The sequence below is a fragment of the Adiantum capillus-veneris genome, chromosome 25 (assembly GCF_014529385.1).
Source record: "Adiantum capillus-veneris isolate H3 chromosome 25, ASM1452938v2, whole genome shotgun sequence".
Taxonomy (NCBI): domain Eukaryota; kingdom Viridiplantae; phylum Streptophyta; class Polypodiopsida; order Polypodiales; family Pteridaceae; genus Adiantum; species Adiantum capillus-veneris.
Genome location: NC_140955.1, coordinates 5,237,062 through 5,309,150, shown reverse-complemented (window position 1 = coordinate 5,309,150; position 72,089 = coordinate 5,237,062). Strand labels below are relative to the sequence as shown.

Here is a 72,089-nt window from a genome sequence, read left to right as displayed (position 1 = left end):
GTAATCTAACTTAATTTTAGATCTTAAATTAACTTAATTTTAAATCTTAAATTAACTTAATTTTAATTAAATATAATTTTAAATCTAACCTAACCCTAAATCTTAATATAGCATTTCATTTCATATTTTCTCTACTTTATCTCTCTCTCTCTCTCTCTCTCTCTCTCTCTCTCTCTCTCTTCTCCCCTTACCTCTCTCTTTTCATCTTCTCCCCATCTCTCTCTGTTTGATTTCTCTCTCTCTCTCTCTCTCTCTCTCTCTCTCTCTCTCTCTCTCTCTCTTTTCTTCTCTCAATGTGTATGTGTATGCATTATTTGTTTATGCATGTTTGTGTGTAGGTGTTTTTTGTTTATGCATGTGTGTACTCTCTCTCTCTCTCTCTCTCTCTCTCTCTCTCTCTTTCAAAGACATTGTGTGTGTGTGTGTGTGTGTGTGAGAGAGAGAGAGAGAGAGAGAGAGAGAGAGAAAGAGGGGAAGGGAACATGAGAGAGGAGAGAGAGAAGGAGCATACTTGGCTCTCCTTTGTCTCCTCGTGTATGTGTGTGTGTGGGGAAGAAAGAGACAGAGAAGAAGAGGGCGGGTTTACCTCTTTCGCTTGAGCGTCGAAACTCAGATATGAGATCTGAGTTTTTGGCGCTCTCGATTTATTTTTTACCCCTGTCGGCGTCGCTATGTAACAAAAAAAATAGCGACGCCTATAGCAACCTCGTGGATTTTCACTTTTGAGCGTCGCTAATGTGAAGTACCTCTTGTAGTGTCTCTCCTTCTTTCTATTTCTCTCTCTCTATCCCTCTCCCTCTCTCTCTATTCTCTCGCTCTCTCTCTCTCTCTCTCTCTCTCTATCTATCTATCTATCTATTTTCCTTCCCCTCTCCATTTTTCTCTCTCTCTATTTATCTCTCTCTCTCTCTCTCTATCTATCTATCTGTGTGTGTGTGTGTGTGTGTGTAACATCTCTATTTAACATTCACTATCTCTATCTCTATCTAACATTCACTATCTCTAACAAACCTAACATTTTTTACATTTGCAAAGCTAACAAGCTAAGCAGTGAAACCATTTCCAAACAAGTGTCTCTTCCCTACCACGCATGAAGAGATATATCAACAATGCAACCATTTGAAAAATGAACGAGGTATGTCATGATATCTCTACTTTTTTTATTTTTTTAGGGTTTATGTGTGTGTGTGTGTGTGTGTGTGTGTGTGTGTGTGTGTGTGTGTAAGACAGAGGTGACTAGAGCCTGAGAGTCCACCACCCAACCACCCTTTATATAGGCATGCCCTTGGCCCTTTGCCCTAGTTGGACTCCCCATTCCACACTGCCTAGCCCGGCCCTGACTTGTCTAGTTCGGCCTTGCCGATGTCCTGACAATACTCCCCCCTTAAGAAGAGTTTTTGTCCTCGAAAACAAAAGTAGGAAACTTCTTCTTAAGAACACTAACGTTTTCCCAAGTGGCACCTTCTTCAGGTCAGTCTTTCCACTTGATTAAGTCTTGTTGTCGTACGTGATGACGTGTACGCAACTCATGGTAATCAAGAACATGTCCAGGTTCATGCGGTAAGGTAGGAGGTTCAATATAGTTAACCAAAACCTGTTGGTCAATGACATTGTCGTCCCCATGTAACCGCTTTCGTAGACGGCTTACATGAAACACCGGATGAATGCGAGAATGTGAAGGTAGTAATAGTTGGTAGGCACGATCACCTACTCGCTTGAGTATTTTGAAAGGCCCAAAATATCGGGGAGATAATTTAGGCGTCGGTGTAGTTTTCAGACTTTTTGAATGTTCTAGCACACGTAAAAATACTTCCTCCCCTTCTTCGAAGGTAACTTGCTGACATTTCTCATCAGCGTATTTCTTATATCAATCCTGTGCTTGCTGGACATTCTGACGAGCAAGTTTCCACATATCCATGTGATGTTGGAGAAAATCCTCAACCTGTTGGAGTTTTTCGGTTGCCAACCCACCGTAACTGGTGACATAGGTTGAAACCCGTACATGAGCATGAAAGGACTAAAACCTGTTGTGACATGCTTAGCACTGTTGTAGGCAAACTCGAGAATAGGTAAGTAATCTTCCCAGTCTGACTGTTTTTTGCTGACGTATGCTCTTAGCATATCCTCTAGCACCTGGTAACCCGTTCCATTTGAACATATGGTTTTGGATGATCAGTTGTACTGAGGTTTAGTTGTGTACCCAATCATTTAAATACAACTCTCCAAAAGTGGCTGTTAAACTTGGGATCACGGTCACTAACAATGTTACTTGGCAAACCATACAATTTGTATAGATTGTCCACAAATAACTTGGCTAGTTCTGGTGTCTTAACCGTTGATTTTCTCGGAATAAACTTACATAGTTTAGTCAACCTGTCTACGACCACCCATACTGAGTCATGACCTCGTATAGTGGTTAGTAAACCTACAATAAAATCCATAGAGATACTTTCCCATTTTCCATTGGGAATCTCCAAAGGATGTAAGAGTCCTCCTGCTTTCAAGCGCTCTACCTTGTTAACTTGACATTTTTGGCAGTGCAAGATATAAGCTTGCACAAAACCATGTATACCTGGCTAGTAAAACTGTCGTCGTACGAGAGCATAAGTTTTTCTAATCCCCGGGTGCCCTGCACTTGGACTATCATGACATTCATAAAGAATTTGGCGCCGAATGTCCGTGTCCGTCAGTACACAAACTCTCCCCTTGTGGAGTAGGTACCCATTGTCGATGGTAAAATGCTTCCATCACTATAGTTCATCACTTGATAAAGGAGAATAGGTGTGGAGGTTAACTGCACACTATCGTCATTGGAGTGAGAAGGATCCCTCTTTTGAACATGGCTCCACACTTTGGAATATGCTTCATCATGCTCATATTTGCCCTTGAGAGAATCTAAAAATTCACTACGAAGTTCCGTGAACAAGAGCGAATTGATCTCTGGCATTCTACTTAGAGCGTCTGCCACTACATTGTATCGGTCTTTGTGCTACCTTAGCTTGGCGTCATATTCCTGAAGGATCTCGGACCTGGCTTTTCAACCCTTTAAATCTATTTGTTATGTAAACCATTTGATGCTTTCGTGGTCAAACACAATCTCAAACTAAGCACCATACAGATAATGCCACCATGTTTTTAAGGCCGACTCTATTGCATAGAGTTCACGTTCGTAAGCAAAATAGTTCTGCTCAGCTGCATCAAGCTTCTTACTTTCAAATGCAATCGGCCGTCCGTCTTGTAACAAGACTGCTCCAATAGCACGATCACTGGCATCCATTTCCAAAACGAATGGTTTCAAAGGATCTACAATAGCCAGTATATGAGCTGTAGCTAATGCATCCTTGAGCGGATCCCCACTGAAAATATTTTCCTTTGCCTTTAAGTTGATCCGTCATAGGAACAACAAGTTGAGCATAGTTTTTAATGAACCTTCGGTAAAAACCTGCAAATCCTAAAAATATCTATAATTCTTCCATATTTTTAGGAGGAGGCCATTTTCTGATGGTATCCACTTTGGATTGATCCATGTAAAGGCCGTGAGCTGAAATAACATGCCCTAAATAATGAATTTCATCTTTTAGAAAATCACATTTAGATTCCTTGGCATATAACTTGTTTGTACGTAACAACTCAAACACATGTCTGAGATGTTGTAAGTACTCTTCTTCAGAAGCACTATAGACTAGGATGTCATCGAGGAAAACAATGACAAATTTGCCCAAATATGGCTTCAAGACAATATCCATAAGTGTCTTGAATGTTGCGGGCACATTGGTAAACCCAAAGGGCATCACCAAAAACTCGTAGTGTCCAAACCGTGTTTGGAATGCAGTCTTAGGTATATCGGCAAGCCGAATAGGGACTTGGTGATATCCTGACCGCAAGTCAATTTTTGTAAAAATGTGAGCATGAGTTAGCTTATCAAATAACTCATCTACTCTTGGCAATGGGTATTTGTTCTTAATTGTAACCGCATTTAAGCATCGGTAGTCTACGCACATGCGCATACTGCCGTCCTTTTTCTTCACTAAAAGGATAGGCGAAGCCCACGGCAAAGAACTGGGTTGTATAAACCCTCTTCTAAGGTAGTCAGCAAGCTGACGTTCCACCTTAGCAGCCTCTGAGTAACTCATACGGTAAGGTGGTTTACTAACAGGTTTACAGCCTGTAGCCACGTCAATGCTATGTTGTACTGAATGTGTCGGCGATAATCCTGAGGGAAAATCATTAGGAAATACATCTTGAAATTCCTTTAATAATTTTTGTAATTGACTAGCAATGTTTGCTTGTTTAGAATTAGCAATTGGTGGAATAGAGGGGAGAAAAGCATGCGACATTGAGGAATGTTCAGCAGACTCAATGCTAGAAAGAAAATGAGACATTGAGTAACACAAGAAAACCTGATCTATTTCATTATCAGAAACAAGCTGCATAAGCTCAACGGTACAAATCAGTGGTGATGAAGATATATCTTTTTATCCTAACAACAACACATGTGCGCCATGGGATTCAAACATCAAGCTGTTGTGCTGATAGCTACCCTTCACTGATGGTCTTAAGCTATGCAACCGCTCCCTACCAAGAACCACATCATCCCTTTCCATATTCATAACCTAAAAATCCAAACAAGTAGAGTACCCTTGTACTTCCAATGGAACAACTCGGCATTGAGTATCCCATATTTCATTATCATGTCCATTCATCATTGCTACCTTGTAGCGGTGGGTACTCGGAGTTTGAGGCAGTTTGAGCTTTTTCATCGATCCATAATTGATGAAATTGTGAGTAGCACCGTCATCTACCAAGATGCGCACATTGTGCCCTTGCAGATATCCGTGCATACGTACTAACTCATGTGGTCCAAAGGTTTGTTGCCACATGGAAGCTGTGAGACAGCAATCATGCACCACCTCAGTGTGTGTTACTTCCACTGTGGAGAATTTTGAGGAAGACTCAAGAGGCAGTAGTTGCACCGTGTGCACTTCTTTCTCCTTCCCCTGAGCAGTAGATTTCCCCTTGGGACAATCCTTTTTGCCATGACCTCTTCCTAAACATTGAAAACATAACTTCTCTTTCTTGGCTTTATCAAAATCCTCAGGAGAGAGAGGACCCCTGGACCCGTTGGGTTTTTTAGATGCATCTGAATTAGCAACTAGAAATTTTCTTTTATTGTGCCCATATTGAGTGTGTGTATTACCATGTATACTAGCAGGCACGTTACTATTATGTGTTTTCTTCTTATCAGGTCATCATGAATATGTGCTTTCACTATGGATTCTTCAAGTGTTTTAGGGTCTTGGGTCTTGACATACTTCTTAAGCTCCGGTGTCAGACCTCGTATGAATCCTCGTACTTGTTGAAAGGTATCCAAGCCTTCCAACTTGAGGATAACGTCCCGATAGTGAGAGATATATTCAAGGAGTGATGGGTATTGGCGCATGGAACATGTGTCCCAAGCCGTCCAATTCCGATCGGCCTCATCTGTAGGAAAAAATTCCTTGCTAAAAATTGCTTCAAAGGCTGGCAGGCTGCCCAACTCTATGGTATGATGTTCTTCTCCTTGAGAGACATCCACCATTTGTAGGCCTTGCCTTCCAGAGCTAAGTTCGTCAGCAGAGCTCTGACTGCATCCGGAGTACGTCGTAAGGCGTGAATTCCATCCCATTTGCTGAGAAAGATGTTCACTGCATCCTTATTGCGGTCTCGGTCTTCACCCTTAAAGACTGGTGGTTTAAAGTTCTTTAACAAGTCATCCACCTCTTTGGTAGTGAGAGTATACAACGTATCATTAGTTGGGCCTTGCCCTTGTGTGCCTACGTGCTTATGCATGTGGGTGTCAGCAGGACTCTTAGACTGCTGATGCATTAATTGAATTACTAATGTGAAGAGTTTGGTAACATTTTCATTTAAAGCTTTAAAATTTTCGTCCATGACTGTCATGCGTGTCTGAAGTGCACGAAATTCTTGAATATCGAGCAACTCATAAGTATCTTCTCATGCCATAGCGTCATGGGTACTCTCCTTGAGAGGATCCGGCCGCGGGCCATCATTGGTAGGATCAGGAGTCATCGCACTATGTAGCCATGGATTCGGATATCAATATGACATTCGATTTTGAGCAAAGTACTCAGAAAATATACCTGATATTGGGAGCACTTGCAAAGTATAGTAGCCGTGCTAACTTCGTGAAAATCGAGAGTAGTCCGTCGTATATGGTTTGAAGATGCCGACAAAAACTTGTAATTGTTCGCTTTGAAATGTTGTAGACGACTGAATCTTCCCAAAGGAAAAGATTTCAATAGATACTCTTTTGAAACTTCAACTCCGTCGAAATTTAACTTCTATCGACTTCTGCAATTTCTGAAATTCTAACAGTTTGCAAAGAATTTCGTGGCCCCTTGCCAAGGCTTACGTCGAAGCTCGACCGACAGCCGTTGCAAACCTTGGGTATGGGGTGTGTGCCCGGGTGGGCACGCACCCTAGCTTGAGAATTTTTCAAGAATTGCCCAAGGCCAAAGGCCTTTGGGCACCTTGAGTGTGAAAAAAAAACAACTCTCTGTCGACTATGGCGACCAAGGCAGTGTCGCGAGGGCGAGGGAGAGAAAGAGATGCCCGTCGGTTGCGTTTTGGGAGTCACTGTAGTGACGAGAACGCCTCGCCTTTGCAGCGCGTGTCTGCTGAGCTAGGCCACATAGCATATGGCGGAGGTCAAGGTCTCCTCCCTCCCGACTCAAGTGGCTCTGCCCACGCTGTGGAACTTCGTCTTCCCCCTTAGCAAGCGGCTCTTCACGCCCTCAAAGAGAGGAGCATGCAAAAAGCTCCACGCCCTCTTGCCCAAAATAGACCATGCTTTGATACCAACATAAGACAAGGGTGACTAGAGCTCGGCCTGAGAGTCCACCACCCAACCACCCTTTATATAGGCATGCCCTTGGCCCTTGCCCTAGTTGGACTCCCCATTACACACCGCCTAGCCCGGCCCTCCCTTGTCTAGTCCGGCCTTGCCGGTGTCCTGGCAGTGTGTGTGTCGTAGAAAACAATAGGGAAAGAGAGGGGAGGAGCGTTGTTTTGTGTTTACCTTTCGTTGTAGCACGGTTGCCGGTTAGGTTGAGCTTCCAATGACGAACGTGGAAAACTCCCTTCGACGAACTCCTCCTTGACCCGAACGTGCGTGTGTCTTTGTGTGTGTGTGTGTGTGTGTGCATGTGTTGATTTTGTGCTTGAGATGGAGTAGAGAGAGAAGGTGTAGGGGAGGAGCTTGGAGAGGGAGCGATGGCGGCGAAGAAGGAGAGCAGAGTATGCAGCAAAAATGTGGCATACTCTGTCTGCTTGCTTATTTTAGGCACCAGGCATTACCGTGGCTATTTCCGCGGATATTAGCGCGCCTGTTATCGTGTTTATTACCACGACTGGTCATTTCAAACGGATACACGCAATTCCGAGGTTGCAGGGGGGACATAGGGGGGGGTACAAACCACTCCCTCTACGAAAACTTTAAAACTTTAAAACTCTGTTGCTATTTTTAGTTCCAAACCACAATGTTTCAGCATTTTCATGACAAGCTTCTAAAGCAATGAGTGTCCACTAACTTATCTACCAATCAAATCTAATGAGTGTCTGGCAACCAACCAATCAAAAAATCCTACATATTTTTAAAACAACCTCCCCTTTTTCACGAAGAACAAGGAAACATATCACTATGGCCTTAGCCCTTTGGGCAGGCCAAAAAGAAAGATAATAACCATCTTAGAGAGACAAATACAAGAGACTTAAAAAGATGGATGGAGAGATAGACACGCACACCCCATTAGGAGAAATATGAACCTTGCATGGACCTTGTAAGGATTTCTAATTTTTAGGGATTAAGGCTAATGTTGTGTGGGGTTAAGGGGGCAAGGGCATTGAAGAAGGTAGTTTTGAGTAGACTTTTCTAGTCTTTTTTTTAGACAAATGTAGGATGTGGACCTAAGGGGTAACTTTCTCTCTCTAGCTTTTTTAAAGTGAAGGAAGCATAGGGGTGTGACCTCATCAGCAAAAACGTGGGTCACTAAGAGTCAAAATTTGACTTTAAAAAAAATAAATCATTTTTACTTATTTTTTACTTAAAACTCCCTCCCAACATATATACATGTCCAAAAATCATTTTTTGATCCATTTTTTAATCCACAAGCTTAGAAAGTCCATTTTTTTCAAAAACAAATTTCCCAAAAAGTAAAAAACACTTACATTCTCTCCTCCTCCTCCCTCCTCTCTCCCTCTTCTGTCCCTCCCTGCCCCTACCTTCCTCCTCCTCCCCCCCCTCCCTCCTTCTCTCCTCCCATCTTCCTCAATCTCCCTCCCCCTCCCCCTCTATCTTTTCATCATTTTCTTCCTCACGCAACAACTTCCATGGTGCTCACGGACATCACAAATGGTCTGCTTCCACCACCACGTACTCCGCACACCAAAATCATACATATTCGCTTACCCACGGCGTTTGCACCAAAGACCGCTAGTGAGGGTGATCAAAGGTCATCACAGGAACATCGCGTCGCTCGTGACCAATGTTGACATTTGGGTGGACGGCCATTTGTACCCTTACGATCCTATGAGCCGCTTTCATCCATCCTTTAATAGCCTTTCGACATTTCTTCAATTTCTTGGGATTGGAGAAGCAAGCTTGTTAGGCTATTTGCAAGCGGTTGTGTATGGGTGCAGGTGCTTCTTTGCATATGTGGATGCACGAATGTCAAGCTCTTCACCTCAAGACGACGGCATTACAAGAGAGTGTTGCCTCTTCGGAGAGGGTGGTTGAAACTCTTCAACAACAAATACAAGAAAAGGAGTCCCACATTAAGAAGCTTGCCAACACCATCACATACTTGAAAGAAACACCCCTTGGTGGAAGGGAACGCAAACGCACGTATTCATCCATTGAAACTCTTGCACATTCGGGAGGAGCACGCAAATGACGAGTGATAGCCACAAGGTGATTTGGTCTTTACTTGCATGATGCATTCTTACTTCACACTATTTTCTAACATTTATTTTTATTAATTGCTAGAAACTTCATCCAGGAGGCATGCGGTGAAACAAGCCAAGATGATCTAGTCAACCTTCTCACTAGTTGTCTCAATACCCAGGATGTGATTTTTATCTTACAATCACCTGGAGGTAAGCACATTAAGGATGCAGTCACCAAGGACCTTATGCGTAAATTGAGAAATGTGGTTAGTGATGATGACGTGCAACAAGCTTGTGATGAGGTTGGAATCAGCACCCAAGCCTATCATGCTATTTTCCAACTCCTAAAGGATGCCCTCAAAGAGCATGGCATTGTGGAAAACCTATTTCATGTTTCTCACAAGGTCAACCTCGCAAAGAAGGCCACACACGAAGATGTGTTCTCCTGCATTGGGACATACCTACACATTGATGACACAATGTCCCGGGGAGGCCACCTAATAAAAATGTAACCTATCACGTGAGTTCAACAGAAGAGTATTTAAAGTTCTTGAAACTTACAGAAATATATATATACAGAAGGGCATTATTTTTTCAAATTGGAAAAAAACTTACAGATTTTTAAAAAAAAGGGTACATTATATTCCTAACAAAATTCATAGATAAGGGGTTTTACAAACATGTCTTGAACGCACATGATATGGTAATTTTACACATAGTGAACCCCCCGAGCACAATGCCAACTTCCCTTTATGCTTCGTGTGCAACAAAGACAAGGGGAAAACGTAAGAAACAATCCATAAGATCTTTGGAGAAGGGCTTCCGTTACACAATGTGGAACAATATTTTTGTGGACCTTAAAAGACTTCAACAAGCCATGCTTAGATTTTACGAGTTACCTGAAGAAGAAGGTGACACAATTTACTTTTTTCTTTGGTATTGTTCTTATCATAGACTTTGAAGTTTAAGGTCTTGTCACTATTTAATTTGTAGTGTTTGGCACAAAGGTCGCTTTTGTGCTGAAACTCAATGAGTGTCAAATAGTGAAAGGTCAAAGGTTAAAGAGGCTAAGTGTCACTTTAATGAATGAGGCCCTTTTGCAAACCAAGCGAAGGGATTCAGTCGAGCCATCTCCCACCCAGTCTTTTAGCATGCAATCAGAGAAAGACATTTGGTGGTTGGGTGTTATTGAGGTGCCCAAAGAGACCAATGGAGTACTTTCATGGATTTTTGAGAGAACTCCATGGATCACAGAAGTAATACATTCCCAAATTGCAAGTCAGAAGTTGGAGGTTGAGGGTTTTGGTAGTTATGATGTGGAGTGACACTTAGGTGGGGACTTGAAGACCATAAAGTGTTTGCTTGGCCGCAAACAAGGGGCTTCTTCTCTCATGCCTTGTCCATTTTGCACTCGAGGGTACAAACCTAATGGACAAAAATCACATAAGAGCACTGCAAAGGTCGGTTCCATGCTTCCATGGCAAGGTCATGGAGAACAAGGGTTAGATTGTTGTGATGTCGGAGATGAAGGTAGAGAATGGGAAGCGTCTATTCTAAGATGTCCCATGCTCAATGCCCCAGACCGTGATCAAAAGGACCACGCTTGGAATCCAATCTTTCTATTTCCTCTATCGAATGTACATTACACGCATTCATGTGCATTTTTGATAGGCTATTGAAGCTCCACATTGACTATGCTTTCACAATGAAACCATTGGAAAAGTCCTAGGAAGCGATCGAAAGAGTGGAGGTACTCTTGAATCCAATTGGTTGTGACGGTGGAAATGTGTCTATCGTTGCTGCAAAGAACACATGGGAGGTCCATGAAATTGCTCAATAAGTGTCAATGAGTGGATAAAAAGCCAGACACTTTTTGAAGAAAGTTTCCCAAGGAAAGCCAAGTCAATATGCTGCTCAAAACAGCTCCAACCATCATGCAAGTAACATTTGGAAGCTTTGGAATGAGTTATGCAAAGCTACTACTGACAATGATTCAAATGGCGAGCTTGCAAACAAGCGCAAGCAAGTTTGGGCACATTTTGATAAAATGGTTAAGCTTATGGGCTTAACAACACAACAGAAGAACAACGCTAATCTTTTCAAGAAGCCTTGGCAAATTTTACCAAGGTCTTCACCCTTTTGTGGGGTGAAAATAACATCACACATTACATGGTAAGCCATGTTACGTGGTGAATTTATTACAAGGGATTGTTTTTATTAAATAATGTGGATCATTTACTCATGTGAACAACATATCTTGTTTGCACATGGTGCATTTTTTATGCACAAGTATGGATGGCTTGAAATTTTTAGCACTCAAGGCATGGAGAAGTCCCATTATCGAGCAAGGGGAGTGTACTTAAAAAATACTCGACATGGTGGTGGAATGGTGCAATCCAATTATTTGGAGGAGATGTTCAACTGGTTTTTTCACACAACATTTGCTCATAAGCTCACAATGGAGCGTGCGCGACAATCCAAGATTGCTATTGAAGTGCGGAAATGGAGCCGTCAAGAGCATAGCAACAAGTGGCAAATCTCGCAAGGTCCCGCCAAGCATGCTGCATGGCGGCGATGCAGAGTACAACAAGGATCAAAGTGTATTCTGCGCGAGTCACTACACGTGAACGCAGGGTCCAACTCTTAACGACATGTTTTCAAACTTAGTGTGAACAGGGCCCTTATAAATATTGCATGCTCTCATAAACCACTCATTTCTTAAGAACATGTGAGCTCTTACCATACGAAATGGCGTGCACCAAACAAACCATGAAAGAGCATCTGCCTGCCAACAAAAACACCCTCCAAGGATGTGAGAAGCTGGCATGGCTTAAAGGCACAAGAAAATGGCCACGAACACCTGGCCGTTCCAGGAACTCTTCTGGCAGTGGGCATGGTAGTAGGGCACCAGAGTCATCGAGGGCTATTGAATCTCCATGTCCACAAGAACAAACACCTAGAAAAAGAATGAAGCAACATGCCCAACGTTGGAGAGAAGAAGAGGCCCAACAAACAACAGAGTCCGATAGGGAGGAGCCACCGTGCCACCAATCACAAGCAGGACCATCCAGGACTCGGGTGGTCCATACAGACATTGAATCGGAGAGTGAGCCACCATGGCTGCCAGCTGATATACTGCGCACACACCGGGTGCCCGTTGGGGAAAGACACTGCCTCGAGGCCAGGGAGCTCTCCCCACAGCACAAGATCGAGAGCCAAGGGAAGACGATGAATCAGAAGAGGCTGCAGATCCAGCCTGTAAGCATGTAAACAGGTGCAAGTCAAAGTTTTTCAAGAAGTCTAAACGCCGCCAGCCAGCAAATGTGCAAGTGCCCCCAAGACAGCCGTAGCGGCGCCGAAAAATAGCAAGGGCATTCGCAGAAATCCGCCACTACCATAAGACTACAGAGCTTTTGATTCGACACGTCCCCTTTGCTTACACAGTGAAGGAGGTGCTTCAAAGCTATGGAAATCACTATAGAATGCAAGCAATAGCGCTAGAGGCTATTCAAGAAGTTGCAGAGGACCACATCATTTCGGCGTTGGAAGATACCAACCTTTGCGCCATTTATGCAAAGCTAGTGACAATACATCCAAAAGATATGCAGCTTGCACGTCAATTGCGACGAGACTTCGAGCATTAGCCCGAAGTTACCCCTCTTTTTGTATTGCACACCCTTATCTTTGTAATGAGATGACTTTGCAATGACAATATGATCAGCAGTTGTGTCTACTATGTCTATTATCCATATGTGGCCCTTGTGGCCACCCTTTTTTTTTGCAATTTCAAGTTCTGTTTACCCATAGGATATCAAAAAAGTTAAACATATTGTGAAACCAGGTATCTATGCAACATTAAATTAGGTTTTTCAAATGTCCAATGTAATTGGGCCTTTTGGTGCAGGGATGTATTAGGTAGTGAAAAGAAGTGGTTTCTCTAAAATAATGAATTTCTTTCAGTTAATTTATGTTTTTTAAGTATCCTGGGGGGTAGAGAAGCCTACCATTTGCGCGCCCTTGTGGCCACCCTTTTTTTGGCACCTGGTAGGCTTCTCTACCCCCTAGGATACTTAAAAAACATAAATTAACTGAAAGAAATTGGTTTTGCATCATTACTTTAGAGAAACCACTTCTTCTCACTCAAATGTGTTTTATACTTTCCCCAGTATCATGTGCATCCAACTTCCGTTGTGTTGTTACTTCAAGCAAAAAAGACACAGCTTATTGAAACATATCACCAATTACAACAGTTTTCAAGATTGACAAATCACATTTAGAAGAATGTACAAGATAGAGAGACAATTCGGTATATTTTTTATTACTTCCAAAACGGTCAGTTTATATCATGTACCTGAGGAGTTCATAATTTTCTTGACCATTTTCTAGCACCTATCTTGCGCGTAAGGTAACTCCCCAATCAAGAGGGACTGCGCTATGGTCTTTGGGTCAGTTGAGCCAATGGAAGCATGTATCCCTATCTGGGCAAGCACTTTACCACGGAAGCCAGTGCCAAATGTTGTGCATACAAGGGATCTACGCACTAGGAACACAAGATGCGCAGTTTAAGCAATGGTGCTCAAACACAAAAACTTGCTCAAAGCTTTCAACGACCAAGTCATAAAATGGGCTTGGGGAGTAAATTCAGTATGGATAATGTCCACATCGCCAGGGGGGAGTTGTCCTAGGTAATGTGCAAGGGAAGACTGAGGTCCAAGGCCCGTCCGCTTGCCACCCGTCCTTGCAGCAAAATCATCAACCTCCACGGCATCCTGCTATAAACCAATGAAGGTTGAGAAAAAATACAATGTAGGATAAAATAATAGCATGAAAATTAGGATAGAGTTTACCTCCTGCTCCTTGTCGTCCTCCTCCATGTTGCCCTTTGCATCCAAGTCAATGCTCCCATGCACCGCAGCTACGAGCTTTGGATCATTAGATGGGAGGTTGCATAATGGCATAGGCATCCTAGCGGCCTCAACCTTGGCTTGCGTGGCTTGGAATTCTTCCTGAGCCACGCAAGCCACGCTGCTTCCAGGACCTCCGCACATACAACTGCAATAGTGTCAACAACAGAGTCCCCAAGTGGCAAGAGCTTGCTTTCTAGGGCATCTAACGTATTGTCTAAGGGACGTTTGGTGTTGTTGCATGGCACGCTCAAGCATTCATCCATGCGCATGCCAAATGCTTTCTCCAAATCATTCATAAACACATACTCCTCCCCATCCACTACCACTGAGGAGAAGCGGCTGATTTCTACCTATGGGATAGCCACATCCGTCAATGGTAGTGGCACTGGAGTGTCACTAGGGCCAGCCACAATGATGGATTTCTTAACCACTTCCTCGAACCCCCTGGGGTCCTCGAGCCGAAGTGTCTTTCCTTCCGCTGCAAGGTTCATGGGGATAACCTCTTGCTCCTTGGTGTCCTTGATAAAGGACCCAACCTAAAGGTGTGGTAAGCGGAACTCATCCAAATCAGGTTCCGCGCTCACCAAGAAGATAAATGTTGCTAGCCGAGAAAGGTACTCCACCCCCAACTTGCACTTCTTGAGCATTGACACCCTTGGGGCTTGCTCGTCCAAGAAATGGCCTGCGTCGGTGGCAATTTCTTGGAATCGTCGCAACCGCTTGGAGAATGGGCGATCACCTTTGTGTATGTAGCGCAAAAGATTGCAAGGCACCCAAATCCCTGCATGTGGTGAGATAGTTATGATGTGCTCCTCCATGAATGCAAAAATCTCGACAAATGTATCCATGTGAAGGGCAATTGTGGTGTCAAGGTCAGGGAGACGAGTAAAAAAGGTGTGGAGGTCCAACTTCCCTCTGTATTTGGTTTCCTCGAGGAAGAGGATGAAGCGTGACGGGTGGATGTGGGTGCAGATGCAGAGGCTGTGGAAGCGTCCATGTCTAGCCTGGGGTGTAGATAGAGAGTGGAGGAGCTTAAGAGTTGCAAAAGTGAAAATAGTGAATGAGTTATGCGGCTCCCTTTTATAATGGTCCCTTTTTTAAAGGCTTAAAAAAAGGAGGCACTTTCACCAAAAAATGATCTCTCATCTCAATGTGAAAAATTATATTCAAAGACATGATTTGCCGAAGCAAATCATTTTGATTACATCGGGGATCGTTTTCAAAATTGCAAGAGTTACAAAGCTATAAGAGCGATATCATAGCTCCATCCATCCCCCAATCCTCCTCGACCTTCAATTTGTCTTCCATTCTCTTCCCAATCTGCAGACATTCAGTACAATAAGCATCCAATGATCGACAAACTATGATGCATTGAAAATGTGGTGGAAGGATTCTCACCTTGTGACCTTGTAAACAAAATTGTGCTTGTTGAAGGGCCTCAAAACCCATATAACCAAATTTTCTCGCACATTACTAAGAGTCCAATGCTTGTTCACTTGGACTGCCTCCAAAGCATCGTTGGGTATCTTCACTGCAATGTCAAAGCTTGCAATAGCGCCGTTTACACTCTGTAAGGGAGTCCATACTCCAAGCCTGCACATCCACCGATCATAGTGAAATCGTATGTACAAAGAGGTGCGGGATTTCAAATAGCGCATTCCAATACCTGAAGCTCCAACCTTATAATGGTACCGGTCCCCATTGTGCATTCCCTCCACAAAACCCCAGTCCTCTTCTAAAAGCCTTCTTAATTCCTCATAATGCACATCTTTACATACAAGCATTGTGGTAGTCTCCACAAATCCAAACTCTTTAAAAATGTGCACAAAACAGTGAATATGTAAACACCAACTCAAGCCCACAGACCTAGAAGCTTTAGAGTATTTCAAAGAGTTTTGAACATCTATTATCATCTTTTTCTTGAAAGATACTACCGACCACAAATCTGGCACCGGCCACTCCATACTTAATAAGGAAGTTACTTTGATGGGTTCAAGCGTTCCAAACTCTTGTGTAGAAGTAGGCACAATATATGAGTGAGAATATAAGAAAATCCTTCTTTGAACCAGTTTGGTAGGGCAAAGATGTGCGAACATTGTTGCTTCAATATCCACATGCATAGCATTGAATGTGCTGGAGAGACTATGTAGTGGCTGCTCCTCCACCAACGTGGATGGAAATATGACTATAAATGCATGGCAAATCTTAAGTATGAATCCATAATAGCATTACACTGTGATTTCACACCTAGCTTTGTATTCTCAAAACATGTACTTACAATGTGTTGGAAATCAAGGTGGTTGTTCCAATTGCATGCTTGACATTGAGAAAACATGTTGCACAATGGCTACGGTCCCCTTGTCTTTGCGATTCTTGAAGCCAAGGAACTTTCCTTTCCAATGATGATCCAAGTTTGCACGATTCCGCACACGATGAGGGCCAATAGCAAATGGTTGCATGTATACCCAAGCACCTTTAGTGAACTCTTGTGGCACCCACTCATCATCTATACCTCTATGTTGTGGCATGCAAGTGCCGTGACCTCATCCTTTTGCCCCCTTTGCGAAGTAGAGTTGGCCATGGTTTATCAAAGAAAATTAAGAGGAGGAGCAAGACCTTGCTTGTTGCTACAATGTAGGTGGGATAAAGCGATAGGAGAAGGTGGTTAACCCTTGCTTGGTATGGCAATGGAAGGTGGTAGGAGAGAAGAGAGGAGCTTCCTTGCTGCATCAATGGAGATGGTGTAGAGAGAGAGTGTTGGAGTAGAGGATGAGTGTGATGGTTGCAACCAAGGAGGGGTTAGAAAAGGGGTTCTAGAGAGAGAAAATCACTTTTTGCCTAAGAACTACTTTTGAAGGGGATTCTAAATAGTAAAAAAAGATTTTTCAAAAGTTTTTAAAAACTTTTGAATTTTAGGGTTTTTGTGTGTACGTTCTGACTTTTTGAGGTTAAAAAATGCTTTTTTGACCATAAAATAGATTTAGGGGAGTTTTAAGAAGATAAGATTTGAGTTTTGAAAATTTTGAAAATTTTCAAAATTTTGGGATTTTTTCATAACCCGATAAAAAAGGAGGGAAGTTGGAGGTTCCATATGGCCCACTCCCCCCCCCCCCCCCCCCCAATCCCCTTCTCACTACGTAAGAGCCCATTAAGAAGTGTAAGACTACTTTGTCCCCCTACATTTTTGAGGGCATCGAGTGTGTCCACCACCCTCTTCTCATTGGTTGGCCTCTAATTAACCTTAATCCCAAAGGGCCCCTAAAGGGTTCATATTTTTCCTAATGCACAACCACACAAGAGAAGAGAAGGAGACAAATAAAGATAGGAAAATTTCAAGTGCAAAGACATTAAAACTCATCACCACGATTTAAGAAATAAATTGCTCCTTTCCAAAGGTTTTGCATACATTTAACAATTATAAAACACTAATATGAAAGGTTTTCTCACAAAAGTTTTGAGAAGACCGCTTCCCCAAATTGAAAGTCTTTTAGAGAGAGAGAGAGAGAGTATTTTTAACAGATACAATCATACAACCCATTGATCATGGACTCATCCATCAAAGGCACGTCTAAGAGTTGGCAATTGGCATGAATGTTAAGGTAGTAAACATGGGCTACAAAGTAACCATCATTGACAACCTAGTAGCCTTGCTAAGAGCGAGCAGGACCCGCCGAACGCGGGTCACACAAGCTAGTTCTATTAATCATCTCTCCCAAGTTCCTACCCGTAACTAGACCTCAACACACACACACACTGCCATACGTGCGCACGTGACACACACATACACCATACTCTCCATACCTCGATCACTAAATTTAAATTCAATTAATGACCAGGATGCTAGCAGATATTCCCCCTTTCCCTTCCATGTTAATGTTGGACCATTAGCACGACTCAGGGCCAAGAGATAGACACGTACACCCACAACTACAGAAGAGAAGAGAAGGAGACCATCACCACTATTTGAGAAATAAATTGCTCATTCCAAAGGTTTCGCATACATTTAACAATTATAAAACACTAATATGAAAGGTCTTCTCACAAAAGTTTTGAGAAGACCGCTTCCCCAAACTGAAAGTCTTTTAGAGAGAGAGAGAGAGAGAGAGAGAGAGAGAGAGAGAGAGAGAGAGAGAGTATTTTTACAGATACAATCATACAACCCATTGATGATGGACTCATCCATCAAAGGCATGTCTAAGAGTTGGCATTAATGTTAAGGTAGTAAATATGGGCTACAAGGTAACCATCATTGACAACCTAATAGCCTTGCTAAGAGCAAGCAGGACCCGCCGAATGCGAGTCACACAAGCTAGTTCTGTCAATCATCTCTCCCAAGTTCCCACCGGTAAGACCTCAATACACACACTGCCACACACATACACACACCATACTCTCCATATCTCGGTCACTAAATTTAAATTCAATTAATGACCAGGATGCTAGCAGATATTCCCCCTTCCCTTCCATGTTAATGTTGGACCATCAGACAACACGACTCAAGGCCAAGAGATAGACACATACACCCACAACCACACAAGAGAAGAGAAGGAGACAAACTTTAGCCATAAATACATTGAGAGAGAGAGAGAGAGAGAGAGAGAGAGAGAGAGAAGGGAAGGATAGAACAAAGTGTGTGTGTGTGCACGTACGCAGGCACGTGTGCACGCGTGCATGTGTGTGATGCAGAGAGCAAAAGATAGAGAAAAATTGAAGTGCAAAGATATTAAAACTCATCAGCACTATTTGAAAAATAAATTGCTCATTTCCAAAGGTTTTGCGTACATTTAACAATTATAAAACACTAATATGAAAGGTCTTATCACAAAAGTTTTGAGAAGAGCGCTTCCCCAAATTGAAAGTCTTTTATATATATATATATAGAGAGAGAGAGAATTTTTAATGATACCATCGTACAACCCATTGATGATGGATTCATCCATCAAAGGCATGTCTAAGAGTTGGCATGAATGTTAGTTAAGGTAGTAAATATGGGCTACAAAGTAACCATCATTGACAACCTAGTAGCCTTGCTAAGAGGGAGCGGACCCTCCTAACGCAAGTCACACAAGCTACTTATTTAATCATCCCTCCCAAGTTCCTACCGGTAACCAGACCTCAACACACACACAGTGCCATACGCATGCACGTGACACACACATACACCATACTCTCCATACCTCGGTCACTAAATTTAAATTCAACTAATGACACATGACACACACACATACACCATACGCTCCATACCTCGGTCACTAAATTTAAATTGATGCTAGGCCTAGCCGATATTCCACCTGCCTCCCCTAGTCTTCTTCCTTTGCATCGTGGCGCCAGTACCATCCCTGGTCCTCTTGCGTCCCGTCCTCTCTCGCTCAGCCCTGCCTGCTCATCCCATCAAACCTGCCACGCAGAGAGAGCGCTCTGCAATCCCACTTTAAAAAAACGAGGCTCTCAAGATGAGTGAAGATGCGGCAATGATATCACAAGCAGCCAGTGGCGGGAGGGCCTTGAGAGGCTTGGCCATCATCCAAGCGGAGAATGAGGTGGCAGCCGTGGGAAAACAAATGGTGCTGAGTCCACCTACAGGCGTGGTGGTGATGGGCTCGAATCAAGCGGCGTTCACCGTGGCTTACTGCTTCTCCCGATCGGAGGAGTCCGCCTCCTTCTGCAAAGCTGTGATGGACAAGGGCTGGAGCATTGCCACGCGCATTCACGCCCAGCAATTTCTATGGGGTGCCAGTGTGGAGGCCTCCTGTGATATGAACAAGCAGAAGCACAAGGTCTCCGAGGAGCAGCTCAACAGAAAGGTTTCTGAGGCCTGCATTACCCAGTGTATATACATGCCCATCAAGTCTTTCCAAATCCCCCGCACCAAAATGATATTGTCTGAGGCTGCCTTAGAGAGAGCCCTCGCAATCCAAGATGAGGTTGATGCTGATAACTTCCTTACCGCCTTCAATCCTTTTGTTTCAGAGAGTTTGTACCACGTAGGAGGAGTCTTCTTTAGGGAAGTCACTGTGAAGTGCACAGAGGAGACCAGCTTGTTTGCCCTTATGCATCAAACACAAGAAGAAATGAAGGGACGGATCAAGGCGGTCATTTTTGGGGTGGAAGGAGAAGCTTCTGGAAACAAGTGGAAACGTTCAGACAATGGTTCCCAAAAAACCTCTGCTGTCAAGCTAGAAGAGAGAATAGAAAAGACTATCGCCATAGGCCCAAGCACTGCACTCAATGACACCGAGTTTGTGCAAAAGCTGAATGACGATCCACATTGTTGGGCCATCGTTGACAAGGGTGGGGATGGAAAGGATGCCCTTGTCGGTGTATGGGAACTCCTCCTCCAGCATTCTCAAGCCCTAATTTCTTCTGGGGACGCTAGTTGCGCTCTCAAGCTCAAGAGATCTGCAAAAATCCTATGTGAACGCTGGCTCTATCTAGCTGAGAGCAGACATAATGCCATCCTTCCCTCGGAGACCGCATTTTACTCCCCATTCATCTACGACTGTAACCTCTTCATAGCCAAGCTGGCATCAGATCCCATGCTCATGAAAAACCAGGCTCTGCTGCAAGAGCCTCCCCTGCCACCGTTGCTAGACTTACCTCAGGAGGCATCTCTCACACACCTAGTGCTCAATCTAGATCAGGTCTTAGTGGATGCTGGAGAATCATCTCAGCACGCAGCTAATCATGCTAGGTACTTCATCAGAAATCACACGAGCCCCCCTCAATCATCTGCAGTGAGAGCTCTTGAGATTCTCCAATCGTATGGTTTTGATCATGATGGCAACTTGCTTGTATCTCAACTAGAACATGACCAGCTCGCCTTAATGATTCAGGAGCTAAAGGGGATTCAGAATGCCCCAAGGTCAAGAGAGAGCATACCACATTCTGCTTGGGGACCTGATATAACAATATTGCAAGGTATGCCTACTTCTTCCTTTCAATTGGCTTCTCACCAGTTTCACTATGTTGGGGATGTGGTGGTGGACAGAAACTTCTATGACTACCCTCATGCTGGGGATGCTGGTTCGCAAGCTCCTGCCCGTGCCCGCCACCTTATTGACTGCCTCAGGCACCGAGTGAATCCCCTAAAGCATTTGCTGCAATGCACCGACCATTCATCAAGAGTCCCCAGGGATGGCTGGGACTGTGCATCTGATGAGGATGAGGATTTGCAGCAGCAGGGCACAGCTTCTCCTTTTGAGCTTCTGGTCCAGATTATACAAGGGTCAGACCTTCCTACAAAAATTGCCATTTGTGACTTGCTCCTATCCCAGCGATCAGCTGCTCCTCTCATCCTACTTCCTTCATTCAAGCTGCGCCAAGCACGCCACCACATTCAGGCACTGAGCTTCGTGCAAGTGAGTCTAGAGAAGCAGCAGAAAGTGTGCATCGCAGACGACACAAGCCTACCTTGAGTCGTGTTCATCTCCAATAAAAGTGTGCAGGCTTCACAAGCGGCAATAATCGCAAGTCGAGTCCTCAATTGTGACTTCTTGAGCCAGTATTGCCGCAAGGATATGGGTCAACTGGCTAATACCACGGTGATGGAAGTGGGGGTTGGTTTCATTCCTTCTCCCCCATCCGCGCAAGGACAATCTGAGTATATTGCCTGTCTTCCAATTCAAATTACAGGTCCCTACAAACCAGTGATGTCTTTTGTAGCAAAAATTGCAGATGTGGTTGTCCTCGAGCTGGAGCAAGGGCACCAACATCGACAGTCACCTCAAAGTATGCCGTGGGGCACTAGTAATCCTTGCATTTTGCAGTGGCAAGAAACAGACATGGAAGAAGGCCGGCATAAGAAAAACAGGATGATATGGGGCCATGAGAGCTATCTAGTCAAAGGGATCGGAGATTTTCTCTACTCAGAAACTCAGAAATTAAAAGAGCCAAAAGCAAGGAAAAGCATGCTAGAGGTCTGCAGCAGATATTTTTCCCCTCGTCGACGTGAGCTCATTAGCTTCGAAGGGGCCCAGGTCATCGTCGAGCAGTGTGATTTTTCAGACATTAGAAATAGCTTGACTTTGCAAAGGAGTCTTGTTGTTGAGGCCAAGGCTTATTTTGAGTGTCTCCAGCTAAAGCATGATCCAGCTAGGAAGCATGCGAAAGAGAGAGTGTGTGTGCAGGAGAGGGACAGACGCTTACGTGTGGCTAAAAATGTCATAAACATTCCAATCATGAAGCTCTTTTATAATGTTCTGAAGCAAGATGATTTTGCATCTCGGAGGGTGGGGATAATGTGGCTGGAAAGAGCACTTTCCCAGAAGATGTACCCAATCCTTGAGGATGCTTCTGCGAGGGTTGACAACCTTTTCCGAGCATTCAGCAAAAACCGCAATGACCTCGAAGCCAAACAACAGTACATCAAGGGAAAGCAAGACTATGTTGAAAAGAGTGCTGGATTGGACAATCTTTGGAGGGAATTGAGTCATATCTATGAGGCTGATCCCAAAAATCAGCGTGACCTGGTGATGAAAGCAGCACAGCACCTCTTAGATGGCTTCCCACTGGAGATTCTTGATGGTGATGCAGGTATGTTTTGCAAAACTTGGGTAGAGAGTGTACTAGTAGAGTTGGATTCCATGACCAAGAAAAAAGCCGAGGGTAGGGCAGCTCGGATTTTTGTTTTGAGTGTGATGGGACTGCAGAGCAGTGGCAAGAGCACGATGCTGAACCTCATGTTCGGGACCCAGCTGCGGACAAATGCTGGACGGTGTACGCTGGACTGTCAGTGGGCTCAAGGAGGTACTACCGATGGTGCTTTTGGCTTTTAAAGGCTCCGCCATTGCAAAGAGCTGTGGTCAAAGGATCAAAGCCAAGGTGATTTTTGTGTACCGAAGTGTAGACACTAATGATACAAATAAGCTGAAGGGGAACAGGCAAAAGCTGCATGAGCATTTAAGAGAGGCTGCTGAAGAGGTGTCTCACATGGGAGGCGGAACACTATCCTCTGCTAGGGAAGCAAGAGAGATGTTGGAGATTGTGTTCACAGACTTTCAAGTGGATGATGATGAAAAGGAGAGTGACGTGAAATGTTTGGGGAATTTGAAGAAAGGCGGTATGCCCCCCGCAGACACCCCAGAATGGGCCTATGGCGAATGGGTGGTTGAGGTCAGGGAATACATCCACGCGAGGGTCATGCATGACATCACTGGATTTAAAGCTTCAAGCTTTGCAGAATGGGGTGAGCGTCTCACGCTGGTGTGGGACTGTATTTGTAGCGCAGATTTTGAATTGAGCTTCAAAAGTAAAATAGAGTACAATGCCTACCTGGAGCTTAAAGCAAGTCTGCAGCCACCGCAAAGAGCAGTTCACGAGAAGTACACGGAGATTTTCAATTGTTTGGAGAAGAAGCTGAGGGAAAACATGATTAGCGAGGAAGAGAGCAGCAAAAGTCTCCACAGTGTGTTGGAAGCGGAGGTGGCAGTCGTGGTGGCAAATCAGACCGGTGAGGTTGACAGAATCCTGGACATGAACAAGAGCTTCGCCAAATGGAGGTCGCAGGAGCTGGAGAATTGGAAACGTTTCTGTGTGAACACCCAAGACTGGTACCAGAGGAGGATTGCAGACATGGAAAGTGGTGTGCTAAGGTTTGATAAACATATAGCAGTGTATCAGCAGCAATGCAAGTCCATAATTTTGGATAAGTTCGAGAGCGGTGAGTGGGGTCGAGAGCAGAGCAGAGATGTGTGGAGGAAAAAGTTTGAGTTAGTGTTCAAGAGGATCTTGGAGGACGCAGAGAGAAAGCATCCGCCAATATCAAACGATGTCCACATGAAAGTTATGGCTCGATACGACTCCCCTGACTTGGCGAAGGTGATTGATTTTAGTGCGAGGAAGCACAAATCAAATGGCTTAACTGGATGGGTGAAGCGGCATATCTTGGGTCAGGGTGAGCAGCTGCAGGATGAGCCTATTTATTCAGAATTGCAATTGATCATTGACCGTCAGTTGAGAGATGCAAGGCAGTACTCTGACATTATTGTGGGTAATGTCATCAATATGACAAAACAGAAATTAGACAGAGCAATTCCAGAGCTGAGCAGGGAAGAGAAAGGAGCGGCACACATTTGGGTGAAGGACGCTCTCACAAACAGGATGAAAGAAATACAGAGTAAATGGGATGAGGATCACAATGTGGTGGGGAAGCTGAAGAGCCTAAAGACAAGAGATAACTTGTATGACTTCTTTGCAGGGCGAGCCAATGGATTGGAGGCGGCTGCCATGTTGGTAAGGGAGTTGCAGCATTGCTTGGAAGATGAGCTGGAAGAGGTGCATGGTACTGCGGTCGTGAGGGCTGTGGCAGCCAAGCTTGAGACACAGAACCTGGTGAGGGGCTGGAGGATCATGAGGGCACTCCTGGACTACCACCTCCTAGGCCTCCAGGAATCCGGAAACACTGAGAAGCTGCTCAGGTATGTCACTGATGGAGGTTTGCATTTTGCAACGCTGAGGGATGCAATAGTAGGACAGGCCATCGAGAAGGAGCTGGTGCAGCAGGAGTGGGATGACTTGCTCAAGAAGGTGCAAGGCTGTCTAGAAGGACAAACCTCAGTTAAGAATCCTTCTGTAAGAGAGTTTGTGGCTGCTCTGGCGCGGAAGCTGGCGAATGCCGTGGATGTAAACCTGGCAGGCAGGGTAAAATCCTCTATCCAACAGGTGAAGATGTATGAGGGTAGAGTCTTAGACAGTGATTTCTACGAGAAGAAACTACCAGAGTTGTACCGGAGCCTGCAAAGAAAGGTAATGCCGGAGTTGGAGAAGAGGAGGAGTGCTCTGATAAGGCGGGTACTGACTGAGGAGATGCAGGCGCTTCCGGATGAGAACTGCCGACCCAGATGTGCAGCAACGTGTCCAATATGTGGCAGCACATGCTTTCTTGCCAGGGGACACGTGGATCCAAGGCATGATTGCGTACACCAGCCTGCAGGTCTGAGCGGCAGGGTGTCGCATGACACACACGAGCTGATAGCAAACACGTGCCTCCAGATGGAAGGGTGCCACATGTCTTTCCCGGACGGCTCTAAAATCCCTTTCTCAGATTTCGAAAAGCACTATACCTCATGGCGCCAGCCTTCCAGCGACGAGCCCATTGCAATTCAGGTGCGAGAGTCTATCTTCTTCAACTTTCAAGAATCGCTTGTCCGTTTCTTTAATAAAACTAGTTCAAAGGAGTCTAGGGTGTGCAAGCCGTGTCCTCCCGATAGAATGCCCATTGGCTACTACCGTAATCCCAACACCTTTCACGCTGCCATCTTACGCATAATGCACCCCAAGTTTGAAGATGACCATGCCTCGAACTGCCTCATTCAGCCGTGTCCGCCCGATAGAATGCCCATTGGCTACAACCATAATCCCGACACCTTACGCGCCGCCCTCTACAACAAACTGCGCCCCAAGTTCGAAGATGACCATGCCTGGAACCGCCTCATTCAGCTCCTCGACGCACTCTAATTTAGTTAGGTTGTTCGTATTAATAACCTCCCCTAGTGGGAAATGCATGTTTGTGTCTTTGTGTGTGAAATTTAAAAAATAGCCCTAGTATGGCACATATATAAAAAAAACTCATCTATGATTAATAAGTTTTAGCTACTTTGTTTCCATAAATAAATATTATACCTCATATTGAATTATAGCTACTTTAGCTATGATTAATAAGGTTTAGCTACTTTCTTTCAATAAACAAATATTATACCTCATACTGAATCATAGCCATCACTCTGTCTTTTTGCTCAGTCGTGTGACGCACTTGTTTATAAGGTCCCATTCACACATGGCCATGGCCAACTTGCACTTTTTCTCATGATGTTCGGGTGGAAACAAAAGTATAGAGTTGGATGCTTGGGATCCGATTCATGCACCTCTAGAAGTCTTCCAAAAAACAACATTGGTTGTCGCGCCCTCCATTCACACATGCCGGCAACCACAATATGTTATTTCACAAAAAGAACATTACATGGATGTGTGCGCAGAAACGAGAGGAGGAGCGAATCCATCTGATTGGTCATGTTGGCTAGAGCTCATGATCCATGGACGTGATGCAATGCTAGAAGCTATTTCACAAGAAGGTAGCCGTGAGTCGGCATGCCACGCAAGCTTGGGCTCTAGATTGTGTGAACAACCCTATTTTGGGCGATTGATTTGATTGCACCACATCAGAGCTAGCCGCTCACGTGTGAACCCAACCTAATTTTGAAAGCACAATAACATTCTTGTACATAGATATATGTATGTGTATGTATCCATATATGTGCATGCGTGTGTCTGTGTGATATTAATATAACATTTCATATGTTCTTTTCTATTGCTTGGAATCATGGTGAATTCATTAGGTAACTTAATGTTCTTGTTCAATTTGCTCCTATGTTTCACCCTCAAGCACAACCTACATTCTTGGTATTGTAAATTGTAATAATGAAAGACTCTCCATCGAATACAACAATAAGGGGCATCCATCTTGAAGGGTAATAAGGCTGCTCAATCTTGCTCAATCTGGGACCTAAAAATGAAGTTTGAAAGCACAATACCATTCTTGTACATGGATATATCTATGTGTATAAATCCACATATATGTGTGTGTGTGTATGTAATATAACATTTCATGTGTTCTTTTTCTTGTACTTGCAATCATGGTTTCCAATTGGAGTTTTTCAAATTGGGGAGCTCCTTCAGTATCAAATTTCTTGTAACTCTAACTTATGTCACTCGTCGAAGGTCTCATGCATCCGGAGGTGGGAAATAGTGGGGAGGATGTGCGGGTGCATATGTGTGTAAATTTTTTTAAAAGCTCTCGTAAGGCATCACTCTATGGGTAGCTTTTGTCTTTTCGAAATAAATCATGGCCATCACTCTGTGGGTAGCTCCTTCCACTATAAAAACCTCAAGTGTTTACCGCGTTGTTTTATCGCGTTTTGTAGAGAGAAGGTGTAAATTCAAGTAGAGAAACAAGAGAGAGGAGGGCGGTGATTTTTTAGTGTTTAAAATATTGCCGTGACAATTTTCGTTATTATTACTGTGTTTATTATTGTGTGTATTATCGGTGTTATATCCGACAACCAAATTTAGCGCCTAAACTTTCAAATTTTGGCTTAAAATAAACCTTACCCCCCCCCCTCCCCTTCAAATTTTGGTGTTTCCTTCCTCTCAATAAAAATTAAAGAATATTGTATAAAATTTTTAAATTTAAAAAAGAAGAGAGAGAGAGAGAGAGAGAGAGAGGGGGGGGGGGAGGAGGAGGGAGAGATATAAGATTACACTTAATTACAATTAAAATAATCACTGTCGATTGATTAACATAATTGAACATATTCTCAAATCTAAAGAGAGGAAGAGGGGGGAGAGAGATGTGAATGGATTACACGACCAAAAAACTTCATAACTTCAAAATGTTTATGAATCATCTTCAAAAAGATCTCTACATGAGGCATCATCCAATTCTAAGACTATGTCTCCTAAATCAATAAAGAGAGAAACACAATTGTCGTTTGTGGATGTATCGCCTTCATCATCTTCGATTTCGTCATCCTCCATCTCATCATCTTCATCATCATGACAATCATCCTCGCTAAGACTTGTTGCCGCTGGACTTGATTCATCGACCTCCCTCTCCTTTGTTTCCACCTCATCCAAAGTCGGAGGTGGAAGAGGGTCGAAGATAGTCTCCACTTCATTAGTGGAAAAAAAGGTTTTCCCCGAGGTGTTACGGAAATTACAAACCAAAGTTTTGGTTGGTGGATTGTTGGGATATAGACGACTTATAAAATATAAGCTCAAAGTGAGTAACATTGGTATAACTAATGCTACAAGCAAATAAGAATAAAAAAGGTACATGTCACTCACCTGCTCACAATTGCGCCGGTAAAGTAAATTTCATACCTCCCTATGTGATGTACACTAGAGTCTACCATGTAGAGGCCATTCTCATGTCGTTTAGACACATTTGCAAACCACTTGCACTTGAAGATGAAGGCATGAAAGGTTCTAAAATTAACCTTTAGTATCCTTTTAATAGTTCCACAGTACCTGGCTTCATCATCGTCTGTGTCAAAGTTGTCCATAATGGTACAATCCATGGTGGTTCTACGAGTGTCAACGTGGCGTGTACGAAAGTGACGACCCTTTGACCACATAGAGTTAAAGGAAAGGCACTACAAAATAGAATACCGCCCTGTGTGATGCACACTAGAGTACACCATGTAGAGGCCATTCTCATGCCGTCTAGACACATTTGCAAACCACTTGCACTCGAAGATGAAGGTACGAAAGGTTCTAAAATTAACCTTTAGTATCCTTTCAATAGTTCCGTAGTACTTGGTTTCATCACCGTCTGTGTCAAAGTTGCCAATGATGGCACAATCCATAGTGGTTCTACGTTCGTCAATGTGGCGCGTACAAAGGTGACTACCCTTTGACCACATAGAGTTAAAGGAAAGGCACTACAAAATAGAAAAATGTTACCATATACATGTCGTAGTGATGTGTGTGAACACACTAGGATCGCCGGGGCATTTTTTCCCTCTTTAGGAGGTTTTTCCCCCCGGGCATTGTATATACGTCCATCACACTAGGGCTATCCATCTTTCCATTGAACACTAAGTAATACACTCTCTATTGTGTGCCTTGAGCTTCCTTCGTCTTCTCCAAGCTGTGTGCGTTTCTCTGCAATCCTAATTCCAACAATTGGTATCAGAGCAGGTCACGTCCTCCCGGGCTTAGTCGCCAGCTGCTCCAGCACACGCCTGCTCACTTTCTCTGATTTCAGTGAGCTTTGGCAAGCGTTCGTAGGTCAACAAATACTTCGGGCTCACTTCGGCCTCCGTTTCCACTACAGACAGTACTGCACATGCTATTTCGGCATTTTGTGCAAAATTTCTGTCAGTGCCGTTTTTTGCATAACAGGTGCCTTATACTCTTCTATGGTTTGTGCTATATAGCACGTGTTGTTCCCGCTCCGTTTCTCCTATTTTCGGGCAGTTTTTACAGCAGGTGCAACATTTACCATGGATGACAACAACACAGATGTGTTCAAGATGTTTGCTGCTGAGGACAGGTTGGATGGGGACAATTACCCTATGTGGGCTTATATGATGCAACATGCTCTTGTGTCAAAGGACGTATGGAACATTGTGCAGGGCATCGATGTACGTCCTGGTTCTGAGGATGTAGGCGATGTTGAGGATGTTGCAGGTCTTGTTGCAAGAATTGCTGTTGTTAGAGTTGTTTTGCCTACGGTAGAACAAGCTCGTTGGGATGTTAAGGATGTGCAGGCTCATGCATTGATTGCGTTGTCTGTGAAGCGCACCATTGTTCCTCACATCTGTTCAGCAAAATCTGCAAAACAGGCTTGGGATATTCTAGCAGGTCTTTATGTAAGTCGCAATGAGGCTAAGATTGCTTTGTTACGTAAAGAGCTCAAGTCGAAGATTATGCATAAGGAAGATGATATGGACACTTTCCTTGCTAGTGTTAAGGATATCAATGAGCAACTCATTTCTGCAGGTGAAGTCATTTCAGACAGTTCCCTAGTGCAAACTGTTCTTGATGTCTTACTAGATTCTTACCAGACTTTTGCTAGTACTTGGAGACTTATGACCAAGGAAATCCTGAAGTTGTCAAGTTTGATGCATTATGCACATTGTTGTTGCAAGAGTCACTTTCCAGAAAAAACAGGACTACGCAACGTGCAGTTGAACAGGCTTTTATTGCTTCTCAAAGAAAGGGTGGTAACAACAATGCAGCCACTTCTTATGGTTGTGCTGAGAGCGGCAAATATTCTCTTCCTAATGCTTCTGCTGGCATCAATTCATCTGGAAATTATGGTGATAAAGGCAAAAAGAAGATGCGTTGCCATTATTGTAAAGCTAATGATCACTTGATCAAGTCGTGTCCTAAGTTGAAGGCCAAAGAGGCTAAGAAGAAAGAGGTTGGTTCCACTGTAAATGCTTGTTCCACTACAAATGCAGCCATTGTTGAGTCTTCTGTGAAAGGAGACTGTGATGCTGATGTTGATGCAGAATGGGCTTTTAGCGCAGAGTGCACTTATAATCCTGCTGTCCATGATGCATGCTTGTCAGTTGTTGCAGATTCACATATGTGAGGTAATGTGCTTTGTAGCACCACTGTCGAAGAATCTCTTGTCCGTATCCGCACTTGCTAGACTTGGACTTGTAGTCAAATTTGTGGATGACAGATGTACAGTTCATGATCTCAGTTTTGGTAATGAAATTGTTGCATCTGGCCTTTTGTGCCGTGAGCTGTATAAGCTCACTTTGTATGACAAGTGTCGACAAAATTTTGCAAATGTTGTTGCAGATTCAAGGGCTATTTCAGATGCAAAACTTTGGCATGCACGTTTTGGTCATCTGAATTTTGTCAGTTTGCTGCATTTGCAAAAATCTGATCTGGTTGCTTCTTTGCCACCTCTTGAAGCACCTGTCAAACATGTTTGTGAAGGCTGTATTTTGGATAAGATGCAGTGTTCTAAGTTTCCTAAGGATAGTTCAGTTCGGGCCACATGCAGGTTGCAGCTTGTGCATAGTGATGTTTGTGGGCCCATGCAAACTCCGTCCTTGGGAAATTAGCTGTACTTCGTGACTTTCATTGATGATTACTCCAGGTATGCATGGATAGTTCCACTTAAAGAGAAGTCCAAAGTTTGTATGTGCTTCAAACAATTTTTGGCTATGGTTGAAAATGTCTCGAAATGTACTATGGATACCCTCCGACGTATTTAGTAATCGCATCTAGATCCATTCCAGACCTCACGGATGCCCGATTAACTAATCCTTATTGCAATCATGTCTATAAAGATTTATGAGACCGAAATGCTACAGTCATTTCATCCATCAGACGTTGTTTGCGGCCAATATTGCTCCATACGATCCACATTTCTGAGGTCAACTCTGGCTCCCAAAGTATCTTTCTTGCCGGTCAGATGGTTTTGTTGAGGTGTATAAGGCACTGTACATTGGTGTTTTATCCCACGACTAGCCAAAAATGCATTAAAATGGTGTTGCTGAGAGGAAAAACAGGTCACTGACGGAAATGGCACGATGTATGGTCAAAAGTCAAGCTTTGCCGCATTCTTTTTGGCTTGAGGCCATCATGTGTGCCACTTATGTACTACGAAAGCTTTGCAGTCTATTACTCCATATGAAGCATGGCATGATAGAAAGCCTTCTATTGAGCACATGTGTGCTTTTGGCTGTTTGGCATATGCTTTGGTGCCATAAACATTGTGCATAAAAATTGGATGATAAGTCTGTCAAATGTATTTTTAAATTTGTTGGTTATAGTGCTGAAAGCAAAGGTTACAGGTTGTACATCCGCAAACAAAACGTATTCTGGTTTCGCGGGATGTAGTGTTTGTGGAAGATTCTGTTCAGCCCTTGTTGTCATGTACTAGACACAGTAATGTAAGCTCAGAGGACATTTATGACACTTTGTTGCCTCTTTATAGTGGTGGAAATACGAATGTAAGTTCCAATGAGGCAAAATGTACAGCCTATAGGGGTTTGTGAAAATGTTACAGATCAGCCTATTACTGATGCAGATGTACATGATGCACTTGATGAGGAAAGGGCTGAAAATGAGCAGGCTAGAGGTATGCCAAAATGGCTGGTGCACACTTTGCGTGACAGTAAATTGGATGCACCTTTGTCTAGTCGTACTCGTTCAGGCTCCCGTCATGCATCTTATGCATCATATTGTTATGCTTTGGCTGTGTCTAGCTTACATGATGTTGAGGAGCCTTTGTCTTTTGATGAAGCACATAATTCAGAAAATTGGATGACTGCCATGCAATCAGAATATGATGCAACTATAGAAAATGACACATGGACTTTATGTGGTTTGCCTCCTGGCAAAAGGCCATCGGTACGAAGTGGGTTTACAAGTTGAAACGCAAGCCGGATGGTGAGATTGATCGCCATAAGGCTCGACTTGTTGCAAAGGGTTATGCACAACAAAAAGGTATTGATTATGAAGAGACTTTTTCTTCCACTTGTCGTATGACTACTGTGCGTTTTCTATGTGCATTAGCAGCTCATTTTGGTTGGGATGTACATCAATTAGACATTGTTACTGCTTTCTTGAATGGTGACATATTTGAGGAAGTTTATGTAACACAGCCTCGCGGTTTTGTCATAAATGGACAAGAGGACAAAGTGTGTAGATGTAAGAAGGCTTTGTATGGGTTGAAGCAATCTCCTTGTGCTTGGTATGAGAAAGCTGACACTCATTTGGTTAAACGAGGCTTTTGTAATAGTCCAACAGAAAGCACATTGTATATAAAGCGTGAGGGTGATGTACTTCTCATTGTGGTTCTTTATGTTGATGATTTGCTGATCACTGGACCAAATGAGAAACATATTGCTGAATTTAAGGCTGATTTGAATGCTACTTTCAAGATCAAAGATTTGGGGTTGTTGCATCATTACTTGGGTATACAGTTTAAGCAGTGTGATGGTGGTATTGCCTTGTGTCAAAAAAGTTACATAGAGACCTTACTATGTAAGTTTTGGACTTGAGGATTGCAAACCTATTGCCACTCCCATGGAAACAGGTTTGAAGTTGAGTCTACATGATGCTGGTGATCCTGCTGATGTCACTCTTTATCAAACTGCTGTTGGCTGCCTCATTTATGTATGCAAAACCAGGCCGGATATTCAGTTTGTAGTCTCACAGGTCAGCAGATTTATGCATAGCCGAGGGTCTAAGCATTGGCAGGCTGTCAAGAGGATTTTCCGCTACCTTAGTAACACTTTACATCTTGGATTGTTTTATCTCAAGGGGGGATCATTGCCGCCAGACTTACATGCTTTTTCGGACTCAGATTGGGTTGGTTGTTTTGACACGCGAGTATCCACAAGTGGTTTTTGTTTCATGCTTGGCAGTTCATGTATATCATGGTTGAGCAAGAAGCAAACCTACTGTGGCCACTTCGAGTTGAGGCTGAGTATAGGGCAGTCTTCACAACTACGGTTGAGTGTGTATGACTCAGACGCCTTATGGCTGATTTGGGTGTTGGACAGGACACTGCCAACACTATCTACACTGACAATCAGAGCGCATTGGCAGTTGGGAGGAACCCAGTTTTTCATGCTCGCACAAAGCACATTGAGGTGCATTACCACTATGTCAGGGAGAGGCTCTCAGCAGGCGAGATCAGCTTGGCTTATGTGCCAACCCCGGACAACCTTGCAAATCTTTTCACAAAAGAATTGTCTCGTGAGAAGCTTGAAGCTTTCTGTAAAGCTTTGGGCTTACTCCCCTTTGTGGACTGATCATGTCCTCAGGGCATGTCACTTCCCTTTACTCATTTGCCAGCTCTCGTTCACTGCATCACTCCAGGGGAGATTTGTTACTATATACATGTGGTAGTGATGTGTGTGAACACACTAGTACCGCCGAGACATTTTTTCCCTCTTTAGGAGGTTTTTCCCCCCGAGCATTGTATATACGCCCATCACTCTAGGGCTATCCATCTTTCCATTGCACACTAAGTAATACACTCTCTATTGTGTGCCTTGAGCTTCCTTCGTCTTCTCCAAGCTGTGTGCGTTTCTTTGCAACCCTAATTCCAACAAAAAATATATTAATTTCTCAAATACATATTAAAGACAATTTCAAGAAATAGCGTTAAAATATGGTTTATGTATATGAGTACTCTACCTTTGGTACGTAGCCTAATGCATACTCCCATTCTTTGTTGGTGATGTCTTCTCCGCGTGCTTTTGCCTCGATTATTCTTTCACGAATCCACTCTGCACTAATGAGATCTGGGAAACATACAAGGTGTCTAGGCACTAGGGGTGTCCTCCTTCCTCCATGTGTTTGTTTCCATGCTTCCCTCTCCTGCAAACGCCTTGCCTTTGCCACTGTCCACAAGTCCACCCACTTGGTCATAATCTTTGCATTGAGAATGCAAAAGTTATTGACCACTCTGGATACACTAAGCGCTAGTTGAAACTATTGCGTACATAAAAAAGGTGTAGTTGAGTGGAGTCTTGTGGTGTACCTTACTAGCTCTCCTAGTTTGAAAATAGCGTCCCTGACTTTCTTGTCTTGACATGTACACATACTCACCGGTAGAATGAAGTACAATGTAAATATAGGGAAAGGGAAAGTGAGTGATAGTCATACACACAAACTATAGATAGGATAGGGAGTATGAAGATTACCTGAAGAATCTTGTGCCAATCATGGGACTTCAACCCATACAATTGAACGCTTCCACCCTTCTTCGCTTTTGTGAAAGCTCCCTTTAGCGACCTTATGTATATTGTTGGTGTGCGAATAGAGGCAATGGTACTCTTCACCTTGTTTAATTCTTCTCTGGCTAGCATCCATGGTGCTTTAGGAAGCACAATCTTTCCATTTGGGGCACGCTGTGGAGTAGCAGAGGCGAGGAGCCATTTTAAAAGCCTCAAATCCTCCCTCGCACCCAAAGAGTCCTTCTTGCTAATAATGTGGTCCCATAGTGTTTGGGCTACGTTCTTGAATATGTGCATGGGATCCAAGAGGTGTTGTATTTTTAAGTCCTTCCAATATGGAAGCTTCAAAAATATGGAATGCCTTGACATACCTTTTGGTGGATGACACGGAGCCAGATTGTTGTTGTGGTGTTCTTCCCAAACGGTTGCCCAATCTGTCATCGTGAGCTTTAGAGGAGTCTTCCCATTTGTTGGAGCCTTGTGCTTGTTATGGTTTTGGGGTAATAAATGATGGTTGTTTCGATAGATTACCTTGCGCAAGGAATCGGGCCTCTCCGTCACCAACGATGGCCCGTAAGTAGGACATGCATTGTGCTCCGATGTGGACAACCCTACATACATATCATATGGTTAGAGAGATGAGTGAACTAAAGTGAACTAAAGGGAGAGAGGGAAAGAGAGATAGAGGAAAGGGGGTTACCAGAATCTCTTAAAGCGCAGGATTGTCGTGTATAGTCCACATAAGGATTCCCCTCACAACGGCCTCTCTCTCCCCCTTTGCAAGTGCGACATCGACAATAAGAATGCCTCTCTGTAACTCCTCGATGAGGGGCTTGAGGTAAATGTCAATATTTGACACTTTTTACTTCCCTGACACAAGTAAGCAAAGAATTATATTGCCCTTCTTGGTTGTCTCCCATGGTGGAATATTGTAGTTGATGATCACCACAGACCAAGTCCTCCATGAGTAGACTTAGTGCCGAAAGGGTTGGCACCATCACTTGCTAAGCAACGCCTCAAGTGTCGAGGCTCCAACCCAAACTCTGGCCGTTGAGTTTTGATGTGTCTCCATGCAGATAAATGGGCAGGGATACGCATCATTCCATCATTTGAGTGATGGTTCGCATGCCACGCAAGAAGCTCCACGGTAGACCTGCTTTTAAACATGTGTTGGATGCGAGGAATTAATGGAAAATGTCTCGATACCTTGCGGGGTAGGTGTGCCCCGCTCTCTCCTGTTTTGTATCGTGCCTCCCCGCACACTAGACTGAGGTAGCATGTGCATGCTCATTGCGGTATAGCATGCAATCGTTGACTCACGCATAGATACGCTTATACTCCATTCCAAGTGCAGTGACATACGATCTAGCTCGTCGACGATTTGGAGGCATGTGGTGATCTTCTGGTAACATTTTGCCCATCAAACTACAACAAATATGCGTATTAGTATAATTGCTAGAGGGACGGCATCATAAAGCGAGTGGAGAGTATATAAAAGCCACATTCATACTTACAAAAGTAGTGCATCGACACTTGCGTTACTTCAACCGAATTTTGCTTGCAAGTTGAGGACTTCCAACGATGCTCGAAGCACCGACTACCGTGCACCGTCATAAAGAGGTGTTCGTGCACTTGTCATCAATCTATCCTCTGTTTCGACAACCTGTTTAGTGCAGGGCTGTTAATCCTCCTCGCACACGTCGCGCTTATGAACTAGTAACTCATCACACATGTCAAACATGGGCTCATCCCATGCCTCAAAGTGCGATGGAGACGCCATAGGAGTTGCCGACGTAGAGCCAACGGGAGGATCACCATGCGGTGCACCCAAATCGCCCAGTCTCTTTTGCCTCTGTCGTTCGGCCTTGCGCGCCGGTGCACCACCACCGAACATAGACCAATGGGGCACTTCCTCAAGCGACGGGTGAGTCACGCTATCATCTCTCCGAGCGCTTTTTCGAGAATGTCAAAGTCCTTCGTTCTCCACGTGCTCCCCCTCTCCCTTCCCTCTCTCTTCTTCTTGAAGCTTCCCCCCCCCCGGCCCCCCCCCCCCCGGTTCCCCCTCTCCCTTCCCTCTCTCTCCTTCTCCAAGCTTCCCAAGTTTTGTCGAAGGGGGTTTTCCACCATCGTCTTTGGAAGCTCAACCTAGCCGAAGCTCAACCGCGCTACAAAGAAAGAGGTAAACACAAAACAAAGCCTGCAAAGAAAGGTAATGCCGGAGTTGGAGAAGAGGAGGAGTGCTCTGATAAGTCGGGTGATTGAGGAGATGGAGGGGCTTCCGGATGAGAACTGTCGACTGTCACCAGCGTGTGACTACTATCTATCCTTTTTGTTGATTTCTTTCTTATTATCTATTTACTTTCACTTTTTGGAAACACCCCTCGGGAAATCTAACTCCCCTGCATTGCATAGCTAGTGTGGAACTGTCCAGAGGGAGTCCAGGCCTGAGGGCAAGAGAGCACTAAGGTTGGACAAGGACTATGGTTAGCCAAGTGGGGTCATTGACTAGCCAAAGTGGAATCCTTTGCTACAGAGGCTACATTTCAGTTCTGGATGTGGCCGCAGTGTACAAAGAGGGTCGGATGACCTAGAAAGATACAATGGCAGCATCTCCTAAAATTTAGGGAACTGCTATTTTGGGACCTGAAAATGTCTTCGCGTCATTACGTGCAGTTTGACATGGGGATCATTTTGTTACTCTGTGGCCAAGTCAACAGAGGCTGCAGGTGAGATATTTTTAGACCCGAGGGTCTAAAGCGGGAAAATGCACAAATGAGTGACACTTGGCACTCTGAGGCCAGTTTACCACTTATAGAGAAGGCAAAAACGTGATTTATAGCTGGGAGGCTCATTTTGCAAGTCTCTGTCACAAGTTAAGAGCTATGGAGTGCTTGCTTTCCCTCTTATGCACAGTGCGGTGCCAGGAGTGATGCCCTGCACGCTACGCACTGCCCTCTCTCTCCCCTTTGGCAGTATGTTATGCCCCTCTAGTGGGCTCTTCATTTGACCAATGTACAGTTGTGTGGGTTCATGCGCGATTGCCGAGGCAAGAGCCTCTTGCACAGGTACTGGATTAGCTAGCGGCTAATCCCCCCGCAGGTACATGTGAATTCGGAGAGGTTTCACGCCATAAATCTCGTCCGATTCAAAGGGCAAGTAGCCCTACAAGTGCGGGAGCTCGAGGACTTGCTACGGATGCGACCGGCACGCGAAACGGAGCCCGAAACAGTAAATTACAGCCGGCTGTGTATTTTTGCAGGTTTAGGGTTTTGGCCCTAAACGGACCCCAATACTCCCAGGAGGTTCGGGGACGCAAGGGGACCATTGAACAGGTGATCTGGCGCATTTTCAGGGCGGAAAACAGAGAATTCAGCGTGCTGCAGATTCTCGACAGGTTTTGCAAAGTGCCCGTATGCGTCGGGAAAGTCAGTCAATGCGTGGGAATACTGACTGTGAAGGGTTCTAGTACAGTTATGTTGCCGAAATCGGGCTGGAACAGTGGAAATTCAGCCGAGTTTGTGCGGGGCAGCTTGTAGGAACCATAGCGTTTATTCCCTCTTTTGAACAATAAAGAAATACCGAAAGGGGCGCCTAAGTTAGGGGCCAATCTGGTGTCCGTCTACTCATACAGGTGCAATCTAGCAGCTTGTATCCCTCTCCCCTTTGTTGTGTCTTGAAAGTACAGGTAAAATAGACGACTAATAATGGGTGAAAGCTAAATCAAGGTTTAAAGTAAAGTCTACCGCCCTTTTTGGATTGAACAGGCCGGTTTCATGGTTCCATCGACGGGATTAAATCACTTTTTCCCATAGAAGTGAGCCTTGGGCAGTTTTGGGCTTGAAGACACAGGGAATTGCAATTATGGCTGACAGACCAGATGATGTGATTGAAGAGGTTTCCTCTTCACAGGGTCAACAAACACATGAAGTGGGTGAGTCCTCAAGACCACCACAGACAGATGACGATATATTCAGGACCCAGTTGGCTATTGCTGTGGCTATGTTTACACAAGTAATGTAGAATCCGAGGTTTTTAGCCTTTCTGCAACCTCTTGTTCCGTCTCAGCAAGTTGGGTCACTGGATCATATTCAAAAGCCTGTTAAGGCTCGAGCACAGGTGATTCATACCGCACAGTCAATGGAAACACCTGTACACTTGACGGAGAACATGCAGTCTCCACAACCTATCCCTAAGGTGCAAGAACAGGTGGCTGAGATGCCAGTCTTTCAAGCTGTACCAGTTCAGCCCGCCACCTTTCAGCAACCTATAGCTGGTTCTAATGGGCAGGGAAGCAACCTACAGGCTATGCAACAAGTCTTCCCACCACCTTCAGTACACCCTGGCTATTTTGGAGGTGGATCCGTATTCCAGAGCATGGCTGGTCATGCACCTGGAAATCAGTTTTACACGCCAGGAACAGTGTTTGGGGGTGCTCAAACGATGATGCCTAACCCCATGTACAGTGTCATGGGTATGCAACCAGGATTTCAGAGCACTCAGGGCCAATTTGGGATGCCACAGGCAAATTTTGGTATGGCTGGAATTACAAATCAGTAGCCAAATATGGCATTTCCAGGTCAAGTTAATAGCGGCCAAGGAACACAGATGAACCCTAATAGTGTTCCCATGTTCCAGTCACTTCCATATGACAATTTAACGCCGCTGGAGAGGCCAACTCCGTACAAAGAAGGTGGCAAAGGTGTGACATTCACGACCTTTACAGGGTTTGATGACAGGAAGAAGGCTCTCTCATTCCTCCAGCAGTTTGACAAGTCCTATGCAGGGGGAAACTTTACAGAGGCTTCAAATGTCCGCAAGGCAGCCACTTTCTTGATAGGGAATGCGGGACAATGGTGGACAACTTTATTGCTTCAAGGGCAAGCTCCTTCCACATGGATTTACTTCAAGCAGATTTTTGCAGCAGCATGGTTATCTGATGACTTTGAAGCAGATGTCATGACAGAATGGCACCAGCTAAATGCTGCTACTTGCAGAAATCTGGATGATTACAATCGGAAGTTTTGGAAAGCTCTACTTCCAGTAACTTCCTATAGGTTTGTGCCATTGACAGAACAGATTGAAAAATACTGTTGTGGCCTACCTAAAGGATTGAGAAAATACTGCACGAAGACAAAAGTCACTACTTTGACGCAGCTCATCGAGGTAGCAAACACTTGCGATGGTTTGCTCAAGGGAGAAGATTGTGAATTCAACACTAGCGTCAAGGCAGGATCAGGCAAGAAAAATTCAGCCAAGAAGTACGTTCCCAATGAGGCTCCTAAAGGGACTCAGGAGTCAGCCAACGCAGGGAAAGATAAAACTACGGCTGAATCAGAAAAAGGACCAGCAAAGAAATGGAAAAGACGTTTTCCTCACAAGTTAGAAGAGCAAAAGAAGGTCCTGAGGACAGAGAACAAATGCTTTATATGTGAGCAGCCTGGCCACATTGCTTACAATTGTCCTACAAAGAAAAGGCCAGCTGATTCTGATGACAAGGAAGACAAGAAAGGAAAGAAGCCCATTGCTGGTCTAGTGCCAGATATGGTGGGCGACAAGCCAAATTCAGATGCAAGTGAGCTTTGCAGAGCATGGGGAAAGGTCAGGGATCAAACAGTGCTTATCTTCTTTGATCCAGGTGCCAAAGCCAACTTCATTTCCCCAAGATTGGCTTCAAAGTTGGGAATCAGACCTGAAGAGATGGGGTATACAGCAGAGGCAGGTTTGGCATGTCCTGGCCATACAGAGGTTGTGACACCCATCATTGGAAAGTTGCGTCTACATATCCAGTCCTATGTAGATGCTGAAGAATTTTACATCATGCCACTGGACGGATGTGATGTGTTGTTAGGTATTCCTTGGTTGTTTCGTGTACAGGGAATCATGGATGCATACAACAAAAAGATCATTGTATTGAGCAGGGGAAAGACTCACATTCTGGATGTAAAGCTTAAAGGGGAGTCTATTCCTACTGTATCAGCTTCTGCTATTACTTCTGTAATGAAAAAGCATCTTTTTGCGTACTTGGTTTTTGCACGTGAAGTGTCAGATTGTGATGAATCAAGTTTATCTGTGCTAGATAAAGAAAGGTCAATGTTTTTACAACAGTATAGTGACTGTTTTTCCGATTCATTACCGTCTCAATTACCGCCAGAGAGACCCGAGGACCATGCGATAGATTTGGTGCCAGGCAATAGCCCACCAAATAAGCCTCCGTACAGGGTTAGTGCGGCTCAGCAGAAAGAGATAATGGGCCAAGTACAGGAGCTGTTAGAAAAGGGGCTGATTTAGCCCAGTTCATCTCCATTCTGTTCTCCAGTGTTGTTAGTGCAGAAAAAGGATGGCTCATGGCGTATGTGCATCGACTACCGTGCACTGAACAAGAATACCATCAAGAATAGGTTTCCTGTACCTAGAATTGATGATATTATGGACAAATTAGAAGGAGCAGCTATATTTAGCAGGATAGATCTAAAGAGTGGGTACCATCAGATCCGCATTAGATCAGAGGATGTGCACAAGACTGCTTTTAGAACAACGTTTGGCCTTTACGAATTTTTAGTGATGCCCTTTGGTCTCACAAATGCTCTTGCTACGTTTAATAGGATGATGGACAGAATTTTCCGTCCACACCAGCAGTTTGTTGGTACATTCTTTGATGACATGATAGTCTACTCAAAGAATGAAGAGGAGCATAGGCATCACTTGGCCATTGTGTTCAAAGAGCTACGCAGTCATAGGTTGCTCATCAATGCAAAGAAAAGTGAGTTTTTTCTGGAAGAGATTCACTTTCTGGGACACATTGTCTCAAGGGATGGTGTCAGAATGGATCCTGCAAAAGTTGAAGCGATCAAGTCATGGCCAAATTTGAATACGGTGCATGATGTCCGAAGCTTTTTGGGACTATGCTCCTATTACAGAAGGTTTATCCGAAATTTCGCTGAGATTGCTTCACCTTTACATGCTCTTCAAAAGAAGGCAGTCACCTTTAGATGGACACAAAAAGAGATTTCAGCTTTTAATCTCTTAAAGGAAAAGATGACTTCAGATCCAATCATTGTGTTGCCAGATCTTAGGAAGTCGTTTGTGGTCCAGTGTGACGCCTGCGGTAGTAGCATTGGTGCAGTGCTAATGCAAGATGGCAGGGTAGTAGCCTATGAGAGCAGAATTTTGCAAGGGCCAGAGATGACCATGCAGGTCTATGAGAAAGAGTTACTGGCTGTGATTCATGCGCTCTTAAGTTGGAAACACTACCTGCTAGGTGCAGACTTTGTTGTCCAAACGGACCATCAGACCTTGCGATACTTCTTGACACAGACAAAGTTATCTGAGAAGCATATGCGATAGGCAAATATCTTGTCCATGTTCCATTTTCAGATTGTGCATGTGGAAGGCAAGAAGAACGTTGTGGCTGATGCCTTGTCAAGGAAGCCACAAATTTCAGCTGTGTCGATTCCTTATCATCATGAACTTGATGATATGAGAGAACAGTATGCAAATGATGAAGATTTTGCAAGGGTCTTTGAGCAACTAATGGATGGACAACGTCATGAACACTATCTTCTTAAAGACGGGTTCATGATGATGCATGGCAGATTGTGTGTCACAAAGCCATTGCGAAGCAAAGTTATGGAAGAGAGTCATGTCCCACCGTATGCAGGGCATCGTGGTATCAATGCTACAGTTAAAGCGGTTGAGACATTCTTCTGCTGGCCTACATTAAGAAGAGATGTGGATGCCTTTGTGCGAGAATGCCTAATATGCCAAAAGGTCAAGTTTGACAAGCAAAAGGAACCAAGGTTATTGCAACCACTACCTATTCCAGATAAACCATGGGAAAGTATTGCTATGGATTTTATCTTTGATCTTCCGAGAACGCAGACAGGAAACGATGGTATTTGGACCATTATTTGCTGATTCAGCAAACAGGCTCATTTTATTCCTGTCAGGAAGAAGATAAAGCCAGATCAGATGGCACGCTTGTTTATGAGCAATATTTTCAAGTATCATGGCATGCCACAGTCGATTGTTAGCGACCGTGATCCACGCATGACAAGTTTGTTCTGGAGAGGCTTGTTTGAGAATATGGGCACAACGCTCAAATTCTCTTCGTCATTTCATCCTCAAACAGATGGGCAGTCAGAAGAGGCCAATTCTACTGTCCTAGATCTGCTGAAGTGCTATGTGTCAGAGCATAAAGGAAAGTGGGAGCAGTATTTGCCATTGGTGGAGTATGCATACAATAATACAATGCATTCATCAACTGGCAAGGCACCCTTTGAGATAGTTGAAGGTGGCAAGAAAGTTCCTCCCATACTGCATACAAAGGACAAGATATTTGAAGCAGACAAGTATGTTCAGGACATGGATGAAATGTACAAGAAGGTCAAAGTGGCCTTAGAAAAGACTCAGGCAAAGCAAAAGAAAGCAGCTGATCGTCACCGTCGTGAAGTGGGATATTCACTTGGTGATTGGGTGCTTTTACGCTTTGAAAAGACAAGGTTAAAGAAGATGAAGGGCAAGGAAAGACTGTTTCCAAAGCTCAGCATGCGTTACTATGGGCCTTTTCAAGTATGCAACATAATGAGTGATGTTGCATATAGGCTGAAATTGCTTGACAGTTGGAAGATTCACAATGCGTTTCATGTGAGTCTTCTCAGACCCTATGTGGGTGATGTGCCAGAAGATATGTCAGTTGAAGATCAGCCGGAAGTCGAGGAACTTGACGAGATCTTGGTCCCTGAACAGATTTTGGCACACAAAGAAAGGAAAGTGAAAGGCAAGGTTGCTAGGCGTTACTTGGTAAAGTTCAGAAACTATCCACCAATGGATGCTAAGTGGATGGAAGAAGGTGAACTTGCAGAGTCACCAATTGTGTTATCACTTTACCTGGAAGCCTTCGATTTGCAACCTACCTTGACCCCTTGAGTTTCAAAGCTACATGGATTGTCAGTGTGACAATGGCTTCTGAAACAAATGATGTACATGGTATTTAAAGTGAGCTCAAATCAAATACCTGTTACATAAATGTTAGAGCTGTACAGATTGTCAGTTTGGCAATTGCTCTTATGGAATGTCCAAAAGTTTGGTTAGTGCTATAGAAGTGAGTATTTCTTGTCAGTTTGTCAAGGATACAATGATTGCTTCTATTGAAGAGTACATGTGTAACTGCATTCTTAAACTGTCGGTTTGGGTATGCTCGAAAGTGTTACGGGATCCAACGTGTACTATAAGACAGTGGCAAAATGTGCAGCTACCATTTTGTCATTGGAAAGTTAGTGACTCAAAGCAATGGCACAGTGCGAAGCTACCACTATGTCATTGGGACAGGGTTCACACGCAGGCAATACATGAGTCGACGAGGTGTTGAATACACCAAGGTTGACAATGAGCATGTATGTGTCGTATATGTGTCGACAGGTGTTGAATACATCAGTGTTGACAGTAAGCATGTACGACATAGATGCAAACGAGGACGTTTGAGATTTCAAGAGGGGGGTATGTCACCAACGTGTGACTACTATCTATCCTTTTTGTTGATTTCTTTCTTATTATCTATTTACTTTCACTTTTTGGAAACACCCCTCGGGAAATCTAACTGCCCTGCATTGCATAGCTAGTGTGGAACTGTCCAGAGGGAGTCCAGGCCTGAGGGCAAGAGAGCACTAAGGTTGGACAAGGACTATGGTTAGCCAAGTGGGGTCATTGACTAGCCAAAGTGGAATCCTTTGCTACAGAGGCTACATTTCAGTTCTGGATGTGGCCGCAGTGTACAAAGAGGGTCGGATGACCTAGAAAGATACAATGGCAGCATCTCCTAAAATTTAGGGAACTGCTATTTTGGGACCTGAAAATGTCTTCGCGTCATTACGTGCAGTTTGACATGGGGATCATTTTGTTACTCTGTGGCCAAGTCAACAGAGGCTGCAGGTGAGATATTTTTAGACCCGAGGGTCTAAAGCGGGAAAATGCACAAATGAGTGACACTTGGCACTCTGAGGCCAGTTTACTACTTATAGAGAAGGCAAAAACGTGATTTATAGCTGGGAGGCTCATTTTGCAAGTCTCTGTCACAGGTTAAGAGCTATGGAGTGCTTGCTTTCCCTCTTATGCACAGTGCGGTGCCAGGAGTGATGCCCTGCACGCTACGCACTGCCCTCTCTCTCCCCTTTGGCAGTATGTTATGCCCCTCTAGTGGGCTCTTCATTTGACCAATGTACAGTTGTGTGGGTTCATGCGCGATTGCCGAGGCAAGAGCCTCTTGCACAGGTACTGGATTAGCTAGCGGCTAATCCCCCCGCAGGTACAGGTGAATTCGGAGAGGTTTCACGCCATAAATCTCGTCCGATTCAAAGGGCAAGTAGCCCTACAAGTGCGGGAGCTCGAGGACTTGCTACGGATGCGACCGGCACGCGAAACGGAGCCCGAAACAGTAAATTACAGCCTGCTGTGTATTTTTGCAGGTTTAGGGTTTTGGCCCTAAACGGACCCTAATACCCCCAGGAGGTTCGGGGACGCAAGGGGACCATTGAACAGGTGATCTGGCGCATTTTCAGGGCTGAAAACAGAGAATTCAGCGTGCTGCAGATTCTCGACAGGTTTTGCAAAGTGCCCGTATGCGTCGGGAAAGTCAGTCAATGCGTGGGAATACTGACTATGAAGGGTTCTAGTACAATTATGCTGCCGAAATCGGGCTGGAACAGTGGAAATTCAGCCGAGTTTGTGCGGGGCAGCTTGTAGGAACCACAGCGTTTATTCCCTCTTTTGAACAATAAAGAAATACCGAAAGGGGCGCCTAAGTTAGGGGCCAATCTGGTGTCCGTCTACTCATACAGGTGCAATCTAACAACCTGTATCCCTCTCCCCTTTGTTGTGTCTTGAAAGTACAGGTAAAATAGACGACTAATAATGGGTGAAAGCTAAATCAAGGTTTAAAGTAAAGTCTACCGCCCTTTTTGGATTGAACAGGCCGGTTTCACCGACCCAGATGTGTAGCAACGTGTCCAACATGTGGCAGCATATGCTTTCTTGGCACATGATACGTGGATGCAAGGCATGATTGCATACATCAGCTTGCAGGTCTGTGCGGCACGGTGTCGCATCCCAGAGAGGAGCTGGTAGGAAGGACGTGCCTCCAGATGTTGGCTGCGGAAGGGTGCCACATTTTTTTACCTGGACGGCTCTAAAATCCCTTTCTCAGAACTATTCCTCTTGGCGCCAGCCTTCCAGCGACACGAGCCCATTGCAATTCAGGTGCGAGAGTCTATCTTCTTCAACTTTCAAGAATCGCTTGTCCATTTCTTTAATAAAACAAGATCAAAGGAGTCCGGGGTGTTCAAGCCGTGTCCGCCCGATAGAATGCCCATTGGCTACGACCATAATCTGGACACTTACGCACCGCCCTCTACAACAAACTGCACCCCTATTTCGAAGATGAGCATGCCTGGAACCGCTTCATTCAGCTCCTCGATGCACTCTAACTTAGTTAGGTTATTCGTATTAATAACCTCCCCTGGTGGGAAATGCATGTTTGTGTCTTTGTGTGTGAAATTTAAAAAATAGCCCTAGTAAGTAAGGAACGGATATTAAAAGAACTCATCTATGATTAATAAGTTTTAGCTACCTTGTTTCCATAAATAAATATTATACCTTATAGTGAATCATAGCCATCACTCTGTCCTTTTGCTAAGTCGTGTGAAGCACTTGTTCATAAGGTCCCATTCACACATGGCCATGGCCATCATGCAGTTGGTCTCATGATGTCCGGGTGGAAACAAAAGTATAGAGTTGGTTGCCTAAGGATCCGATTCACACACCTCTGGAAGCCTTCCAAAAAACAACATTGGCTGTCATTGACACACGCCGGCAACCACAATATGTTATTTCACAAAAAGAACATTACATGGATGTGGGCCACAAAATGGAGAAACGAGAGGAGGGGGGAATCCATCTGAGTGGCCATGTTGGCTAGAGCTCATGATCTATGGGCATGGTGCAACACCAGAAGCTATTTCACAAGAAGGTAGTCGCGAGTCGGCATGCCACACAAGCTTGGGCTCTAGATTGTGTGAACAACTCTATTTTGGGCGATTGATGTGATTGCGCCACATCTGAGCTAGCCGCTCATGTGTGAACGCAGCCTAATTTCAAAAGCACAATAACATTCTTGTACATGGATACATGTATGTGTATGTATCCACATATGTGCATGCATGTGTGTGTGTGTGATATTAATATAACATTTCATATGTTCTTTTCTATTGCTTGGAATCGGTGGTGAATTCATTAGGTAACCCCTATTACTTAATGTTCTTGTTCAATTTGCTCCTATGTTTCACCCTCAAGCACAACGTACATCCTTTGGAGCTTGGTATTGTAAATTGTAATGTTGAAAGGCTCTCCATAGAATACAACAATAAGGGGCATCCATCTTGATAGGTAATAAGACTGCACAATCTGGGACTTGAAAGCACAAAATCATTCTTGTACATGGATTCTATGTGTATATATCCACATATATGTGTGTGTGTGTGTAATAACATTTCATATGTTCTTTTTCTACTACTTGCAATCATGGTTTCCAATGTGAGTTGAAGATCGTTGAAGGTGCCATTGTGTGTCATGCCATTGTGTGCCATTGTGTGCCATTGTGCCATTGTGTGCCATTGAAGATCGTTGAAGGTGCCATTGTGCCATTGTGTGCCATTGTAGCTCCTTCAGTATCATCTTTCCTACTCCTACTATTGTTCTTGTTAAGTTCACTCGTATGTTTCACCCTCAAGCACAACCAACATTGTTTCAACTCTGGTTTTGTAAATTGAAATAATGAAAGACTCTTTAAGGGTGTTCATCTTGAAGGGTAATAATATTGTTCAATCTGAAACCTAAAAATCTGTTTCGAAAGGTACTACTCTTTGTTAATTATCCTCTTCTTGGGAAACATTATATCCTCTTGCATAGCTTGTTGTTCACCTTTATTGTGCAGAGGTTGTGCTTCTTGGGCATTATCTTATTTACGAGATGGATCGGTTGATGGTAATATATCCTATTGTGCACCTTGTGGCTCACCGTCATTTTGTTTCAAGAAGGTGTCTTCATCTTTTTGGGTAGAACGTATTCTTCTATAACTGGAATATGTGACATATCATCTCGAATATCAAGATCTGACAAAAATAATTTGTACTTGCTAGGTTCTGCTTGCACCCTTGAGACTATTAGGTGTTATAGAGCTGACAATCTTCTCGATGGTTTGAAACCGAAATATCATGAGATCAGTACATAGTCTTCCACAAATATTTGTAAAAGAAAGTAAATTATGATTTAAAACCTACCATGCATTATCTTAATTCTCTTTACCTTATCTCGAAATAATGTGTAAGACTCAAAGTATAATTACTTAGCATGGTAGAGCATATGCCATCCACAAGCAAAGGAATCTTGTTGTTTTGGTACCTTATGATTAGATGTAAAAAAATTAACTTAAAATTTTCTTAGTTTACCTCAATGTTAAATGAGGCATGATTAGTAAAATTTTGGATCGATTGAAGAAGCTCCAATGGATATATAAGATTTTTTCAAAATCTAACCAAATGTAGCTCTTTCAAGTTATATGGTGCACTAGAAAATAGAGGCAACAAAGTACTATCATACATGTCTTATGAGCATACATTTGTCTCCTTGGTACATGAAAGCAAAGGAAGCAAAGGATCTTCCACAAATACTACACCTTGACTGGCCACGATATAACCTGTAACCCTTAGTTTCAAAGTTGTAGCCAACAAAAATACATTTTACAGCCTTATCAATTTCCTACAAGGTTGTTGTGACATAAGTACATAAGCTAGGCAAACCAAAAACATGAAAATGAGCAAAAAATGGCCTTTTGTAATGCCAAGCCTCATATGGAGTGATAGATGCAATGCTTTGGTGGGGCACATATTCAGCACAAAGGTAGCACACATGGTAGCCTCAAGCCAAAATGCATGTGGTAAAGCTTGACTTTTGACCATACGTTGTGTTATCTCTATAAGAGACACTACAAGAGGTTGTGTACTCTTGTGACGCTTATAGCGATGGAAATACATTGGGTTCTTTAATCCCCCGGCGTCGCTAAAAGCGTCGCTACTAACGTCGATAAGAAAACGTCACTATACCAGTCGCTAAAGACGTCTTTATAAGCGTCGCTATATAGCGACGCCCATAGCGACGCTACAGGGCCATACATATCGACGGTTATAGCGACGCTGCAGTGCACAATTTAGCGACGCCCATAGCGACGCCCGAGATTAAAATTTTTTGGTGGCAGGGCATTTAACACCCATCAACCATATTGAATGTTTCATTGGTCTATTTACCTTTGAAAAAAAGTACAAAGGTAAATATAGACCCAAAATAGTCAGCCACAAGACAATATAATCATTAACTCCATCATCCATAGTACGTATTGTTTGCAAAATAAAGATACAAAAATGACAAGCGTGAATTGATGGAAGTAAATAAATGACAGTTGTATACAACAGCAAAATCACTTGATTGTTAATCATTGCAAATGTAATAGATACAAACCATTGTCATTATTTAAAAAATATACATGGTTTTCAAAAATAGATAGTTACATGGTCTCATGATACATAAGCTAGGACAAAAAGAAACTAATGCTATCTAGCTATGGCTAAACTGATGCGTTTAATCATACGTCTCATCGCGTCCAAGTGGCGTATCTATCGGATTTTGTAAAAAAAAACAATAAGATAGCTTTTTGTAAGTATAATTAAACATATAGCGAGCGACGTTTATAAAACAATACAATAAATAGAAAAGAATAAACCCTAATACTAACCATACCGCCGCGAGAAGTCAGGATGTCTATAAGGGCGTTTAAGCCCTTCTTGCCTGCGTACTCATACTCGTACGGAGTGGGATCACGTCTTGTAAACGACCAGTGTCAAAACATACAAAGAATCCATTATGTTAGAATTTCAAATCCCGTAAACCCTAAACTATAGAACATAGATACGAAAACACTTACAAAATCGGCCTCAAATGATGCCCATCCGTCGCTCCCCAAGTGGTGCAAGCTCCCTGCCTCTACTCGCGCTCTGGCTGCCTCCTTTTTTTGCTTCCACTTGTCGGGATTCTCGCGCGCTTCTTTCTTCGCATGCTTCCAATCTTCTTTGGCCAGCCAATCTGGTCTGTTCCATCCATGCTTGATTGCTTTTTGCACTTCGGAACGCTTATGCTTGCAATATTCCCGCATTCGAACCTTCATCACATCTTCATTGAAGCGATCATCCCGTGTTGAAACAGAAAACTCGTCATGAAGCATGCTGATGACTCTGCCTTTTAATTCTTTCGGTATTTCACTCCAGGTGTTTAGTATGTAGTGTCTAAACACCTGAAAGCAAAGACCGCGCATGCACGAAACCACCTTTTTGTCGTCATCATCCAAGATGATGCCGCCGCTGAAGTCGACGGAGTAAGGCAAGCCCTCTCGCCGCTGACGCGTGAACCTGGGTGTCTCGACAAGGGTCTCTAGCGGCGTGTCAACGGGGGTACGGATGCTAGGTGTCTCCACTGGAGTCTGGCGAGGAGTGTCCATTGGAGCGACTCTTGGAGGAGTAGCTAGTGGTGTGTAGTTGTGGGGAACGGCACTCAGCCGCACAAAACCTGGTGTCGATGGCGATGCCATGGCTGGTGTCGGGATGGGCAAAGAAGGGGAGGGTAAAGAGCCTCGTCGAACACGAGGCGGTGTCGAAGCATCGGTGGCGCCACCCCCACAACAACCGCCACCGCCACTGTCACCGCCACCACTAGAGCTCCGGTGCCTAGACGAGTGTGAAGATCGTCTCGTAGACACCGAAGCTTCGGAGCGCGCTGAGGACTCCGAAACAGAGGAAGATGCCGAAGTAAGTGAGTTCCGCCACCACAGGATCTGCATCAGAGGACCGTCGTCGACTAGACTGTTCAAATTTTTCCATGATTCCACAATCTTGAGTAAAACGTTTTTTGTTGATCCGTTCCACCCTAAACTGTCGACCTTTACACTATGCTGCTGTGTATGGCTTATACTACAACCAACAAAGATTATGAGTGGCCGTTCAAACATCTAGAAAGTTACTAGACGTACATTGCAAACTTACCTTGGTCGTGCAACCCCTAGAGTACTCCCACTCTTCCTCAGTCACTTCTTCACCGCACTGTTGTGCGCTTTTCAGTTGGTTGTGCAACCATCTTAAGCTCATGAATGTTGGTAGGCTCTCCAGACCCGTCGGATAGTGCATCGGTGGTCGTCTTCCCCGTCTCCACTCAATTCTTGCCCTTTGTCGCTCTTGCTTTGCATCCTCATATTGTGAGATCTACTTCTGCATGGCTGGATTGTGAAGCATGCAAAATCGGTTGATTTTAGCCTCTAGATCTTCCGTCATCTTCTTCTCAACACCGAGATTGCACATGGCAATTCCAGATATGCACTCATCATCTATGGTTTGCCATAGCGTGTCCCGAGCTTTATCAAATCCATCTAGCCACTCTCCAATGTACACTAGGGACTCTGATACTAGCCAACCTTCTGCCATGCTACCCTCCGGACGTGCCTTCTGACGCACATATCCCTTCAGCGTTTTCATTAAACGTTCTAAAAAGAACATCCATCTGGAATGTACTGTGCTGGCTATTTCCACCTCATCAATTATGTGAACAAGAAGATGCACTTGAATGGTTAGCATGGTAGTAGGAAAATGTTTCTCAAACATACACACAACCTCCGCAGCGTTTAGTTTGGCGAATGGTATGGAGTCTACGTTGATCTCTTTTTGTGAGATCCATTGTACCAACTTCGCAAGTTTGTAGATTGTGTTACGGATGTCAAGAGACAGACATCCCTCAATGGAAACCGGTAAAATAAACTGCAAAACACGTGCAGCAATGATATTAAAGTACGTCCACACACGAATTTGTTACACAATTCTCACTATGATATACTCCACTATGAACATACCTGACACATTTCATGCCAGTCGTGTGACTTCAAACCGGTAAGCTTTCCTTCTTTAGTAAAACACGTTCAGAGCGAGTGCATTACGTCAGTGGGGGTCCGCAAAGATCGAATGGTCTCTTTTACTTTGCGTTCTTTGGCTCCTGTGAAAATCCATGGTACTTTAGGGAGTTTTATCGATCCATCGGACCCTGTTTGCGGCCAATATTACTCCATACGATCCACATTTCTAAGATCAACTCTGGCTCCCAAAGTATCTTTCTTGCCGGTCAGATGGTCCCATAGTAGATTACCCACATTCTTGAATATGTGCATTGGATCGAGCAAGTGATTGATCATGAGTCGGGGCCAATATGGTAACTCGTACCATATAGATAGTCTCCTCATCCCTGGGGGCAATCCGTCATCACACATCTCCTTCTGCTCTAACCATGCTTGTGCAGACATCCTCGGTGGCTCTCTTCCCAAAAAGCCGTCGCGTAACACATGATTCTCTGGAAAATACGCTTGATGACCTTCGTAGATTTGCTTCTTCAGTGAGGGCGCCCTACGTGCATTCAGTCTAGGTCCACATGTGACACATGCTCTGTATCCGCTTGTTTGAAGCCCTGCATGTATACACATGATAATAGATCAACTTGAGAAAAAGCAAGATTTACAGTGTCTGAGTGAGGAGTGTAAATAGATCACCTGAGCATTCTGTTAGTCCGGGATAGACATGCATGGTCCACATTAGAATGTCTATGATCAAAGCATTCCGTCGACCTGTGTGTCAGCTCATATCCACCACCTCTATGCCAATCCACAATTATTGTAGCTCTTCCAATAGTGGACGAAGATACACATCCATATTCTTTACTTTATATCGCCCCGGCACAATCAAGCTTAGCCATAGGTGCCCCTTCTTCGTAGTCAACCACAGGGGAATGTTGTAGTTGACGATGACAACGGGCCATACACTGTAAGATGTTGATCTTTGACCAAATGGATTTATGCCATCCATAGCCAGGTCTAAGCGCAAATTTCGAGCTTCCCTGGCTAAATCCGTCCATGTTCCATCTATATGTTTCCAGGCTGCACAATCTGCAGGAATCCGTAGCACACCATCCGAAGATTTATTCTCCTCATGCCATGATGCTAGGACGGCCATGGACTTACATTCTAAGAAATGCTTGATGCGAGGAAGCAGAGGAAAATGTCGCAAAACCTTTTGTGGAATTTTTGTTCCGTGGAGATCTACTCGATATCTTTCGGAATCACATTTCGGACACTTCTCCATGTCTATGTATTCCCCTCTGAAAAGAATGCAGTCATTAGGACAAGCGTGGATCGAATTATAATCTATCCCCAAGTTTCGCAAAATCTTTTTTGCTTCCTCTCGAGAATCTGGCATCACATTATCAACTGGTAGTATGTGCTCTTTGAGCAATCTACACAACATAAAAATACGGTACAATTGTGTAAAAATCTATCAGATCATTATATATTTAGAGTTTTATTAAAGTAAACTAATTATTGTAATAGATCACCTGAAAAGCGCTGTGACGCTAGTATCACTCCATCCAAACTTTGTCTGCATGTTGAGAAGAACCAGGAGCGCTTTCAATCTAGACACACGTGCTCCATTATACAATGGCGTATCGGCTTCACTTTTCATATCATCATAGACAAGCCTTTTTGAATCCATGATCGTCTCGATCATTTCATCAATTTCGGGCTCAAACATTGCCTCGTTGGGAATGTGGTCTGCATGATCATCCCCCGAGCTGTCAGAGGCTACATGTTGTGGCCTCACATACGCTACTTGACCAAAGCGCCTGCGAACACGTCTATTGGGTTGCAAGATTGCTGCCTGTTGGCCAGCGTAAGAGTCCGACGAGTTATAATTGGCAACAAATCGATCTATAATAGATGGATCGAACTCGCCAAATTCGCGAACGTGCTGCAAAGAAACGCGTCTTGTCCGTCGCACAGTATGCTTGCAATGGTTACAGGGACATACGATCCTCGTTGAGAAATAGGTGTTTCGGTTGGACGGCCCCACATCCTCGTCACTACTCATAATGAGGGAAAAAATCTTATAACCTGAACAACAAATTTAATCTTCTATTGACGTTCTTCGTCTTTTATCTCTCTCTCTCTCTCTCTTTGTTCACAGTGTAAACTACCTCACATTCTCTAGTCATGTCCAATCTCCGCACACCTCGGTCTAGAGGTGCACGGAGATCAGAACCACCGGGTTATAATCTCGTCGTTATTGGTCAATGCCTATATCTGTGGGTACAAGAAATCTACACACACGTCTACATGATACTGCATGTAGTGGACAAAACCCCTTTGCCTCTTCTCTAGCTGTAGCATTTCACAGCATCTTAACATCTTTTCATAGTAGATCTTTGTTTGTAGCATCCAGGTACGTCATTCTTGCAGTGTAGCTGGTGTCTGCTCAAGGCACTTAATTCTTATTCTAGATTTGACGGGATGTGGTGTGTGTGTGTGTGTGTGTGTGACCCTTGGAATTGCTGGTCTGCATGGACCGTCGAGGCTGTGAGCGCAAGAAATTTTCTCGCCATTTCTTCTAACTTTATCTTAAACGATTTCCTCGTCATTTCTTCTAACCTTAATTAGATAACCTAAATCTAATTTAATATAACAAATATAAACCTAAATCTAATCTAATATAACGTAAATCTAAATCTAACGTAAATAAACCTAAATCTAATCAAACGTAAATCTAACTAAAAATGAACCTAAATCTAATCTAATCTAATTTAAATAAACGTAAATCTAATTTAATGTAATTAAGTCTACTAAAACCCTAATCTTTAACGTCTTTTGGGATAGTTTTCTACGGCGTTCAAACTCTCTTCTTCTTGTGTGTGTGTGTGGGTGTGTATGCCAATAAAAAGAGAAAAATGGTATAACCTTTCTATCACTCAAGTGTGGTAGATTGGTTATGCCATTTTCCTTTTGAATAATAAGTCTTGGTTTCAACTCCTCGTCGGCTAGATTTTTAGGTCTCTTTAATTAGTTTCCTACGACGTTAAATTAAATTCTCTTCTTCTCAGGTGTGTGTGCACGCCAATAAAAATAGGAGAAAAATGGTATAACTATTCTATCACCGAAGTGTGATAGATTGGTTATGCCATTTTCCTTATGAATAACATGTCTTGAGTTCAACTCTTGTCGACTAGATCTTTAAGGTCTCTTGGGATACTTTCCTACGATGTTAAAACTCTCTTCTTCTTCTTTTATCTCTCTCTTTCTCTCTTTTCCTCTCTGAATGTGTGTGCATTCTTTGATTATGCATGTGTGTGTGCGTTTTTTTGGTTTATGCATGCTCTCTCTCTCTCTCTCTCTCTCTCTCTCTCTCTCTCTCTCTTTTCCTCTCTCAATGTGTGTGCTTTCTTTGATTATGCATGTGTGTGCGCATTTCTCTCTCGTTCTATCTTTCTCTCTCTCTCTCAAAAACACAATGTGTGTGTGTGTGTGTGTGTGTGAGTGAAAGAGAGGGAGAGAGAAAGAAGGGAAGGGACCATGAGAGTAAGGAGAGGGAAGGAGCATACCTGGCTCTCCTTCCTCTCCTCGTGTGTGTGTGTGTGAGAGAGAGAGAGAGAGAGAGAGAGAGAGAGAGAGAGAGAGAAGGAGAGAGAAAGAGGGGAAGGGAACATGAGAGTGAGGAGAGGGAAGGAGCATACCTGGCTCTCCTTCCTCTCCTCGTGTGTGTGTGTGTGTGTGTGTGGAGAAGAAAGAGAGAGAGAGAGAGAGAGGGAGAGCGTTACCTTGCTTGCTTGAGTGCGCGTCGAAAACTCAGATATGAGATCTGAGTTTTCGGACGCCCTCGGTTATTTTTTTTACCCTGCCGGCGTCGCTATGTCAAGAGTAACATAGCGACGGTCATAGCGACGCCGTGCATTTTCATATTTGAGCGTCGCAGTATGAGCGTCGCTAATGATAAGCATGGCTTGTAGTGAGATATTTCTTTTCTCTCAACAATACTATTTTAGAGAGGAGTGTAAGACACTAACATTGGTGATTTATCCCACATTCAACCAAAAATGCATTAAATTTTTAAGACATATATGTTCCCCCCTCGATGAGAATAGAGGGTCCCCACTTTACCTCTGATAAATTCTATCACGTAAGCTGTAACGCCTATGACGAACGACAACCAGATGGCTGAGGCCATGGTCGATGCGCCACGACAGGGGCCATCTGGGGTTCAGAGGGAGAGGACGCCCATGCTAGAGTGCATGGGCGTCTGAGCTAGTATGGACGGCATGCTACACACACATATAGCCCGGGAATGGGGAGGAGCTCCCCATTCTCCTCTATGGATGGGTGGAGAGCCAATGGTCATCCCCTCCTTGTGTAGTTGCCCGTAGAGGCACTACAACATTGTAACATTGGTATCAGAGCCGAGGTTGACATCGGGCGTGTGAAGCGGGCCCGGTGGACCTTAGTCACTTGAAGATTGGATTATTTTTCAATTCTTTTAATGAAGTGGATAAGACGTTGTGTGACGGGCACTAAGCTTATACAGATGAAGAGTGAGGAAGAAGAATCATAGAGAAGCTTTGCTCTGGCTTACACACACACACCCTCTCTCAAGATCACACACACCCTCTCAACCATACTCTCTTCTCTCTCTATCCACTACTCTTGCACGGCATGCTTTCTTAAAGACCTAAAGCCGCCGAGCTTTAGGGGTGAGGAGCAAGAATGGAACAAGGACTCTGTGAACATGTTCTTGGCCAAGTGGTTTGATTTGCATGTGCTGTGACAATAGCCTAGTCACGTGCAGCCCGTAGAGACTAGCCTCTTGTTAATGGCAAGGCCTACAAGTGGTGGATGAGTTTGACCCCTCGTCCTGCCACTTGGATGGAATTCAAAGCGATGTTTTGCAAAGAATTTCTGCCAGCTAATGAGGCGGAGAGAAGCTAGGAGTTGTGGGATAAATGTTTAATAGAGAAAAAATCCCTAACTCAGTACATCTCTGACTATAGGGAGATCGTACTCAAGCTCAAAGGAATCGATGCATTCTAGAAACTACGGGGCTTCAAGAGAGGCCTCATAGACGATTACCTTGAGTACGTAGAGCCGTTAATGCCTAAAGATCTATTTGAGGCCATTCAATATGCACATATATACAATGACATCAAGCGCCGTGGTGTGCAAGATGGGATACAGCAAAGGGTCAGGTTTTAAAAGAAAAGAGCGTTGTAGTGAACAGCCAGGGGAAAGGATAGACAAGGGAATCAAGGCGGTCATTGGTCTAAAAAACCACGACCTTTTAAAAAAAAGAGAGTTGGAAAACCATAAAAAGGAGTAGTACGCTAAAGCATGTAAGGAAAATCGTTGCTTTAGTTGTAACAAAGTGGGAAACACTAGTCCAAAGTTCAAAGCTAGCATGAGTAGCAGCAAGCCCAAGAGAGATGGCAAATCCTCTAGGCAATTGCATACGGTGCAGAGGCTTCCTCTCAGTTCCGTAGAGTTCAGAGAGGTGATCGTGTGTCATTGCGACAAATGTCATGTTTGTTCAGTGACACGACGATGTGGCAGTGGAGAGTAGGTCCCCACAACATGGTGTGCATGTATGGTACCATAGGTGGCCGTAGAGTCACTATCTTTATAGACGATGGGGCTAGTCACAACTTCTTGAACTACTCGTTAGTCAAGAAGTTAGGCTTGACTGAGACGTAGAGTGAACATGAGTATACTGTTGGCCTGGCCAACGGTTATGACAAGACGGTATGGAATACCATAGTCTTGGGAGTCCCTTTGAGGATCCAGGCCTATCAGGCACCACAAATTTTAGAGCAGACGTATATCTAGGTAGGGAATGGCTGTATAGCCTTGGTCCTAGCCTAGTGCGGAGTTATTTGCACAATACACTACAATTTGAGCATGGAGGAAGGGTCATCACCCTCCAGTGCAACCGTAGTGTCCCCTCTACACCACTTATCTCTTCCATGGAGTTGTGTCGCTCGGTCCGTAGAGGCTAGATAGCAGAGGTATATGCTTGTTACCCTCATTTAAATTCTGTTTCCATAGATGAAATCAATAAAAATGTTTTCGTAGTTGAAGCTGTAAATGATGTTTGCATAGACAAACAACATAAAAAGGATATCCTTGGACGAGACCCACTGTTTGAAAACCCTATTTGGCATGCATGCGATTCAAAACATAAAAAATCCAAGGCAACAAAGACCCTTAAGAAAAAGTATGTAGATGATTTAAGAAATTCATTAGAGGAATTTTAGGATGTATTTTTTGAAGCATTACCATCAAGATAAGTGGATCACAGCATCGAAGTTATGACAGGGTCAAAACCTATAAGCAAGCATGTTTATAGACTTAGCCACTTCGAGGCACAGGAGGTGGAAAAACAACTAAATGAATATTTGGACAAAGGTTTTATTAGGCCTAGTTCAAGTCCATGGGCATCACCCATTCTTCTGGTAAAGAAGAAAGATGGATCTATGCGTATGTGTGTAGATTATAGAGCTCTTAATCAAATCACGATTAAGAACGAATACCCAATGCCGCGTATGGACGAGCTATTTGATCAGCTCTTTGGGTCAAAAGTATTTTCCAATATTGACTTGAGATCAGGGTATCATCATGTTAGAATCAAGTTAGAAGGTGTTGTGAAGACAACATTTAGGACCCGTTTTGGGCATTTTTAGTTTTTGGTTATGCCATTTGGACTAACCAATACTCTAGCGACATTTATGATGCTGATGGACAATGTATTACGTCCATATCAAGGAAAATTCATAGTAGTTTTCCTAGATGACATTCTAGTGTACAGTAAGACACATAAAGAACACTTAGAGCATTTTCGATTGGTGTCCAAGCTGTTTGCAAAAGAAACAAAGTGTGATTTCTTTGAAAAAGAAATACATTATCTGGGCCACATTATATCCGCCGAAGGTACGTGGATGGAGCCAGATAAAGTGGAGGCTATTATTAAATGGCCAGCGCCAAAGAATCTCGAGGCACTGCAGATTTTTCTTGGCATGTTAGGTTTTTTCCGACAATATGTAAAGGACTACGTGAAGATCGTAGTCCCGTTGACGGACCTGCTGAGGTCTAAAACTAAAAATATAGGTTGGGGGGAATCCCAACAAAGGAGCTTTGAAAAGGTTAAGGTGGCTATATTAGCCACACCTGTTTTAACGATCGTTGATCTGAACGAGCAATGGACTAGCCATGAACTATCTTCTCGGGTAGATGAACCAGAACAACTAGCCTTGAAACATGACTATTGGTTCTAGCTGGCATGTACACTGAAAAACATCGCCGTAAACATTGGCATGAAAACATCAAGACACAAAGATTCACGGAAGGAGACTTAGTGCTCATGTACACTTTGAAAAAACACAAGCGTAAGCTCAAAAAGAGAGGATTATGCTCGTTAATCATTAACCAACTCTCTAGAAGTGGTGCAGTCCACTTAGAAACGCTTGAGGGAGCACATATGTCAAACTTCATAAATGGAAGTCGTCTCAAACGTTATGAAGGACCAATGACAGATGAAATGCTACAACAACTTCATCAGCCAAAGACATACAAGGAACGTTACCGACGACCTAAAGAACAAGCTCAGCTAGAAGCACAAGAACGACAAAAGTGCATGCGACAACATAGGCAACCACGGATTTTAAGTGTCTTATGCACATAAGAGGGAAGTAATGAACCAGAGTTCATACCATCATTCATGCTTCACCTCCAACTTGTCACGGCGAGTCAGGTACAATGGAATACTGCTTTAATTGATTCAGGAGCAGACTGTAATGTTCTATCTTTTGAGACATGGGAGTCATTAGGCAAACTAGCCTTAGAACAATGTCAGATCTCTTTTAAAAGCTTTTTAGGCACTCACACTTCAAGCTATGGTAAAATTTTCCTAAATACTAGGGTACAAACAGAAGCCATGCATGTAACTTTTTACGTGGCTAACAAGGATCATAAGGATTTTGCAGTTTTGCTAGGGCGATCATGGATGAGCTCAACCAGCTGCCAAATCAACTTGAAAACCCGAGGCTACACGCTTGAGGTAAACTGTGTAAACCTTGCAGGTAAAAGCGCTAAAATGGAGGACAAACTAGAGCCCAACACTTCTACATTTTCTCCAACTACAACCTACCATAGCCTTCTTGTATCCATGACATGTTTTCAGACTCTCATATGTATTGCTGGTGCTGGCTTTGTCACGGGGGAGTCACAACCACTTCAGTGCTGGGTACCCAAAGCAGCTTATCAACAACTCCCGACCACTCTACTCCAAACTACCAAAGTCAGACAAAGTCATCACTCAAGCAGGCCAATGAAACAAAACCATACTTTGAAATGGCTTCCATAGAATAGACCAAAAGCGGCAAAAGCACCACCCACTGAGCCACTCCAATTTTCTTTACGCCACTTACATATCCAACAGAGATGGGTTCCCAAAGCTACAGTTCAGGCTCAAGGATACTACGAGGCAACAACCAAATATGGATCTCAAAATTTCCTCACACAAGACCAAGAATCCCACCAACTCCATTCATTGCGGTTCACCGAGATTCCAAGTTCTCTTTTAGCAAATCAATTGCCAAACATAAACTATAGAGAATTCAACACCAACGGATAGTGAAGGCAGACCTCAACAAGAAAAAATATAAATTTTCTAAAGTTGCAGCCTCGGTGCAATACCAACCTCTGAGGAACAAGGACCAACCATCTACATCCCAAAGCTCTTCTAGTCCAACGAAAGCGCTATTGTTGCAGCAGCTGGTATATCATTCACTACCTCTCGAGGAAGTCATCTACCTCTTCACTGAACAGGAGCACTTTATAGAAAAATGTCAGAGTTAGGCTCTTGCCAGCCAAAATGCGCTGCCAGGTTACCCTTCCCTTTAATATTTTCATGTATCATGCACGTAATATGCCATTGTGCTTTAAGTCTACATCACTGCACTTACACACAAATAGCCCAATCCCTTATACAACTATTATGAGCCTAAGAATGCTCTAATCCCTACACTAATGTCTCAATCAATAACCACAGAAACCTCTACATCAAATGCCACTCAATGCTAGTGGTTGACCACTAAACTTGAGTACCTTTAGGCTTCTCGCATAGCGCACATTTCTTACCCATGCATAATCTGAACATGCATATATAGAGCCAATTTGGGCCATGCATTAGAAACCTTTCCTTTCCTAGACACCCAAACACGTGCTCAAGAGTGCACAAGCAACAGGCAGGGGGGAGAAGGGCAAGCCAAAACAAACAGATCGGGATGCACAAGAATATAACTCTAAGTCAGTTGGTATTGACAAAATACAAATCTACAAACAACTGAGATATGAAGAAGAGGAAGTAAAACCATGAATATGCTGAAAAGGACAAGAAGATCAATCAGTGCCCAAAGAGAGGACAAAACAACTAAGTTGGAGCAGTCATGTTCACAATTCAAGTGTAGTAGAAAATTAAATTTGAAAAACCAACATCATAGGAATGCTTAAAATGATGAGAAGAATCATCCTAGCATGTCAAAACTTAGAAACAGTCAAGGATTGAGTAGTCGTGTTTACGCCAGTCGGGTTCACAAACTAGAGCATACCAGACACTTTTTGACAAAACTAACATGATGAGCTTGAAGAGCATTGCCAAAGGAACAAGAGTGTCCACTCAAATCTCAAAAAGATTGAAGATGAATTTTTGAGAAGACGGGTTCACGCTTAAGGTATATTGGAAATACCATTTTCAAAATCTAAGATGGTGGGAATGCTCAAAAAGATGAGGAGAATCAGCTTGGCACATCAAAAATAAAAAAACATTCATATTTGAGCAGTCGGGTTCACAAGAAGTCGGGTTCACGCAGACAAAAAAGTAAAAAAATTGACCTAAAAAGTCTTCTAACTTTGTGAGTGAGGTGAAGAGGAGTGAGAGCTTTGCAAGAGTGGACTTCCCCGCACTTCGTGCATGCTGTACGACACCCACGATCAACTATCTTGTTATCGGATGCTCACATAACGATCATGGTAGGTGCATCTACCTTTTGACATACACACATCGCGCCTTCGTGCGCCCCGGTTTTAGCTTAGGTATAGGAACTCGGGGGATGTGAGCCGAGCTATATGCTCCACCACATTTCGCCATAGCTATAGTGCTGCGGAAACATTATCGAAATTTATGCGGCCGTCAGACACGCTAGGGGCATGGGAAGAGTGCAGATTCATTGAGCATGACCACAATATGCAAGCAACAGAAGGAGATCGCCCAGTCACCACCAACATTATTATGATAATTTCCATATCGGTCTCTTGGTATAAGAATTGACCTATATTCTTGACCTAGCACGGAAAGACCCCTCTCAAAACAATGTGGACCACTTAGGCACTCTCAACTCTCCACAAAATGCATTATGGCTCAACCAAAACAATTCCAAGAACCTATGGGCCAATCATCATTCTCAAGCTCAATGGTTTCCTCGAACCATTGTAGAAACAAGAGTTTTCTATCAACAAATGGCCACTTTTCATCATGCACGAGTCAATCTTTTAGTTGAGGCACTTCAAAATAACGGTGTACCTGCTTGGCTAAAAGTCGAGATTGTCACCAATCTTCCCCGTTTGGTTAGCCTGGAGGACCCCAAATTCCTCCATTAATTCTTCTCAAATAAATAAATAAATAAATAAATAAATAAATAAATAAATAAATAAATAAATAAATATATATATATATACACACACACACACACACACACACACACTTCACTTTTGACGACACTTTTTGGCGGCTTCTCCACCTCCTTTTTTGGACGTCGATTGTCAAAAATTTAGCAACTTTTTGTATGAAGGCAGGGGAGCTTCAACTTTTCTTTTACTTCAGCGAAACCTTTTGCCAAAGAAATCCCTGCGATATACACTACGGAATCCCAAACTCTTGAATAGATTGCGACCACAGAGGCCTTTGCGAGGACGCAGTACGAGGCAGGGGAGAGTGATCCGACGTGGATCTGACACTACAAAGAACATAAGCTTATCTGGGGAGCTAGCCCGTTGAACAACACATGTAACATTTTTTGGCAATATTTTAGTTTAACCGAATGGGCTCATATGAGTTCCAAGATGTATCATCATTTTTAGCCCTCCATTTAAGTTTTAGCCAAATAATGGCCAGGCACTTAATGTGAATAGGAAATAAGGTTTAGGGGAAAAAGGGGAAGAATCACTAGTTTTGGACATCATTTTGGAGAACACTGACATTACACCATGATACACACTTAATAATGGAATCATTGGTACTAAGTATTTGAATTACAAAATTATGAACCACCAAAGGGTATATGTTCATATGGACAAAATGAACAAAAGTGTAAACTTTTGTGGAGTAATCAACCATGAAACTCCACTTTTCTTTTTGCCTGAGAGGATTATGGATCCTCAAAGACCCTTTTTCTTTTGTGTTCAAGAGGGGTGAAGTCAGTTCAGGAGGGGGTGGTGGTGACTTGGGCTCCTCAGGGCTTGGCACGGGGGACTTGGCAGGGGTTGGTGCTTTGGGCTCTTGAGTAGTGGTTGGCTTGGGTGACTTGGCAACCTTCTTTGGCAACATGAATGGTAGCTTGAAAGGTGAGCTAGGTGCCTCTACCTCTCCCTTACTCTTCTTAGCTGGACAATGCTTTTGAACCTTGAATTTAAATGGTGAGTGGAATGGATGACCCTTTGTATATACTTTTCTTTTTGCAGGGCTCTTCTTGGTGGGTCTCTTCCTCTTGGCATCTGCTTTTCTTTTTGTAGGGCTCTTCTTCTTGGTGGGGCTCTTCTTTGTATGGTTTTCTTTGTAGGACTCTTCTTTGTATGAATCTTCTTTGCAGGACTCTTCTTCTTGTGATCCCTTTTCTTTGCATCCAAACCCTTGGTGGCTCTACCTTTATTTGGTGGTAAAGGAGACTCTATTTCATCTGTAGTTGGTATCATACGAGAGTCTGGATCATTTGGGTTTATTGATCTTTTCAAAACCACAAAAACAGCCTTCTCTCTCACCCACGTGACCCAAGACTCTGGATATTCATGCAACTACAACAAATAGAAAAAGAAAATAAAGGACATGAGTACATACATAGTTAGGAAGTCAAAAAAAATCAATGGCACATGCGATACACACTTACAGTGAGTGTAGTCATCCTGCACCTTGACTCAAGATATCTCCATGCATTGGCAAGCACCCTCCATCCACAAGATGTTGAGTCTGTTTGTAAAGGCACTTTTTGATTGTAGTACTTGAAACCTTCTATATTGTAATCATTATTTGTGGTACTCATGTGACCAATGATAAGTTTGGCAGCACTGCAAGAAGACATCAATGAAAAAGCTACTAATAGAAAAACAATGGGCCATCAAGCATACATCTTACTTTATAATTACAGTTTACTTCTTCCATGCATACTTGACAATGAATTCATAAATATAATATCTTTATCCAAAAGATTGAATATAATAAGACTCCAATGTCCTCTACAAAAAATAACCATTAGCTAGGAATACTACAGATTATTATAAATTGTTAGGATTTAAGATTTACCCTTTAACATAGGGGTATATTATGTAATTGCAGGTCAGCATGTCAAAATCTTCAAAAAAACTTGAAAGTCTTCCTTGCTTGTTAAATAGATGTTGTGTCACTAGAGGATCAAGTATGGAAATTTGCATAGCTATATCCTCTAGAAGATCTCTCATAAGACACCTGAAAAAGAAAAAACATCCCCCAATCATGCCCTTGTAGGTGCACATGCACTAATTAGCAAAGGGGAAACACATACCTGAGACAGATAAAGAGCACAGTGTCTCCAAGCTCAATGTTGGGGTTTACAAGCATACTTGTGTCTTGAGGGAATATGTCACAGTACACCTCATTATCCCCACACATGGAGACATCCACAACCATTTGGCCAATCACTTTTTCATAAAAGAGAGAGTTGGATGCTCTTAAAATTTCTACTTGCTCTGTAAGGATAGCATCCTCTGACATCATGTCTTGCTCCATCTCAACCTCCTTGCCTGCTTTGATATCCTGGGCCTTTCTTGTCTCATATTGATGTGTAACATCTTCAATGACAACCCCTGAATTCTTCTGCTATCTGGAAGGGGGGATATTTAAGATTTGGAAGGCCCTAAGATTCTCAATAGGAATAAGCTCAAGAGCCTTATCAAACTTGTACCTCAGCCTTGAGACAAGCACAAAATCTTTGCGCAAATGCAGCTGCAATGTGGCTATCATTCATAAAGTCTATAAGGAAATCCTCAGCGGCCTCTTGAAGGCACATCAAGGCTTGAGATTTCCACCTTACTGAAACAAAGGTTTTGATATTCATCATGCTCACAAGTCTATCTGAAATTTCTTTGACAACTCTCATGAAGGGTAGCTTTGGAATAAGAACACAAGTAGACTTCTGTGCTTTCCTTATCTCCCTTAGGGATTGGACTTGATAATTCAATCTCTTCCTAGCAGTAGCCCTCTGGCGAGGTTGTGTAGGTGGTTTCTCTTCTTTCTTCTCAACTAATTCTTCCTGGTCACCATCATCATCTTTCTCTGAATCTTTTGGAGCTTGATAAACTTTTCTTGCTGTTTGCTTTGTCCTTGCCATTTGATGGTTGGAAAGTGTTTTCCAATGCCACAAAATTAGACAACACAAGGCACGCTATCGCATCGCGAGGAAGGCTCAAAAATTACCGCAGGACGCGATAGGTCATCCTCCCACAATGTGGAATTACCCCCTATCACGTCGTAAGGAATGCTGAAGAAATAACATGAAGGACACGATAGGACGTCCTCCCACAATGTGGAAGTACCCCCTATCGCGTCATAAGGAATGCTGAAGAAATTGTTGGAATTAGGGTTGCATAGAAACACACACAGCTTGGAGAAGACGAAGGAAGCTCAAGGCACACAATAGAGAGTGTGTTACTTAATGTGCAATGGAAAGATAGATAGCCCTAGAGCGATGGACGTATATACAATGCACGGGGGAAAAAACCTCCTAAAGAGGGAAAAAATGCCCCGGCGGTCCTAGTGTGTTCACACACATCACCACTACATGTATATGGTAAAATATCCCCCCTGGAGTGATGCGGTGAACGAGAGCTAGCACATGAGTAAAGGGAAGTGCCATGCCCTGAGGACAGGATCAGTCCACAAAGGGGAGTAAGCCCAAAGCTTTGCAGAAAGCTTCAAGCTTCTCACGAGACAATTCCTTTGTGAAAAGATCTGCAAGGTTGTCCTGTGTTGGCACATAAGCCAAGTTGACCTCTCCTGCTGAGAGCCTCTCCTTGACATAGTGGTAATGCACCTCAATGTGCTTTGTGCAAGCATGAAAAACTGGGTTCCTCGCATCTGCGAATGCGCTCTGACTGTCAGTGTAGATAGTGTTGGCAGTGTCCTGTCCAACACCCAAATCAGCCATAAGGCGTCTGAGCCATACACACTCAACCGTAGTTGTGAAGACCGCCCTGTACTCAGCCTCACAACTCAAAGTGGCCACAATAGGTTGCTTCTTGCTCAACCATGATATACATGAACTGCCAAGTATGAAACAAAAACCACTTGTGGATACTCGTGTGTCAAAACAACCAGCCCAATCTGAGTCCGAACAGCATGTAAGTTTGGTGGCAATGGTCCCCCGTTGGGATAAAACAAGCCAAGATGTAAAGTGACACTAAGGTAGCGGAAAATCCTCTTGACAGCCTGCCAATGCTTAGACCCTGGGCTATGCATAAATTTGCTGACCTGTGAGACTGCAAATTGAATATCCAGCCTCGTGTTGCATACATAAATGAGGCAGCCAACAACATTTTGGTAAAGAGTGACATCAGCAGGATCACCAGCATCATGTAGACTCAACTTCAAACCCGTTTCCATGGGAGTGGCAATAGGTTTGCAATCCTCAAGTCCAAACTTACATAGCAATGTCTCTATGTAACTTTTCTGACACAAGGCAATACCACCATCACACTGCTTAAACTGTATACCCAAGTAATGATGCAACAGCCCCAAATCTTTCATCTTCAAAGTAGCATTCAAATCAGCCTTAAATTCAGCAATATGTCTCTCATTTGGTCTAGTGATCAGCAAATCATCGACATTAAGAACCACAATGAGAAATACATCATCCTCACGCTTTACATACAATGTGCTTTCTGTTGGACTGTTACGAAAGCCTCGTTTAACCAAATGAGTGTCAGCTTTCTCATACCAAGCACGAGGAGATTGCTTCAACCCATACAAAGCCTTCTTACATCTGCACACTTTGTCCTCTTGTCCTTTTATGACAAAACCGCGAGGCTACGTTATATAAACTTCCTCCAATATGTCACCATTCAAGAAAGCAGTAACAATGTCTGATTGATGTACATCCCAACCAAAATGAGCTGCCAATGCACATAGAAAATGCACAGTAGTCATACGACAAGTGGGAGCAAAAGTCTCTTCATAATCTATGCATTTTTGCTGTGCATAACCCTTTGCAACAAGTCGAGCCTTATGGCGATCAATCTCACCATCCGGCTTGCGTTTCAACTTGTAAACCCACTTCATACCAATGGCCTTTTTGCCAGAAGGCAAATCACATAAAGTCCGTGTGTCATTTTCTATAAGTGCATCATATTCTCATTGCATGGCAGCCATCCAATTTTCTGAATTTTGTGCTTCATCAAAAGACAGAGGCTCCTCAACATCATGTAAACTAGACACAGCCAAAGCATAACAATCTGATGCATAAGATGCATGGTGAGAGCCTGAACGAGTACGACTAGACAAAGGTGCATCCAATTTACTGTCACGCAAAGTGTGCACCAGCCATTTTGGCATACCGCTAGCCTGCTCATTTTCAGTCCTTTCCTCATCAAGTACATCATGTACATTTGCATCAGTAATAGGTTGATCTAAAACATTTTCAAAAACTCCCATAGGCTGTACATTTGCCTCATTGGAACTTACATTCATATTTCCACCACTGAAAAGAGGCAACAAAGTGTCATAAATGTCCTGTGAGCTTACATTATTGTCTCTAGTACATGGCAGCAAGGGCTGAACAGAATCTTCCACAAACACTATATCCCATTAATCCAGAATACATTTTGTTTGCGGATGATACAACCTGTAACCTTTTCTTTCAGCACTATAACCAACAAAAATACATTTGACAGCCTTATCATCCAATTTTCTGCGCTGCACTTGTGGCACCAAAGCATATGCCAAACAACCAAAAACACACATGTGCTCAATAGAAGGCTTTCTATCATCCCATGCTTCATGTGGAGTAATAGACTGCAAAGCTTCCGTAGGACACCTGTTAAGTACATAAGTGGCACACATGATGGCCTCAAGCCAAAAAGAATGCGGCAAAGCTTGACTTTTGACCATACGTCGTGCCATTTCCGTTAGTGACATGTTTTTCCTCTCAGCAACACCATTTTGCTGAGGTGTATAAGGCACTGTACATTGGTGTTTTATCCCACGACTAGCCAGAAATGCATTAAATTCATGAGACATATACTCCCCCCCTCGATCGGAATGGAGGGTGCCCATAGGACATTTCGAGACATTTTCAGCCATAGCCAAAAATTGTTTGAAGCAGATAAAAACTTCGAACTTCTCTTTAAGCGGAAATACCCATGCATGCCTGGAGTAATCATCAATGAAAGTCACAAAGTACAGGTAATTGCCCAAGGACGGAGTTTGCATGGGCCCACAAACATCACTATGCACAAGCTGCAACCTGCATGTGGCCCGAACTGAACCATCCTTTGGAAATTTAGAACGCTGCATCTTACCCAAAATACAGCCTTCACAAACATGTTTGACAGGTGCTTCAAGAGGTGGCAAAGAAGCAACCATATCAAATTTCTGCAAACGCAGCAAACTGGCAAAATTCAGACGACCAAAACGTGCATAACAAAGTTTTGCATCTGAAATTGCCCTTGAATCTGCAGCAACATTTGCAAAATTTTGTCCACACTTGTCATACAAAGTGAGCTTATACAGCCCACGGCACAAAAGCCCAGATGCAACAATTTCATCACCAAAACTGAGATCATGAACTGTACATCTGTCATCCACAAATTTGACTACAAGTCCAAGTCTAGCAAATGCGGATACAGACAAGAGATTCTTCTTGATCCCAGGTACATAAAGTGCATCAACAAGTGTGAAGGAACTGCCATTAGCAGCAGTGAGCACAATCTTTCCAACTCCCTGAACTGGATAAGAGGTGTTGTTGGCACAAGTGACTGAATTCCCATGAGGGACAGACTCGAGAGAGGTAAACAATTCACGATGTGAGGTAATGTGCTTTGTAGCACCATTATCGAAATACCACACATGTGAATCTAAAGCAACTGGCAAGCATGCATCATGGACAACAGGATTGTAAGTGCACTCTGCGCTAAAAGCCCATTCTGTATCAACATCAGCAACACAATCTCCTTTCACAGAAGACTCAACAATGGCTGCATTTGTAGTGGAACCAGCATTTGCAGTGGAACCACCCTCTTTCTTCTTAGCCTCTTTGGCCTTCAACTTAGGACACGACTTGATCAAGTGATCATTGGCTTTACAATAATGGCAACGCATTTTCTTTTTGCCCTTATCACCAGAATTTTCAGACGAATTGCTGCCAGCAGAAGCATTAGGAACATAATTTTTGCCACTCGTAGCAGAACCATAAGAAGTGGTTGCATTGCTGTTACCACCGCTGTTACCACCCTTTCTTTGAGAAGCAATAAAAGCCTGTTCAACTGCACGTTGTCTAGTGCTGTTTTTTCTGGAAAGTGACTCTTGCAACAGCAATGTGCATAATGCATCAAACTTGACAACTTCTGGATTTCCTTGGGTCATAAGTCTCCAAGTACTAACAAAAGTCTGGTAAGAACCTGGTAAGGCATCAAGAACAGTCTGCACAAGGGAACTGTCTGAAATAACTTCACCTGCAGAAATAAGTTGCTCATTGATATCCTTGACACTAGCAAGGAAAGTGTCCATATCATCTTCCTCATGCATAATCTTCGACTCCAGCTCTTTACGTAGCAAAGCAATTTGAGCCTCATTGCGGCTTGCATAAAGACCTACTAGAATATCCCAAGCCTATTTTGTAGATTTTGTTGAACGGATGTGAGTAACAATGGTGCGCTTCACAGACAACGCAATCAATTCATGAGCCTTGTTAACCCTTACGGCACATGGACACCCTATGATCTATAAACGTTGTATTATTTAGAGTCAGGTACCGGGCTTGTCGGACCAATAGGAATAGGGTAAGGGTGATCGCCGATGACAGGCGCACTCTAACTGGAATATTCAAGGAATTAGTTGGCTAAGTATGGGCGCCCAAGTGTGAATGGGGTGAGCTCATATAAAAGCCACTAAACCTAATTTTTACTCATTCTATCATTGTGCAATAGAAGCCGCTCTTGCTCCATCTCCACCTTCTCCTTCACCATCTCCTTGTGTGTGTGTGTGTACGTGTGTGTGTGTGTGTGTGTGTGTGTGTGTGAGAGAGAGAGAGAGAGAGAGAGAGAGAGAGAGAGAGAGAGAGAGAGAGAGAGTGTGAGAGTGTGTGTGTGATCGAGCGTTGCGGTGGCACGACGATGGCGAGGCGGTTGAGCGCGGTGTAGCGGCGTCTCCCTCTTCTTCGCGGCGCGGGGATCCTTCATTCGCAACTACGCAGGAAGGTGAGTGACACACCATTCTTCCTTGTGAGCTTGTCTGTTGTATGATTGTGTGCTAGGAGCCTTTGTGACTCGCACACGGCGCGTAGCAAGTCCCTAGCCTTGACATTTTTGGCGCCGCTGCCGGGGAGCTGCTGCGCGTGAAGCTCCAATGGCGACCTGTAAATTGTATTGAAGCTATTTTTTATGTAGGAAAGGCGCGGCTTAAGTTTGATTATTGTTGTTATGTAAAAACAGTAGAGAAAGACACAATGTTGTTGACTGCATTCAAGTTTTCTGTGTTCTGTTAAGCTCTGTTTTGCTAGTTCTATTAAGCTCAGATTTCAGCTTACACAGTTAGCATTTCTTGCGTTTCTGCGTTTTCTGCATTTTTTGGTTTGCACTGCACAGTTCTGTCAAGTTTCAATTTTCTGCATTTTCTGTGTTTTCTGGTTTGTGCACAATTAGGCGCACAGTTAGTTAATTAAGTAGGTTAGTAATTAGGTGAACCACTGATTAGCAGGTCAGTAGGTAGGTGCGACAGTAAATAGTTAGGTAAGGTCAACGCGCACCAAAACGCGTACCAAATAATATCCAAAAAATAAATAAATAAATAATTTTTTAATTTATTTTTTTTAAAAAAATAAAATTTTCGAAAAATAAAAACGTGAGTGAGGGGGAGGTTATAAAAACGGACGGGTTGGTTTGTATAAAAGTGAGATCGGGATCGGGATCATTTGACCCAATCCCAATCCCAATCCCAAGCCGAGGCCCAGGCTCTGTCTCTGTCCTATGATATAGGGTAGTCTCACTCCTATATATATATAGGCTAGACTCACAAGGAGGGAGTGAGGAATGTGGGATAAGTCCTACACTCTCCTCTCCTTCATTGCACACTAGGACTTGCTATTTGGAGCCTAGTTCCCCAGCTAGGAAAAGACTGTTTCGGGCTTTTCTGGAGCAAAATAGAACCAAACGGTGGGCTGTAAAGCACAGCGCGTCCCTCCTAGCAATACGGTCGTTTCGAGCTATCACACGGTCCATTCCACGACACGCTCTAAAAAATCTAGCAAAAAAACAAACAAAAAACACGCAAAAGACTAGTCACAAGGCCTCCTAGAGCAGCTTTTTGACACCTTACGGTATCAAAAGCACATGCACTTACGCTCTGGGCGAGCATATTGAGGGTGCCTCTGTTCATACAGACACCCATTACCCATCCACGATAGGCTCTAGACCCTCAGCGGGGACACAAGGTAGCACTACCCAAGACCCTAAAATAGCCGCTAGTGATTCCTCCTCCGACTCAGAAATCATGGAAGCATACCCTACCCAAAACACTGAGAGAGAAGGCCATGCACCTCCCGAAGCTCCACAGCCTAGTACTAGTATGTTTAGCCGTTTCATGGAAACATTAGGTAGAGCTACTCGCTCGGAACCTCATGCAAATGAAGCACACGAAGGGGGTGGGGAAGTGGACTCTCCTTTCACATCGCACGTAGACCCCACACCCCCAAAGAGTGTCCATGTGGATATCCTGCCAACTTCTTACCAAGAAGGCCCTGTTGAGCTGCCTCCTTTCGAAGTTCCCTCTAGAGTACCGTTGGTGACAAGTAAAACCACGGGGAGCAACATTGCTTCTACCTCACAAGAAACCGTTAACACGTTGACTCTAGAAGGATTGTTCATTAATGATCATTGGACATACGACCTCCACACTGAGGTGTTGACGGATCTACACTCTGGCCACGCCTACCATGTAGGATGGATAGAGATTGTACAATCCACCTCTAGTGCCACGATCATCGAAGATCAACAGAAAATGATATGTAATGTTATCCATGGCATTATTCAATCAGGAAGGCAAAACCGAGGGGTAAATATACTCTCAACTGGCCCCATGAGATTTCTGGATACGAGCAAGGCTCAACAGCCTACTCTATCACAAATGGAGACTCCTCTAATGAGTCCCATGGACCCATCTTACGTCATTTCACCTGGGGTCTCTATGCAACCTGAGCCTCCGGGCGACAACTTTAGCTTCCCTAACTTGGCTCAACCCTCTATTAAGGAAAACACAATGCTCACTCCAGGGATAGGCCTGACAGAGAATGTACCGATGACATCTACGGTTAGCGCAATGCCACTACCTAGTGTCGTAGTACCTGATATGGGGCCTCGACCGTATGTGCCTCTAGCCCCTTATGCACACATGGCCCCCACACCTCCAATTGTACCACTTGTTTATGCTTCTCGAGTGCCGCTCCCTAGCCCTTATCCGAGTGGACCTATGCCCGGTTATGTTCCATATCCTGCATCATCCACACATATGCCAAGACC

The 72,089-nt window shown here is 43.6% G+C and overlaps 2 protein-coding genes across 2 annotated transcripts; one reads left to right on the top strand and one right to left on the bottom strand.

The window, feature by feature from the left end:
• Window positions 1–22,553: 22,553 nt before the first annotated feature.
• LOC147424355 (uncharacterized) lies at window positions 22,554–59,960 on the top strand. The gene is made up of 2 exons (XM_086500169.1): window positions 22,554–24,953; window positions 59,042–59,960. The coding sequence occupies exons 1-2, from the start codon at window positions 22,554–22,556 to the stop codon at window positions 59,048–59,050; spliced, it is 2,409 nt and encodes an 802-aa protein (XP_086356295.1). The 3' UTR covers window positions 59,051–59,960.
• LOC147424356 (uncharacterized) lies at window positions 48,718–49,997 on the bottom strand. The gene is made up of 3 exons (XM_086499387.1): window positions 49,090–49,997; window positions 48,900–49,002; window positions 48,718–48,780 (listed from the first exon to the last, which is right to left on the bottom strand). The coding sequence occupies exons 1-3, from the start codon at window positions 49,995–49,997 to the stop codon at window positions 48,718–48,720; spliced, it is 1,074 nt and encodes a 357-aa protein (XP_086355513.1).
• Window positions 59,961–72,089: the final 12,129 nt, after the last annotated feature.

Coding starts and splice junctions, on each gene's coding strand:
- LOC147424355 (XM_086500169.1), top strand. CDS start 22,554: ATGCTGGACGGTGTACGCTGGACTGTCAGTGGGCTCAAGGAGGTACTA.
- LOC147424356 (XM_086499387.1), bottom strand. CDS start 49,997: ATGCAGATCCTGTGGTGGCGGAACTCACTTACTTCGGCATCTTCCTCT. Junction 49,003..49,089: donor GCATCATTTGAGGCCGATTT/TGTAAGTGTTTT, acceptor TATGTTTTGACA/CTGGTCGTTTACAAGACGTG. Junction 48,781..48,899: donor TGACTTCTCGCGGCGGTATG/GTTAGTATTAGG, acceptor AAAATCCGATAG/ATACGCCACTTGGACGCGAT.